Genomic DNA, 72,089 nt, shown 5'->3' on the forward strand with positions numbered 1-72,089 from the left:
TACAGCAGTGTTTCCCAACCTGTTCAGCTTCAAGGCACCCCTGGATAAAAAAATTAATCTGGGGCACCCCCTAACTATTTTTTTATGATATGCAAAAAATACAGAAAAAGCTTCTAAGGGCAAAATTCAGCCTCACTGTCCATCCCTAAATATCAATGTGTAGCATCACTGCCCCTTTTCCACCCCCTACCCCAAGAACAAAGAGGGGTCTCACTGTTGCCCACCCATCCCTAAACAATAGGGGGTAATTGATTTCTTTTAACACAGCTGACGGGACCCACATTGATCACGAGAAAGTGGGTTTTGCGTTCCCCTGTACAGTGCTGTTGCTATAAGGATCTGAACACAACATTCCTCATGGCCACATACTGGCGCTGGTTCAAGGAATAGGAACGCGTGCAGCCTCTCTGAAAATACTGCATTACGCAGTCTTGCAGGTGGTGCTTTCTCCAGATGCCCTCCGCTGTCATTGAAGAACAGCGGGCGCCTTCTGTTTCTATTAGATCAAAGCCAGCCATGCGGTGGAACTTCTGCCTGTCCAGATCTGCCATCAGCAGTGAGCTAGAGGAGGGGAAATCTCAATGGCGGTTGATTTATTCCCAGCCTGAGATCTGCGGCACCCCTAGTGGGTTCTCATGGCACACCAGCATGCTGTGGCACCTCAGTGGGGCATTACTGCCCTCTAGGTTAAACAACATAAAACTCTATCACTATATCTTTTAGGGTTTTGTAAAATTGGTGAGAAATTTATTAGGCAACTTCTTATGAAGTGAGGAACAAACTCTCCACATTCACAATAACAGCAACAGAAAGAATACAGCATCCAATTCTACGTGTAAAATGACTTTCCAAGTTGAACATTTTTGGACTGTACCGCTTATCGTTCTGACTCATATACCTCCAAATGACCACGTTTAATCTGTATCATCCTGCGCTGTATAAAATGGTAACCAGCTTCACTATTTTGAAGAGAGATAATTGAATTACCCACCCAATTCACTTTTATGCATCAACCGTTTTGGTTAATAAAACAGAATATAATTAAATTACAAAAGAATAGCATTGTTTTATCTGTTAATTACAAGTCTGCCATCTCTTAAAATGGGCATTGAAATGTAATTAGTTATATCGTCACGTGTTTCATACGCCTTTTCCTGTAAAAATAAATGACTTGCAGATGGGTTCTCATTTGTCCGTTCCATTGAGATAAACATTTTCTGTGCATGCCTCATGAATGCTGCTCTGATAAAATGGACTATAATAGTTTGTGAAATGTTCAAAGATAGATGACTGTGTTCTTAAATGAGATCAGTAAACAGGAAATGAATCTTTGTCGGTGGTTGAAATGCAAGGTCATGTCTGGTAAAGCAGCAGAAAAGAACAGAACATTTTCTGAAACGAAGAGTTCAGGATCAGCACTGCTAACATGTAGTTAGAGGGCATGAAACAAATACTATAATTACAGTATGTAACTGGATAGAAGTCACAAAAAAAGAGTTGGATGAGTATAGAATGATGGACTGGGTTTTCTTTGGCCCAACATATGAAATGATTCGGAGGTCTATTCTCCATCACCACTATACAGAACATTTTACATTCCCTAGTAATTGCATTGTAGCCTAGTCCTTGATGTACACACAGGACATATCATTAGTAAAGTCTAATAGGTAATCTGTGAAATAGAAATAGACCCTAGACCAGGTGTGGGACAAGATAATTTGCTGGCCTAGGCAAATCAGAAAAATTGCACCAACCTTCCTAATTTTAGAAATTATAAAAATGTACATGACTGGATAATACCTTTATTCTAGATGTCTGGATCACTCCCATAGTTAATACTGACCCCGTGGATCAGCCTCTATAGTTGATACAAATACCCTGGCTCAGTATTGATGTCTAATATAGACCCCCTGGATCAGCCTGCATAGTTAATACAAATACCCTGGCTCAGCGTTTACAGCAAATATAGACCCCCTGCATCAGGCTTCAAAGTTAATACAGATGTAATGAATCAGCCTTCGTGATTAATCCCATAGAAAACTCATACTAGACCAAAAAAAAAAAATTTTCATGTAGCTACTCATGTTCCATGCACTGGCGCCATCTCCACTGCATTGGATCCTGGTCTGGAAGCAGTAATGTGAAGAGGAAAATGAGCCACTGTCAACACACTGGGTGCTCTTCTTCTGTGGGGCACTGTGCTATGGCTTGGCAGTGGCGGGACGCAGTGCAGCACCAGCACTCATAGGAGCTGTGAGAAATACAGTAAACCATGTCCACTTCACAGTTCTTTGGTGCTCCTGCAACAATGAGCACTTCTATCACGGATGGAAGCACTCATTGTTTGCAAAGCTAAGCAGTGCAAGAGTTATCTGCTTTCAATAACATTTTGCTCCTCTTCAGCTGTGGCAAAGTAGCTCCGTAGGTGGGTGCCTAATTTTATAATCGGGTCCTGATACTGCTGTAGTCATATGTGATTGGCCTCAAAGTCATCTTTAAATGGGGTTGTCTTCTGCTGGACCTGTAGGGTCAATTTTAGTGTCAGATTCGAGGCCCAATGGAAGTGTTACGTTCATGTGGGCAAATAAGCACAAGACCCACAGAAACGTGCCCAAAAAGGGCAGGGATAACACAAACAAGGAAACCTCGGACCTGACAAACCCTGAAAAAGAGGTAAACAGAACCAGGCTGAAACTAGCAGCAGTATACAACATACCAACATACAACATAATAATGCATAATCACATACTCAGAACAGGACTATCCACACCTGATGTCTAGCCACCTGCACAGACACTGGACCTGACACTGTTCACACACAACCATGTAATGCATACCAACATAATGCATACCACCATAATGCATACCAACACAATACACAACAAGATAATGCCCCCCAGTTTCAAAAGAGGGGCATTATGTTATGTTCGTGTGGGCAAATAAGTACAAGGCCCACACAAATGTGCCCAAAAAGGGTGGGGATAAGAGAAACAAGGAAACCTAAAATGGAATTCAGACTGGACGTGCTGACGGAAACACCAACTGGACAGAGAACTGCATACTGTGGACTGGACTTACGGACAGCCATAACATAGGACAAACGACCAACATACTCATCAAACATCCCCGCACGCTAAAGCAGATGGAATTGCTGTTATCAACATATGAGGGATTAGTTCCTGCATTGGCCAATGAACTTAAACCGCAAGCCCAACGATCAAGGGTCCTCGTGTCTTGCAGTCCCTACTCTAACAAGATACATGATCCAGCAGCACCAGACAGTTCACACAGCAAGCTACAACAGCACAGACAACAGGACACAAGCCACACTGCAAGCTGTACAGAACAGACAACAGGACACCAGTCACACAGCAAGCTGCAACACAAAAATAACAAAACACAGGTAACACAGCAAGCTACACCACAGAAGGACACCAAACAGACACTGATAGGAGCTGGGTATATATGTGAGCAAAGACCGAGGGATTGGCTAGCAGGAGATCCCCACACCCAGCCAGCACAATTATGCCACACCTGTGGAAATGTGCTCCTAGAAACCATAGTACTACAGGTTTCAGCAGCACAATCTAACAGGAAGATTCTTTAGTACCCCGATGGGCCGTTTATAAAGAGTTGCTAAGGATAGTTAAAGTAATTAGTTAGTCTTTTCTCCTCCCCACTTATACATTTCATTGTTAACACAATTAGTAAATACACACACTTGACCACTGCAAAAATTCTATACTGCATTGTATACTGTTTTTTCACAGTAGTGACCTATGGATGACGTGTTCAACTCTACAACATACACTTGCAACACTGAAGCTTTAGGTGCTTTAAATAAGTTATCCAGAGATTTCAACTTAGCTGATCAGTGGGGGTCCTACTGCTGGTATCCACACCGATCACGAGAAAGGGGGGTTTGTGTCCACCTGTAAAGTGGTGTAGCTATAAGGGTTGCAGGGGTTGCACTTGTGACCTGTCCTATAAGCCAGGGGGCCCCCCTCACCACAATGCATATACTTTAAATGATATGTCATGGGAGCCAATACCCTCCCCCGGCATCCGGACAGACTGCAGGGTGCATTGGTGGAGTAGGGGTCCAGAGTGGTGGAGGGACAAACTCACATGTGCCGCTTAGCAGGGAGCAAAGCTCTGGGCACTCTGCTAAGACACACTGGAAAAGAGGAGAAGCCTATGTGGTAGGTGAGTCCAGTCACCTTGTGTTTGTTTCCTGCAGTGAATCAGTATCATATCAAGCAATATTGCTGGCACCAAGTATTAATCTTGAAAGAGGTTGGGGGTGGGAGTCCAAACTGACCTTCTGCACCTGTGCCCACAAGTCCTTAGCTATGCCCTCGCCCCTGTACGAATGAAGTTCCCTGCCGCTCTATAAGATTGACATAGATTATGTATGTCTTCTCTTAGGCAGTCCCATACAGATGAATGCATCATCAACTACAGCTCCATTCATACCCTTGTGTCATGATTGGTAGGGCTTAGAAAAATTGGGGACCAGAGGAGGGGAATACCTTCCTCATCACACACTCTGGCTTATTCTATAAGAGTACCTAAAATAGTTCTGTGCTTTCACCAATTACCATCTAACACACTTCTTTTTTAGCCCAGTGTCACTTCTGTCCCTTCACTCAGCAAGCTTGGCTATAGGACAAGCAGTTGACTATGTGAATGGTCACAAATGCCACCAATTAACTAAAGCTCCCATTGACCGTACCACATTCTATATTTATATCTATATGAGTACGTTATTTCTCCTTCTTTCCATTGGGGTGACAATAACAATTATGATTCAGATAGTTGGTATTTTTAAAAGATTTCTTCTCCGTCCTCTGCAAACCTTAATCGATCTTTGAGGCATATTCTTAATTACTTATACGGATAACAAATGAGATTCTTAATAAATTACTATTGACAACGCTCAGCTGGCAGAGGGAGAAAACTACAATGATTTATGTCACAAAGAATTTGGCAGACAAACAATTTAGTAGATCAAAATTGAAAGTGATTTTCATGTATAAACCAAGAATGATGATGGATCTAGTGTAATATCCTATTGGTGAACTAGGTGTAAACTTGAATTTGGTTGAATCAGTCTTTACTTTGCTTAGCATGTAATATCCAATGCTAGCATATCCCAAGAGGCTAGAACTGGTCTATGCCTACAATGCCACCATCTGTCCCCAATCTATATCCTCATGATAAGCAGCAGCCACCATCCTGATAAGGGCAACCCTGCAAGTGCTCATAACCCCTATATGGTTAACTTTATGCTAGTGTAATTTCTTGTAATCAATCCAGTGAAGAGTGTCACCAAACTCTCTCTAGAGGTTGCCTAGCAGGATATCCAAAGCCTTTTTGGGGTAGCTCCAGCTCTCAGTTCTAGTACTGGTGTGCTCTGTCTCCTCTCCAAAAGCTATTAACACTACAGTTGGCAAAAAAGAATCCAATACCAAAGCTTCTAAGCCTGATATATGATTTCTCAAGTATCTATACTTGGAGAAACATGAAAGAGACAAAGACAACAATGCATCAATCATGATTAAAAGGCAATCTTATTGGAGTCTCTTCTTGTGTGAATGTATATAATAAAACCACAGTCCATGCCCAAATGGTTTCACTTTCTGGCTATATCAAGGGCCTATTGTTTATGGTTCCTGACATCAATAAAATCCGTATCCTCCACCACTTAAATGGAAGCCGTCCACACAGAATCTGCCTAGAAATAGAACATGCTGTGATTTTTCCCTTGCGAGTGGAAGATCACAATTGATTTCCACTCATGTGTAGGAAAATCCACTTCACAGCAGTACATGTGGATCCACTGTGCCACAAAACCAAATTGGCATAGGACTAGACCTGGGATTCCTTTTTTTACTGTTTAATCTCACCAGTCAGGAACTGGTGTTTGCTGCAGAGACCCCAGACCATTACTCAGAGATAATCTCAGTTATGTAGCATCTGACACAACTGAGACAGAACTACCATGATGTGGTACATGAGAGTTTGAACAGACAGTAGTCATAGAACAGAGCTGGAGTCAAACGGATTGCTTACTCAATGTAGATCAGACCAAGGGTTAGGGCAGGCAGCAGACAAAGTAAGTGTAGTTAAATAATCATCCAAGGTCAGGATTGGAGAGGTCAGGAAAGCAGGATCGTTCCAGCATAAATCAAATACCGGGAGATTAGACAGAAACAGACTTGCACATTTCCTCCTTTACACAGTATAGACACTGATTGCAGGGGAAAGTACCTTAATTAACCAGAGTGCTGACTGACTGGTTTGGCTGAAGATGGCAAAGCTGGGTGCATATACTGCTCCGTAGGATTCAGGCTGGTAGTGCAAGCCATGATGAGCAAGAACTGTTAGTATCTAGCACAGACTATATTGGAGATATGATGTTGGCCATGCCTGGCAACAGAAGAAGGTAAGGGACTTCCCCAGCCATGATCAGCAGCCCTAATACTCATCTTATGACCATATTATCATATAGACCCTATTTCCTTTAATGTTTTATTAATTAAGGGTGCCAGATGGTAAAGGACTCTTTTATAAGAATTTTGGCAGGGCTAGTTTGGCACCACCCCTCCCCCATACACACGTCCCATTGAAATTGTATGTTCTCTGACAAATGATGCCATTAATTCCGTACAGCCTGGAATTACACACATTTATCACAGTTATAAAACAATATGCTGAATACAGACATTATTTTCTGATGATGTTTTTTCATATATCTTTTAACTGCAGATATCTTAACCTCGCTGTGTTAATATGGTAATAGGCATTAAATTACAAATTGAATTTTTATCAACAGTAAGTAAATGTTGAAACCGCAGTGTTGGTGTTTTGCTGATATTTGACAAAGCTGACTTTTAAATTCTCAGGTAGTTGCTTCCAATCGCCTGGAAAATGCACTGAGAATAAATTAGAAAGCAGAGCCTAAAATCCTATTTCTAGATCAATTTAATGGATTCATCCTTTTGACTTTTCAAGTTTTAATCATTTTTTAAAAGTTTGGTAAAAGCATTCAGTGCAAAAAGAACCGAGAACTCTAAGAATGCAGATCTCCTTAATGTCATCCTTGTCCCTCGTTTGATTTATATATTAACCCTGTTTACCTGCCGGATGTAAGGTTGCCCCTGCTGAATGGACTCTCCATGGTCTTTATTCTAATACTTTGAGTAAGCACAGGTAGAAAAGCCATTAAAAGGGTCCGCCCATTGCTGTACATAGGGTGCCAGGAGCCCCCTAGGCCAAGATGGAACTGACTGTAAGATTCCTTGGATGACACTGAACAGTCAGAGGTGTCCTATTCAACTTGAAGTGTAAGGTTTGAAAACCTCATATTTCACATGTCAGAAATTTTCATTGGTGGATTCCAGGTGCTTAGACTCCACCATTTGCTAAAGCGAGCAGAGAAAAGTGCTCAACTGAGTTCTTTGCCCAGTCGACTATAATTAGCAAGCGGTGTATGGGCTCATAGACTTTCTATTGGGCCTTTACATGGCTTGCAGTGCTTCTGTCTGCTCATTTTAACGATTGGTGGTCTCAGTACCCAGCCCCCATTGATCAACACTTACGAGTAACATGTTGCTAGGACATGGAAGATTCTAGTGCAAACCAAAGGATTAAGAAATAAGTGATGAATGAAGAAGGTAGTTTTATTCTCTGTAGCCAACACATTCATCATTTGCTTTCTGAGTCCTTTCATTCATGCCAGAATCCTAGTTTTTTCCTGCATATCATCCATAGATAACAACACTTAGTAGCTCTAGGAACTTCTAGTGCTACTCGGCTGGCAGCACCTCCCGCACGACCTTTCCATCCGACATGGCTCATCTGCACTTTCAACCTCTCTAGTCATTCTACATAGTGCTCTACCCACCTCTTTATATTGTCTATGTTGCTATGAGATGTCAGAAGTTTTTCCAAATGTTTAGTTACATTTTAACTTTACCCTCTCAGAGGCAATGGGCTTGATGGTTACAACACATCTAAAAAACATAGAATTCCATCTTATATATAAGATTTCCAATTCATAGTGTGCACAGCGGGAGATACAATAGAGTCCATGGATAGGAACCTGATTGTGCCAATTTTAGCTGTGTTCATTTAATATGCTCCTCCTGACATTGATTGATGATGTGTATTATTTCTATGGTCTCTACAGGAAAAGTAGCTATATGAATACCAAAATGACGGAGATGTATAATTGCTTATATAACTATAGATATATCCCTTTGATAAAGACCTCTAAACACAGACCCGTGTATGGCATCTTTGAAATCAAGCTCAGGTCTGGCACAGGTAAGTATTACTTTCCTGAACATTATTGGTAGGATCCTTTCAGTGGCTGCCATTACTTGGGCGTAGTAAGCAGAGCTCACACATTAGGGCAGCTGGTTATACTCCTGGATGGTTACCTTTAACTTTATGATATGTTTTATATCAATATATTACTCATTCCAGCATACCCCTGGCTGTTGGACAGTTTGCCTGTATTGTCTTTTTTAGCAGATATTAGGGAAAAACTCCTGAATCCAGCATTGTGTAGGAGGAGACAGCAAGGTAGTGTATTCCTATACATGTTGTCTGGTCACTAGGTGGCAGTGTAAATTGTATAGTCTCAGATTTAGCTGTTAGGTGTTTGTATGCTGTGTATGGTCTTAGAATATATCTGTTATTGATGTATAATCCTCTATTATGTCTTGTGACCAGGAAAAAAAAGTGTCTTGTCAATCACAGTTTTCTTTCAGAACTGTCTTCTCAAACAACCAAATATGAGACAACTTCTATCAGATTGAGTGCCTGGACTTGAGGACAGGATATCTGATTTCAACAAAGTCTACATAGTGATAGGTGACTAATAAAACTTCTGGAATAATCATAAATTCCTTACAGTAACATAAGAAATCAGACTTTATGTTGAAATACATAGAAATAAATGATGATATTTGTTCTATTTTTCAAAGTCACATTCTCCACAGTCCATTGTTGCACAGGAGGAGACAACAAGGTAATGTATTTGTTATGTCGGTGTGTGCTACTCTGCTTGGGGTTTGAGTTCTCTGTGCACTTGTGTTCTGGATTACTTTTGGGATGGGTTTTGTCTGGGTGGCTGGTTAAGTGCAGCTGGGTGTTAATTGGGAGGGTTCTTAACTCCTCCTCACACTGAGATCCCTGCTAGTCAATTGTTCTGTTCAGAATCCTTCTGGAAGCAAGGGAGATGATAGCCAGGTGCAGTGGTTTCTCCAGAGTTGGGAGTCAGAGTTTCTGCCTGCCACTTACAGATAAGTTCTAGGTTGTTTGTTATTGGTAGAGTGTGTTCCTTTGGATTGTTATATATATTTTTCCCAAGTATAAGGGTGAGAGAGTACCCCAGGTTCCAGCGTGAGTGCGTCCTTATCAGGACGATCCATTCACTATTTGGGCAGGGAAATTCACATGTTAGAATCCCATAGGGAGAGTTCCCTTTTATTTTATTTTCTCTTTTTCCATTAACTATTTGCTTTCCGGGATCTGTGGTGTTAACAGTCCCCATGTATTACTTTCAGTAACATACTTACTGCTCGCTGGCAGCGGGCGTAACAGTATTCCTATATAATCTATATTATATGGGTCATGTCTATGTTATTTAGTCATTAGATGGCAGTGTTCTTTGTATATTCTCAGAAAAGCTGTTACATGTTGCATGTTGTATATATACTTAGATAATCTCCATTATTGATGTGTGATTCTCTATTATTTCTTGTGGTCAGGAAACAGTCAATTACAGTTCTATCACTTACAGTTTTCTGTAAAGTCTGTCTTCTCACAAAACCAAATATGAAATTCTCTCTAACCTCTTGACATGTACGTCTTACCTGTTTAACTTTGTCACTTGTGCTCTCCATCATTCAGCAACTACTCTGATGACGCACCCTAGAGTTTTGTAGCAGCAGCGAACATATCTCTTAAAAGGGGTTTAAAAAGTGAAAACCTGTGGTCCCTGGGAACTGCTAACCAGAGTAGCCAGTGCTAAGCCTGATTGTAGAAACGAGTTTGCTGGACATTGCTGCTGATAGAAAGGTAAGGTCTTCTACTTATTCTTGAAAAGCAAACTAAATGACCAATATCTAATGGGATTGGGTCTTTCTCTCCCCAGAACAATTTAGCAAATATTCAATAAAACATCAACATCAATGCAAATAATATCCATTGAAAGAATCTGCTATCAAAATATCCCTACAATGTAACATCATTTATAGAAGACCTCAGTGTGTTTCCCAGGGCATCACTGGCAGCCAGGCCCAGAACAGGAGGTAATGTAGGTAATGTCAGCTCTTCCTGCGAGATTTTCAACCTCTTACTGAGGATCATCTATTAAATCCATCATCTATAAAAAGGCCCAATATAAAGAAGGCTCCAAAATTCACAAGGTGGGATTTTTCTAAGAACTGCTTACTCCTTCTATGTTACAGAAAAAAAATATTAAAATAAAAAATCTGCAAGAAAAATAATATTTTAAAATGTATTCTTTACTTAGTTCCTGTGAAACATCTATAGAGTTAACAGACCTTGTAAATGTCTGTCTTGAAAATAGGGTGATTTATGGAGGTTTCTAATATATAGACCTTTGAAAGTCACTTGAGAACTAAATTGGTTCCTTATAAAATTATTTTTGGATATTTCTTTCAAAATTTGAAAAATTGCCCCTATAATTATAAGATTTCTGATGTCCAAAATAAATAAAAGGACATTTACAGAATGATGCCAACATACAGTGCACTTTTGGTAAATGTTATTCATTAACTATTTTATGTGGCATAAGTATCTATCTTACAAGCAGAAAAATTCTACATTTTCTGTGACGTTAGGATTTTTAAATAAATAAACACAAAATGTATCGAACAAAATTGACAACTAACATGAAGCACAATGTGTCATGATAAAACAGTCTCAAAATCCCTTGGTTAAGTAAAAGCATTCCAAAGATATCGTATGACGGGATACATGTCAAATTTCAAAAATGAGTCCTGGTCAAGAAGGCCAAAACTGCCTATAAAGGGAAGGGATTAAAGAGGTCATTGATATCTATAGGAAGCAAGAATATAGCTGGGAGGCTTTATTTAAGGGTACTTCAATTGCCATAGTTCAGCAGCCCAACTTCACAGTTTAACGATAAGTGAAAGAGTCAATGATGATTTTTAGTTCAGCATAAAATGAATGACGAACAAAATGTGAACAACTTATCGTTCAACGTTCGGTCGTTGGCTACATTTAGACTGAACAATTATCTTTCATTTTTGCTCATTTGAATGATTTTTGGAATGGTAATAGTTTTGTGTAAAAAGACCTAAAGACATAAAGCACACAACTAAATTAGATATTATTTAATAGTTGGGAAAGAAGAAGTGTGACTTGCATTTTGGAATGGCCAAGTCAGAGTCCTGACCATAACCTTAATGAGATGCTGTAGTAAACCTGAAGAAAAATGTCCACATAAGGCACCTCAGAATTATTGATGAACTAAAAAACATTTGCATTGAAGAATGGTCCAAAATTCTTCTTCAAAATTGTGCAAATATAGCCTTTTCTATGGAGGTCAGAGTTCTTAGTTCAATCCTAGTAATGAAGACTCTTGCTCTTCAGGGCTACTGGGGAACCCCTGTACTCTAGGCGGACATGTGTACCCTCTCTCTCCCCTTCTTCTCTTATCTTTTCCTCCCTTTTCCTCTCCTCCCTATCCCCGCGTCTCTACCTCTTCCCTTCCCTCCCCTCTCACCCCCCCCTCTATGTATCATTTATTATTGGTTATTATTATTTCTCCCCAGCTCAGTCTCGGGTTGAGTAATAAGTCATTGCCACTTGTCAATAGGAGCTAGTACATTTCTATCCATAACTATAATTGGGGGCCTACCCTTCTTTGGGTTTATTACAGTCTTAGCTATATGTCCCATTATTCTGCCATTTGGCGATGTCATTAAGCTGATTGTCTCTGTTTTTCACAGGGATGTGAATGTTGTGATGTGTCTTATGGAAAAACTTTAATAAAAATTGATTATAAAAAAATTGGGCAAATATTTACAGCTATAGGAAATATTCGGTGGAGGTAATTGCTGGTAAAGGGGGCTTTTCAGGTTATTAAATTCAAAAGTTTGCATATTTGATTATTTTTGTGGATGCTTACCCAATGTTCTCAATAAAAGTCAGCTGTGTGTTATTAGTTAAGTTAGATTCTGTTTGTCTATTATTCTGACTTAAAGGGGTTGTCTCACACCGAAACGTTTTTTTTTTTTATTCAATAGGCCACCTGTTCGGCGCGAGACAAACCCAAGGGATGGGTTAAAAAAAAAAAGTTTATTACTTACCCGAATCCCCGCGCTGTGGCGACTTCTTTCTTCCTTTACCAAGATGGCCGCGGGGATCTTCACCCACGATGCACCGCGGGTCTTCTCCCATGGTGCACCGTGGGCTCTGTGCGGTCCATTGCCGATTCCAGCCTCCTGATTGGCTGGAATCGGCACACGTGACGAGGCGGAGCTACGAGGACCAGCTCTCCGGCATTCACCAGGGAGAAGACCGGACTGCGCAAGCGCGTCTAAAAACACCAGAAGACAGCGAATTTAGACGGATCAATGGCGACGGGGACGCTAGCAACGGAGCAGGTAAGTGAATAACTTCTGTATGGCTCATAATTAATGCACAATGTATATTACAAAGTGCATTAATATGGCCATACAGAAGTGCTGAACCCCACTTGATTTCACGAGACAACCCCTTTAACAATCAGAATACATTTTTTTTGCTATCAATTCAAAAAATCTAAGTAATTCCAAAAGGGTTCACTTAGTTTTTCTTGCAACTGTAGCCTAGAAATGTTAGTTATTAAACAACATATTATGATGTATCAGTCCCTTTCCAGGTAAATAATACCAGGAGCTGTTTTGGTATACTGTCAGCAGTGCAGGGGATCATGCTGTCATGTTGACATGTCAAAGAGGATCAAGTAGCAGTTCATCTGAGTTACCTGGTTATTCTGTTAATAATTCTTTAACCTTGAAAACATGTTTCTGTAAACACTGAGTTTTGGGGAATCAGATAGGGGTTAGTGGCCTTCCTGGATATAACGCAGGTGAGAATAAAGAGAATCATTAGCATGATACATTAAATATCTACTCTATCTTTGGAATGATTACTGTATCAGTGACTGCTACTGAACTATAAATTAATGGTTCTTCCTTGAACACAACTTTGTCTTTTTTAAATTAAAGTCCAAAATTCAATTTTAATTTCTTAAAGGGGTTGTCCCGAGGCAGCAAGTGGGTCTATACACTTCTGCATGGCCATAATAATGCACTTTGTAATGTACATTGTGCATTAATTATGAGCCATACAGAAGTTATAAAAAGTTTTATACTTACCTGCTCCGTTGCTGGCGTCCTCGTCTCCATGGTGCCGACTAATTTTCGCCCTCCGATGGCCAAATTAGCCGCGCTTGCGCAGTCCGGGTCTTCAGCAGTCTTCTATGGAGCCGCTCGTGCCAGAGAGCGGCTCCGTGTAGCTCCGCCCCGTCACGTGCCGATTCCAGCCAATCAGGAGGCTGGAATCGGCAGTGGACCGCACAGAAGAGCTGCGGTCCACGAAGGTAGAAGATCCCGGCGGCCATCTTCAGCAGGTGAGTATGAAGACGCCGGACCGCCGGGATTCAGGTAAGCGCTGTGCGGGTGGTTTTTTTAACCCCTGCATCGGGGTTGTCTCGCGCCGAACGGGGGGGGGGTTAAAAAAAAAAAAAACCCGTTTCGGCGCGGGACATCTCCTTTAATGTACCTTTATGGTCGTCAGAGCTGTATTCAACTTCCAAATCACCAAAAGTGGGAAACTTTCTAAAACTGCTACTCCATATGCTCATCTTGAACCAAAGAACGTTACAGTGAGGTCTTAAACACATGGCGTGATTTTGTCCTGTTTTTGATTTCAATGGTTTTGTTTTCATTAGCGGTATTCTTGCTCATTAATAGTACAGGTGAGAAAAGATAGGACTTGCCCTATCTTTCTTGCACTTAGTTAATACTGTTCTGGGATAAAATGCTAATTGTGATTGTGCACATATCTTGCACAACTGGTCCAACTAAAAACGTATCACTTATCACAATCTATGGCTTTTGGAAAAATATACTAGATTGTGCCTTTGCTTTTTTACTCCTTTTCCCCCTGGATCCTGAGTGGTTTCCTTCAGCCTCTTAATGAACTTTTGCCAGGAATTGTAGAACAAGTGAAATGCCAATGGTGCTACTGGATAGAAAAAAGCAACCAAAATACTGGAAAACCTTTATTGGGCTACACGTTACAAAGCCATACCAACTCCTCCATTAGGCCACTCACTGCAGAAAACTAACTTGGAACATTTAAACAAGAATACAAGTGGGAAATTGACTTTATGGTGGCGACTACCATGACGTAAACAGCAATGTTAACCACAAAAAAAAGCATTCCTAAAATGAAAAAAATGCAATTATGCTAAGAAAGAAAAATAAATGTAATAGAATACAAGATGATAAAATAAACTAATGGACTAATGGATAAATTCAGTAGTAATCCAATAGTAATAAACAGACAAAATTTAAAAATAGATAAAACATGCTGATTATTGCCCAATAAATAGCTTAAGACATACAACAACAAAAAAAAAGAAGAAAAAAACGTAAAACCTTATCATAAAGGCAATCGACATATCATAAAAATAAAAATAAGAATTAAAATGGTCAAGTATCGTATTGAAGATCAAAAGACAATACTAGTAATAATATTAAAAAAACAACAAAAACATAGAATGAAAAAAAAACACAAAACAGCAAAAAGGAAATATCGGAAAAAACAGAGAACAAAACCAACCAGAAATGTGTCTGACCATGAGGGCCAAGTGCTTTCAATCAATTCATTTAGTTTATTTGGGAACAGTGTGTTCAATTTGTAAATCCCAAAAGATTTCTTCTTATTTAGTTTTTGGAATCTATTAGGAGGTTGGGCTGCTATTTGTTCAATTGAAATAACTTGCAAATATTTGGAATTTGACATGGACTACAGAAAAGTGTCTTGAAACATTATGTAATACAGACGCCAATAACTATATTTGTTAATTCTGTTGAGCAAAACGTGAATGGTGCGGCCAATGTACTGTAAATTACAAGTATATTGAATCAAATATATAACAAAATCCGAGCTGCAGTTCAGAAAGGATTTGATCAAGAATTCAAAAGAGCATCAAATCCTGATCAGATTGTCACCCATGATACCAAAACTTTTTCATTACCAGTTACCTGGGATGAATTCGTCACGAAATACATTGCAGCATCTTATATTTAAATTTGACCAAGAACAACACATGCATGTTTTTTGTATATTCTTCCTGTATTTGTATGGGTTTCTTTAAACACATACAAACATTCATGCAGATGCTGTCCTTGGTCAGATTTGAACGTAGAATCTAGAGATGAGCGAGCATACTCGTCCGAGCTTGATACTCGTTCGAGTATTAGCGTGTTCGAGATGCTCGTTACTCGAGACGAGTACCACGCGGTGTTCGGGTTACTTTCATTTTCTTCCCTGAGAAATTTGCGCGCTTTTCTGGCCAATAGAAAGACAGGGAAGGCATTACAACTTCCCCCTGCAACGTTCAAGCCCTATACCACCCCCCTGCAGTGAGTGGCTGGCGAGATTAGGTGTCACCCGAGTATTAAAATCTGCCCCTCCCGCGGCTCGCCACAGATGCATTGTGACATTAGTTCAGGGAAAGTGGTATCTTGGTGGAGCTGCTATAGGGAGAGTGTTAGGAGTATTTTAGGTTTCAAGAACCCCAACGGTCCTTCTTAAGGCCATAGAAATCGCAGATCACACCTATGTGCGATCTGCGATTTCTGTTCTCTTCTCTATATGCTCTCAATTGGGCCGGCGGCAGCAGCGCCGACCCCATTGAGAACATATAGAAGACAAATCATTCTTCTCTGCCACAGCTGTAACAGCTGTGGCAGAGAAGAACGATGTTTGCCCATTGAATTCAATGGAGCCAGCAATACAGCAGGTTCCACTGAAAGCAATGGGCTGCCGGCGTGCGCGGGGATGAATTGTCGGGAAGGGCTTAAATATATAAGCCCTTCCCTGCAATTCATCCAGAAATGTGTTACAATAAAAATATATACCGACGTATAAGGCGACGGGGCGTATAAGACGACCCCCCAACTGTCACCTTATACGCCGGCAATACAGTGGAGCAAAGAATAAAAATCATTACTCACTTCTTCTGACGTTTTGCGGCGCTGCTGCAGGCTGTCGCTCCCTCCTGGTTCCCGGCAGAGCATTGATTTCTCTACGAAGGGCTTTAAATCCCCGCCTCCAGAAACACACATGCCTTCAGCCAATCACAGCCAATGACAATGATGTCATTGAATGGCTGTGATTGGCTGTGTTTCTGGAGGCGGGGATTTCAAGCCCTGCGTCCAGAAAGCAATGCTCTGCCGTGGACCAGGAGGGAGCGACAGCCTGCAGGAGTGGCGCAGAACGTCAGAAGAAGTGAGTAATGATTTTTATTCTTTGCTCCACTGTATTGCCGGCGTATAAGGTGACAGTTGGGGGGTCGTCTTATACGCCCCGTCGCCTTATACGCCGGTATATATTTTTATTGTAACACATTTCTGGATGAATTGCAGGGAAGGGCTTATATATTTAAGCCCTTCCCGACAATTCATCCTGCGATCGCCGGCAGCCCATTGCTTTCAGTGGAACCTGCTGTATTGCTGGCTCCATTGAATTCAATGGGCAAACATCGTTCTTCTCTGCCACAGCTGTTACAGCTATGGCAGAGGAGAACGATCTTTACGCTGACAGTGCGGGGGGGGGGGGGGGGGGCCACTCTTGCCGCTATTGTGGCTTAATAGTGGGACCTGGGAACTTGAAAAGTTTACCACTAGGACCTTCCAAACTGATAAAATTAAAAAATACCTTTTATTAAATTACTTAAAAGAAAAGAAGAACAAAACACACACAAACAATCACAAGAGGAGTTATGATGTAAATAGACACCTATAACTGGTAATCAGAAGGATGTTCGAAACGTAAATTTTACGCTCGACTTGTAGAGCCAAAACACTTGCCACTCGTGTAATATGAACAATGACAAATTAGAGTCATACGATAAGACTCTGTTGATATAAATCATTGGTCATAGTCCAAGTGAAGGTGATTCAGTCTAATAAGAGGACGAATCCCATACTTGGTCAGGTATAACACCGTGCGTCAAAGGATGGAAATGACTAGCACGTGAAAAAATTAGCTCATCAAGAGCGCGTCACCCAACGCGTTTCCCCCACCTAGTGGGTTCTTCAGGGGTTACAGTACGCTAATCCCAACTGATGTGTCAGGTCGTGGCCAAAGTCTACTTATGGAGACCACATAGACGTCCCGAATATAGAAGGCACGCTAGTGGTCGCCAAAAAATGGTCTGTTTGCGTCCATTTACGGATGCTAAGCACCGAAAAGATAAAGGTGCGTTGTAGGTAAAAACAGACCAAAAAATAATTGACCCTAAGCGTGACAAAAAATTTTTTTTTTTTTGTCACCACTGTGGTCATAAAAAGAGCATAACTATCCTCTTAGTACAAGAAAAGGGCAGTAAGATATATCCCAAGCCCTAAAGCCGTTAGATAGAAACACGATCTGCAGTCCCTATGGTCCTAAAGATAGAACAAAACTACCTAGCAGATATAAACTAACTTAGGTTGCTAGATACATGGATAAGTGCAACCAAAGTAAGTAGTAACGGGGAACTCGCCCCTAAATCAGGACCCAAAACTGAAATCAAATAAAAGAAAGAAACGGCGGCATGTCAGTCCTTGTGGTGGAGTGACAGCATAATGAATAGCTAGTCCAAGGAGCTTTAAATAGGGTTCCCAAAGAAACACCCATGGGCGGGTGTGTATACACAGAGCCAATCAGAGTTGAATTGGGAGGTGTCCACCTTGTCCCTGGTAGCCATGGCTACCGGTACACTAATGCTTTGTGCTGTTAGTTTAAATGAACCCAGTGTACTTACATCTAATGCATAATGCAGAGGGATATGAAGCGCTTATAAAGCGCCAGCCAGCGATCACATGGCACTGACTGATCCCTTCTGTAGCATATCATAAGCCTCTGAGGTCCGGATTGTAGATGGGTGATGTCATGACGTTAAGGGGGCGTGGCTACGTAGCCAGCGCTGAGATCACATGACAATGCATGTGATATTATACCCGATGCTTTATAGAAGAAGATAAATGGCACTACGGTCATACAGACCGCCAGCCAAAGCATCAGAGATGATAACAGGCATCACAACCAAGGCATCCGTTATCCGGAGCCCAGGTAGTGACGTCATGACGTTCGGGCGGTGTGGCTACGTAGCTGATGTGATCACATGACGAGGTATGTCACTGTCAGCGTCATATGATGCAAGAGGAGGCGGGTACAAGGTTTAGCTGGACTGTTAACCATGGCAACGTTTGTAAATGTTTAACCAGAGTTGCTGGGAGACACAGAAAGGATGTTGATTTGTTTGCACTAAGTCCAGCAGACATGGAAAGCACTGTTATATGCCAGGAATTAGTGTGGATAATATCCGGATTCCTAGCCAGGGTAACGATTATAGATAGGAATAAGGGCTATTAGAGTAGCATGGAACGATTACTGCTGTTATATTACAGATCCCCATGACGCTGCCGGCTCAGATAGAAGTAAATCAGTGCAAAAATAATTTTGCCTAAAAAAGCCACATGGAAATGATGGAACCGCATGTATTTGCCCATGAGTGTTTACTTAGGAATAAATAAACTGAAAAAAAGGGGAGAACAATCCCCCGAATAACACACCATGATTAACAATAAATATTTAATGGATAAGTACAGAATGTATAAGGCATCAAGTGATAATGAAACCGCATGTGTGCGCCCATATATATTACTTTGGAATGGACAATTCGTGCTCCAAGCTACATACCATAAAACCAGATTGGTCTCAAATAAATAGTAGTAGAGGACTAGCAAGGGCATTTGTAGCAATAGCAAGCTACACAGAATATCTTGTACGAGAAACGAAGATAGTAATAGTAGATAGAAGGTGTAGCATAATAGCTAAACCAAAAAACAATGTTTAGTTCTCCTGATAAAAAGATACTGTAAGGATATTGAATGCGTCAACATTGGCAGCCATGCATGCTGTTTTTAAATAAAACAATTAAATGACAATTGTTCGTTCAACCCGGTTGGAGACAGAGAGCGTAATCTAAAAATCCAGCTAGCCTCTTTCTGTAAAAGGAGCTGATTCACATCGCCGCGGCGACCATCGTGACGGACCTGTTCAATGCCTTGAAATTGGACATGTGTATCATCACCACCATGTGTATCCCACATGTGTATTGCAAGTGGCGTTTTTTCTTTGCGTCTAATGTTCCCTATGTGGGCAAGAATACGACGGCGGAATTCCTGTGCCGTCTTGCCCACATAGTTAAGTGGACAGGAACAGGTGGCCAAGTAGACGACGTTTGTAGTTCGGCAGTTGATGAACTCACGGTTTGTGAATTCCTTGCCTGTATTTGCGCTTTTGAATACTGGACTCTTTTTAATAAACGGACAGGCCGCACAGCCTGAACATTTAAAGGTCCCCTTCAGGTTGTGCCTGCCTAACCACATGCTTGTCGGGATTTCACGTGGAAGATGGCTTCTGACAAGCCGGTCGCGCAAATTACGTTCGCGGCGAAAAGTAATCAATGGTGCAGGGGGTATTAAGTCGCTGATATCCTCATCGTCCTTGAGGATATCCCAGAACTTATTTAGAATATTCCTAACGGCAGAGGAGCCGGTGTCAAAGGTACCGACAATCCTAGTTTGGATGGTTTGTTCCCTCTTTCGTTTTTGCAGTAATTCCCCACGATTTTTTTGGGATGCAAACTTATGTGCCTCAAGAATTACATCTTCTGGGTAGCCTCGCTCTCTGAACCTCAATGATAGTTTTTCAGCTTCGGTTACAAATTCATGTTCTGAGGAACAGTTACGGTGTATCCTTAAAAATTGCCCTTTAGGGATCCCTCTCCGTAAAGGGTAAGGATGATGGCTATCCCAGGTCAATAAGGAATTAGTCGCGGTGGATTTGCGAAAAGTAGTTGTTGTAAGAGTACCGTCATGTTCCTTAGTAATCTTGAGGTCAAGGAAGGTGACAGATGTCTTGTCACTCTCGGCCGTAAAGCGTAAGTTGAGAGAATTGGTGTTTAGCTTCTCAACAAACTGATTGAAAGTGATTGCATTACCTGACCAAAGAATAAAAATGTCATCTATATACCTAGCCCATAGGAGGACATTATTGGTATACAGATGGTTAGCCTCAGTAAACACGTGTCGTTCCTCCCACCAGCCCAGGAGCAAATTTGCGTAGGATGGGGCACACGGTGTCCCCATCGCGGTGCCCCTGAGCTGGTGGAAGAAGACATCTTGGAAAAGAAAATAATTGCGAGTGAGAATAAACTTTAGTAGTTCCAGAACAAATTGATTATGCTCACAGTAGTGTTGGCCTTTTTGATTAAGATAATATTCAGTAGCCTTTAAACCTAGTTCATGGGGAATTGAACTATAAAGGCTTTCCATGTCCATGGTTGCCAGAATGACATCTGGATCAAGGTGGATGCCTTCTAGTTGGCGCAACATGTCGAGGGTGTCCTCGACATGTGAAGGCAGAGACGTAACGAATGGCCGTAATATCTGGTCCACATAAGTACTCGCATGTTGACTGAGGTTGGAAACGCCCGAGACAATTGGACGCCCTTTAATGGGCGACAGTCCCTTATGCACCTTCGGCAAGGTGTAGAATGTAGCAATCCTCGGGTGCTTCGGGACAATGAACTCAAATTCTCTTGGACTGATGAGTTTAGACGTTAGTGCTTTCTCCGCGATGGATAGTAATTCGCTGGAGAATTTGAGAGTAGGGTCAGACTGAAGTTTTTCATAAGTGTCGACATCATTTAATAAAGATAGACACATGTTGGTATAAACCACGCCCCCTTAACGTCATGACGTCACCCATCTACAATCCGGACCTCAGAGGCTTATGATATGCTACAGAAGGGATCAGTCAGTGCCATGTGATCGCTGGCTGGCGCTTTATAAGCGCTTCATATCCCTCTGCATTATGCATTAGATGTAAGTACACTGGGTTCATTTAAACTAACAGCACAAAGCATTAGTGTACCGGTAGCCATGGCTACCAGGGACAAGGTGGACACCTCCCAATTCAACTCTGATTGGCTCTGTGTATACACACCCGCCCATGGGTGTTTCTTTGGGAACCCTATTTAAAGCTCCTTGGACTAGCTATTCATTATGCTGTCACTCCACCACAAGGACTGACATGCCGCCGTTTCTTTCTTTTATTTGATTTCAGTTTTGGGTCCTGATTTAGGGGCGAGTTCCCCGTTACTACTTACTTTGGTTGCACTTATCCATGTATCTAGCAACCTAAGTTAGTTTATATCTGCTAGGTAGTTTTGTTCTATCTTTAGGACCATAGGGACTGCAGATCGTGTTTCTATCTAACGGCTTTAGGGCTTGGGATATATCTCCCTGCCCTTTTCTTGTACTAAGAGGATAGTTATGCTCTTTTTATGACCACAGTGGTGACAAAAAAAAAAAAAAAATTTTTTTGTCACGCTTAGGGTCAATTATTTTTTGGTCTGTTTTTACCTACAACGCACCTTTATCTTTTCGGTGCTTAGCATCCGTAAATGGACGCAAACAGACCATTTTTTGGCGACCACTAGCGTGCCTTCTATATTCGGGACGTCTATGTGGTCTCCATAAGTAGACTTTGGCCACGACCTGACACATCAGTTGGGATTAGCGTACTGTAACCCCTGAAAAACCCACTAGGTGGGGGAAACGCGTTGGTTGACGCGCTCTTGATGAGCTAATTTTTTCACGTGCTAGTCATTTCCATCCTTTGACGCACGGTGTTATACCTGACCAAGTATGGGATTCGTCCTCTTATTAGACTGAATCACCTTCACTTGGACTATGACCAATGATTTATATCAACAGAGTCTTATCGTATGACTCTAATTTGTCATTGTTCATATTACACGAGTGGCAACTGTTTTGGCTCTACAAGTCGAGCGTAAAATTTACGTTTCGAACATCCTTCTGATTACCAGTTATAGGTGTCTATTTACATCATAACTCCTCTTGTGATTGTTTGTGTGTGTTTTGTTCTTCTTTTCTTTTAAGTAATTTAATAAAAGGTATTTTTTAATTTTATCAGTTTGGAAGGTCCTAGTGGTAAACTTTCCATAGGTCTAACTGGGACCCTATTGCCCTTGTAGACCTGGGAACTTGAGATGCAGCCCAACATGTAGCCCCTCGCCTGCCCTATCCGTTGCTGTGTCGTTCCCATCACTTTCTTGAATTGCCTAGATTTTCACAAACGAAAACCTTAGCGAGCATCGGCGATATACAAAAATGCTCGGGTCGCCCATTGACTTCAATGGGGTTCGTTACTCTTAACGAACCCTCGAGCATTGCGAAAATTTCGTCCCGAGTAACGAGCACCCGAGCATTTTCATGCTCGCTCATCTCTAGTAGGATCCCAGTACTGCAAGGTAAAAGTGTTAACCATTGGGTGGAGGAGGAGGACTTCTATGGCTCTTAGACAGTTTTATACATCAGTTTTAGGGCTGCTGATGAAGTTTCATGTTTCATACTAACTAATTCAGACAAAACCAAACTTTTTGACGAAATTTGACGTACTGACCAAACCAAACTTTTCAAAAGTTTAATCAACCGTAATCCCTAGCAAAAACCTAGTACTCTCCCTGGTTGCGTGGCCCATTCATGCAAGGGAAATGCCTAACCAGAAGAGTTGTCTCCCAAAGAAAATAAAAAACCTCTGGGTGATAACAACTTATTGCCCAATGTTAGGGAAACCAGGACTACAGGGACCAAATAATAGCCATGGCAGATTCAATTAAAAAAGAAGCTTATGTCATGAGGCAACCGTCTTAAGACTACGGAGTTACATTTGTTGCTGGCACTGATAAGACTAAGCTTCCCAGTTAATATTTCCCAAAGTTTATCACAATGTTTTATGAAGTATGTCACTTGGCTTACTCTTTTACGTACAGTACAAAATAATAATCTCTATTTGTGATTGCCTGCATAGTGGATAGTCTAAAGTACGAGTTAGACTGAAACAGATTGTTCTTGTTTTTCTCACTCGAATTCATCATCAAGGAAATGAAAGAAAATTCGAAGAATAATTATCCCTCCCCCTTGAGCATAATGCTGTTAATCTATATCAGCTATTAAAAGCATAGGTATGATGACTAGCGAAGGATACAATCTGCAAGATTTCCTCTCTTTCAGGCAGACTCTCCAATATAAAACACTGACTCCCCATCCATCATAATAATTACCGTGTCATAATTCTCGCTCGTCTTGGCACGGCCATAGTAAGATAAAGGAGGCATTTAAGATAAAAATGCTTTCTGCACAGGAACTTACATCAACATATTATGCATGTCTTATTTATTTGCTGCTTTATTGATTAAAATATGATTTCTGTTATCTATTGGGGAAGTGTAAATAAGCTTCATAAAATGCTGTGTATGAAAATACAATTCACATGATGCCACTTATAAATTAAAGCAACATATTCACGTTTACGAGGGTAATATATTTTTTGGCTTATGCTTCTGTGGCTGAAAGAATCAACCTGGTTATCCTTGGGTGAGTCCTACACAGTTTGCCAAGTAAAACTTTCCACTTGGCGGATTGCACTTCTGGGGTTGGGAAAATCAACCTGACCTACCTTGGCTACATAGTCTTTTTATAACAATTTGCAGTTTGACATTTCCACTTGATCTTCCTTTTGTCCTCTGGAACGCACTGCTAAAAGCTATCCGGGCAATCACTGACACACTAAACTTCAGGCGTGCTCTAAAAACGCACCTCTTCAGGGAGGCATACCACATCCCCTAAACCAAACCCCTCTGTACTCCGCCTGATAACATGCTCCCTGTCCTACTGACTGCAATTCCCGCTAGCCATAATCAACAGGCACCTGCAGCCACTGTACAGGCCAATTTGACTATTGCCTATGTGTATAGCACCCTTCACTCTCCACCTCGCCTTACCGTACACATCTCCAGCACCTTTAGCTTTTGAATCACCCAATTATTTGTAGTATGCAAGCTTGTTGGAGCAGGACCCTCACCCCTACTTTTTCCTCAATTGATTACTTCATGTTACCGTGGTGTAGTTTTTGTTTTGTTTTTATTTCCCCTGTCTTGTAAGCACTGTGGAATATGTTGGTGCTATATAAATAAAGATTTTTATTATTATTATGTGCATCCTACAAATGTCCGTACTCCCCAGAAATTTATATACTGTTGCAAAAAGAAGAGGGAATGCTACACAATGGTAGACATGGCCCTCTAATAACTTTTTGAGATGTGTTGCTGATATCCATTTCTAAATGAGTTAATTTTTTAAATGAAATGGAGAAATGTGTTGCTTTCAACTTCTGATATGTTCTGTCTTCTATTGTGAATAAAATGTGGTTACATGAGATTTCTAAATCATTGCATTGTTTTTTCCTTTACACTTATTTACATTTTACATAGGTCCCAATTTTTTGGGGATCTTCTGTGACTTCTGTGACTGTAGAAAATCTGAGTCATCCACTTGGTTCACAGGGAACTTAGGGCAGTTTTTTACTTGCATATGGGTGTATCACGAGTTCTTTTTCCTTTTTCTTATATATGACCCTTTGCTCTTGATTGTGATTATATACTTTAAGCATTTTCCAATATTGAGGAGGTGAGGAGGAAGTTTGAGTCTTCAACTCATGGCCCTGGGAAATAGGGCAAATCTCTACTCTCAAACGGGTGATTTACCTAATGAGTGGTTATTTGTCCCAGACAGCCTGCAATCTGGATTTGTAACCTTTAGCAAGTGAATTTAAATTTATATCTCATAAAAGTTATATTTTAGGGAGCTTGGTATAGGGGTTTATGCCTTTGGCATTTGCTTTCATTTTAATTCACATATTGTAAACAAAAATGGGATTAGTCAAACCAGGCCCCCTTCATTCATTACTCCGTAGTCCAGTTCTGATGCTCATGTGTCCACTGTAGGTGTTTTTGGAGAGCCTTCACTCTCCATGTGTATTAATGAGTCTTGCGTGCCCCAGAGTGTGTTCCTGGTTTGCTGTTTGCCCTTCCTTGGACTCAGAGGCGTAACTTGAAGCTCCTGGTCCCAGATGCAAAACTTGTAACAGGACCCCCAACTATAATGCTTTACTCATAGTACTGGGTTCCCTATATGGAGAAGAGAGGCCTTATGGGCCCCCTAAGGCTCCTGGGCCCGGGTGCAAACTCATCTCCTGCATCGTCTATAGTTACGCCCCTGCTTGGACTACTTTTGGCAACTGCTTACTACATGATACTGGGAACATTCCGCAAAACCTCTCATTTTAGAGACACTCTTGTTTTGCTGTCACAATTTGGCTTTTGTCAAAGTCACTCAAAGGATACACAGAAGTGAGACATAATTCTCTGTAGGCATCTCCAGAACCACCTCACTTCAGCTGAGTGTAACATTAACATGTGAGCGGGCTATCTTATACTGTATCCACAACTCCCATAAAAGTGAATGGATTGCAGAAGCAGAAGGCTCCATTTGCTGCGCTATGCTTTTTCTTTAACCCCCCATTGACATCTATTGGAATTACGGAAATAACATAGTGCAGTCTGTTTGGCTGCTTCCTTACACTCAGCCACCCTGATTGAAGAGTAGAGAGAGGTATTCCCATTGTGACCATGTTGGGTCGAGATGGGAATACCCCAATATATTACATTGTGGCCCCTTAAAATAAAACAATATGACAATGCAACTTCACACAGGAAAAGGTTGTGCACCCCTGATCTACACCCCTATATATACGCCTCTGATATCTGCATAAATCTGTGACTGTTGCAGAGTTCAGTAAGATCTTTATTTTTATCTGTAAATTGAAACAATAAAAGTTTTAAGCAAAAAATAAAAAAACACCTTCCCTCGTCTATCAGAGAAAATAATATGCTGGGAGCGATAATCTGCATTAGTCTCTGTTACATGACAGCTGTAGAAAGGCAGCGTGCCCAAGATCAATACAGTAATCTGTAATTCAGCCAATCACAAAAAGAGCTTCAGAAACAATCGATACCTTATCGTTTACTGGTAAGAAATATGTCTGACTAAAGGTCTTAGTTTCAGAATGATACCTCAGACAGATTCTTCACTTAAAGCAGCTTAGGAATAGGCTTTTATAGTGATATTTAACAAGATCATGGACACAGTCTTTGCGACACATCCCCAATTATTCCTAAACTCTACATAGTTTTAACCGTCTGAGCTTTTTATAACCAACTGATGATGGCTGCTTTTACATCTTCACTCTTTCACCTCTATTAGTAGTGGGATTTAAGCATGCTTAAAATCCGAACGATCATCGTTCAGTGTAAACAGCAGCCGTTCAGTACTGAACAACCGCTGCTTGCAGTGAATGTAGAGGGGCAGGGGAGAGCATGGAGAGAACTCTCCTCCCACCACCATGCCTCCCTGCTGGCCACGCTGTGAGTGATCCAGCAATACTCGCTCCTTTGTAACAGCACATATCTCACAGAAAAAGAAGCCAAACATACATCACCTGATACTGCAGAGCAGGCTCAATAACCAATATCCCCAAGTAGCATGCTGACAGCCAAAATGCAAACTAACACCCGCATTCATCAGTATTTTTTTTGCCTGCAGTGTGCTATAGATGCTGGGGGAGCCCAGGATGTGCTGCCAGTGTAGCGCACTGTAGTGATACAGGGCAATCCATTGCTTTGTCAGGAGGGGTTGTATTCCTGAATGGTGTGTCCCACTTATGTATGGCTCACACCCTTGATATCAGTTTACATGAGCAGACTATGTTGTCTGCAGTCCCCATTCCCCTAATCTTTGGTTGAGGTCAGTGGCTGCACATGAGTCTGCACTGAACATTTAGGTCCCTCATATTGCAATCTGGCTTTCTGCATGCTACTTGTCGATATGGTTATTGAGACTGCCCTGCAGTATCAGGTGATGCATCTTTGGCTTCTTTTTTGTGAGTGATGTCTTTGTACCTTTTTTCTCTCACCTCTGTGATTTTATTTAGCTATTAGTGAGATAGCATAGGCTCTGATATACGTGTGGTGGCCTTGCCGCAGCCCATCAGCTTGCGTGTTTTGGCCAAAATGCAAACTAACACCTGCATTTAAAAATGTTTTTTTTGCATGCAGTGTGCTATAGGGGGAGCCCGGGATGTCCTGTCAGTGTGGCGCACTGTGGCAAAACAGGGCAATCCACTGCTTTGCCAGTAGGGGTTGTATTCCTGTATGGTGTGTCGCACTTATCTATGGCTTACATCCTTGGTATCAATTCACATGTGCAGACTATGTTGTCTGCAGTCAACCCACCCTTAATCTTGGGTGGAGGTGAGTGGCTGCACATGAGTCTGCACTGAACATTTAGGTCTCTCATATGCAATCTGGCTGTCTGCATGCTATTAGGGGATTTGCTGATGGAGCTGCCCTGTAGTATCAAGTGATGCATGTTTGGCTTCTTTTTCTATGAGTTATGTCTTTGTATATTTTTACTCTCACCTCTATGATTTTTCTTTTGTGTGTAACAGTATGGGATTGAGTATACACAGGGACGAGTGTCGGGCATCGTTTGCCGTACACTTGTTATGTGTTAAAGGGCCTTAAAAGAGGTCTGAGATGGCAACCACTCCGACACATGTTTTGACTTGGCAGCACTTAGAAATTTACGTGATTTTTTTTTAGTTCATGATGATTTAATGGAGTGGTGGTCAACTAGACATATTATGAGGTTCTCAAATGTGGCTTTGTCATCAGAGAAAGGTCATACACAGTATGAAATTCAGCTAGGGTGCGGTCAAAGGTTAGACGAACATGGATGTATGACTTTTTTTTAACCCATGTGTATTTGTACCTGGTATTTTCTACAATATAAATTTTATGTACCATATGTGTATCTTGTAAAGCTGCCCAAGGGGGGAGGGCACTAGTGCATCTAGGTTAGGATACGTTCTTCCAGAAACAGAGCCACACTTGTGTATGGTATTGCAACAATGGGATTGCTGTAAAAGTTAAAGTCAATGGGATTGCTGTAATACCAACACAATTGCTGTTGGCAATTGCAAGATCCCTAATACTCCATTCACCTCTTAAAATGTAATCTTTATTTTAATCAAATAATGGATCAAAAGCGTTACTATTTGTGATTAGAATCACATGGTGGCAGCAAAGCACAAACATTATATTGGAGGGGAAAAAAAAACTTTATCCAATATTAGTGGATAAATAATAGACTAGCCAAGTGAATTCTCTAGATGTACGATTATTACTATTGCAGTAAAGATCTTTAGTAATGGCTATGCTGCCTAAACAGCTAATTAAATTTCAAGAATCCCCCCCCCCCTTCCCCACACAACGTTTTGCTGGTGCTCCAGCTTCATCAGGGGTTAGAGGCAAATGTTGGAGAAGGTTTTTCTCCTCTCCAACATAATTTTCTGCTTTTCTGTCATCATGTGCCATCCAAAATAGTTTTATTCATTAGCCTGATGAAGGGGTGAGATATCCCCGAAAGCTCGCTATTACATCATGTATTTTTGTTAGCCATTAAAAAGTATCATATCTACAAGATTACTTGGTTTCTCTCTTGGATTGAAATAATAAAGGTTATGTTTTAAGCATTGAATGGAGCCTTAGGGATCTTGCTTTAGCCTGTGGCAGTTGTGTTGGGGTACATGTATAAATCCTGTACATTCACCAGGGTTCTTTAGGTCTGGTCTTGAGCAGCAATACTATACACAACCTGTGGACAGTGGTGATGCTGTTTTTGGAAGAAAGAACACTTTTTTAATGTATTGGACAACCCCATCAGTAAAATCATTCAAGCAAGCTTCTGTGACATGTTTTCAACAGCTAGAATTTCACAGATGAGCTTTTTTTGCCACAGATTTGTATGGATGTGCAATTGTGCATGCATATTTAGCCCCATTTAATGGGACAAATCCATGTAAGGCCACATATCTACGAAAGTTATAGCAAATATAACTGTGATATATAAATTCTGTTTTGTTTTTTGTTTTTTTTGCTGTGATGTGGATTTGAATCCCTTTTGCCAGTAGGTGGAGAGAATATGTTCACACTAACTACCCTCTACAAAGACACTAAGGGACATAAAATTTGCCAAAGAGTCGTCGAAAGGGCATGTAGGGGCAAACAAACACCAAGGTGGAAAAAATTCTAGAGCCAGAAGGGGCCCTATTCTCTATGTGTTCCCTCACCTCTATGCACGCCGCTATCCTGGATGACTATAGTGCTTTGTAGCAGAAAAACTTGTCTATTATTCTGCCTTCCGTTTCACAACTGTCTTTCTCTGGTAGAAATAATGAAGCAATAATAACTAAATAGACTTCCCACCCTGCCAGATCTTGTAGTCGGTGAGTTATGCACTGCATCTCTCCATTCTCTGTATCTATCATTATTAATATTATAAAATAAGAACTAGACCATTGCATTCTGACCTTCTCTGCTCCTTCAGAAGTTTCTAATCTTTCATTTCACAAACTAATGTTTCGTGTGCTCCTTCTGTGTTTGAGAACGAGAGGGGGAGAAACAGAGAGCATTGTAACCTAGCAGTGATGAACAGCGATGCTTAGGAAGAAAGAAAATTAAAAGCTTCTGCTGAAAGGTTTAGAACAATGTTTTAAAGAGTCTTCAAAGTTTCTTTTTCCTGCAGAAAGTCACCTTGTACCTTTGTCTCACAATGGCAAATGTGAATGTTCTTTCAGTGCTGAGCCACAATGTATTTTCTGCAGAAAAATATTAAGATGCCCACACAAATATATATATAGATTCATAGACTCTGAATGGTCCCTTTATTTGAGCCCCTGGACCTTCCCTACATGGAAATTAGACTTGTGAGCCCGGAGTGCAGCATAAAAGCAAGTGAGCAGGTTTTCAGCAGATCAGTTTCAGTGTGAATTCATATAAGAATGGGAAAATCCAGTGGTCTTGGTCATCGGTGCTAAACTAGCTGGGACCAGGATTTCATTTGTTGCCAACCTTGTGGGGTTTCCTTGTGCAACAGTGAAGAGAGTATACTCAGAATGGTGTGACTGAGAAAAAACATCCAGCGAATGGGGTTCCTGTGAATGTAAACAGCTCACCAACAAGCAGGGTCAAAGGAGGATGTGAAGGAGTTAATGCAGTTGGCCAGCTTAAGGGCCTAAACATATGGGCCTGATTTTGTCCTGTTATGTGGGCGTGATATTCACAACCGCATAATGGGACAAAACGAAACCATTGATTTCAGTGCTTTCATTTTTACCAGCAGTATTCTTGCCTGTTAATAGTATGGATGAGAAAAGATAGTACTTGCCCTATCTTTCCCACATGTAGTTAAAGAATCTATTTTCCAGCTATATTCCATAAAGAAAAAGCTGCCTACTTGCTGAGGGGTCAATCAATAACAGTATATGCAACATGAAACTCCTGGACCCCAGTGTAATATCTGTAACAGGGCCCCTACCTACCATATGTAAGGGGTTAAAGGCCCACATATGTATTTATGAATATTACTGGTGTACTTTGCTTCTGTTTCTGCCAGGACCTTCAGAGAGAGGTCACATGACTGTGCTTTCTTTACTCCAACTGTACTGTCATTGACTAACAAGACTTGAGCTTGAGCTGCCTGCTGATTGGCTGATGGGATAGGTATAAAAGGTTGGTCCGGCCCAGGGCTGAATGGTGACTGAACAGTTTTTGTAGAGAGCAGAGAGCCTTGTGAGGAGTGAGCTGCCCCAGTGTTGCTGGAGAGATGTTTTTTTTTATTCCAGAGAGAGTCAGCAACTCAGGTTTCTGGAGTGCCAATATCTTGCCATTGCAACTTAAGTGCCAGAGGCATGTCTGCCTGTGGCTCAGTGGCTAGCACTATTGCCTTGTAGTGCTGGGGTACTAGGTTCATGGTTGATTAGGCAACAACTGCATGGAATATGTATGTTCTCTTTCTGTTTATTCTTCTCCTCCTGTGGAGAAGAAAGAAGTAGGATGGCTCAGATGTCAGCACTGCTGCTTTGTAGTGCTGGAGTGGTAGGTTCAAATCTGAGCAATGGCAACATCTGGATGCATTTTTAAGTTCTCTTTGTTTATTCTTTTCTTCTTGTTCAGAGAAGAATTGACAAGTTTGGTGACACAGTTGTTAGCACTGCTGTTTTGCAGCTCTGGAATTGTAGGTTCAAATCTGAGCAATGGCAACATCTGGATGGGGTTTTTTTATGCAGATGTTATCCTTCATGGCATTTGAACCTAGAACCCCAGCAGTGCTAGCAACTGAGCTACCTTCATAGAAAATACACACACATTCATTCAATATTGGAGACAGTTTTTACTCCCATTCATTTCTGAATCGACTATCAAAAATTCACAATGATTTCTAGAAAATTGGGTATTCTCGGCCGAAATTTTCATTAATGGTTGAACACTATTCGGCACCTGCAACCTGTTTCAGATATGCCATTTATAATAATGATGTCTTTCTTTGTGGCAGTGATACCTTCAGGCCCCTCAGACACCAAGTCCAGGTGTGACTGCTACTTCTATAGCCTATGTGGCAAGTTGGGGGTACTTGACCGTGATCTCCTGCTTATTTTCCCCTGCCCAGGGGAGACAGCACCGCAATGATGTCCAGAAACAGGGTAAAGTCCAAATGCTGGTTCCTCCAGCATTTATTTCAGCATAGGTATTCAGTTAACAAACAGTCCAGCATATCATATGCACCATGCAACTACACACTGTTGTCCACCACAGTGCTCACAGCAACGCACACCGCTTCTTCCAGCGGACCTTCCAGGAAGGTGACATTGCCCCGACAGGCGATGAGTGAGGGGCCGACTACCCCCTGTCCGCTCCGTGTTTCCAGTTCCCTCACAGACCACCAGTAGGTCTACATAGACCTCAGGCCCAACAGGCCTCCATGGACCTAAGCTCCACAGCTTTAAGGACCCTGAGTTTGTGAGGGAGGGGAAATTTAAACTGTGTAGCAGCACCCTTGCAGGTGCAGGTTAACTAAATCAAACACAATGACTGTGCTCAGAGGCCCTCTACAGACCACTCTTGCTACTGCACTGCCACACCATGAATGATTAACTGTGTGGGTTGATTCTTCATGGCAAATGGTCTGATTTTATGTACATTGATTCTGGGATACAATTTGTTTTAATCTCCTGAATGAGAGTACTGGATAGAGTAAATTATAGATTGTGTAAAATGTTCTACACTTACCGTCTGGCCCGATTCAGATATATGATTTAGTCCACACATCTAACACTGAAATTGCCTCTGGTTACTTCTTTTACTTTAGTTTATTGCCTGCAGATTTTAACCATAGTGAATCTGTGCAATAAATAGCATTACATGTTTAAAAAGTCAGAGAGGGTCATTTATGGCCATGGGAAATTGTAGTGGTAAAGGGCAAGAGCTGTTTCTCTCTACTCTGTGTCATTAGGTGTATAAATTGTGGTTGGCCAGAAATTTCTCCATTCTTATACAAGAAAATTCTGGCTGTGGGATAGCCTTTAAGACGAACTATAATTTTTGTACTTGAATGTCATAATAGAGTGATAAATGAACAAGAAAATGGGAAAGGAGGGAGGAGCTCATACAATCACCTGTATTACAAAAATCTTTGCAAAATGCAGTAACAAACACGCAGCGTGTGCATTCATTTCTTAAGGTACCTTTACAAAAGGCAATTATCACCCGAATAATCTCTGGAAACAGCGAATTTGGGCAATAGTCCGGTGTACACGCCGCTAATATTCTCAACAGACTCCACAGTGGTGGCTTACCTGTGCTGTAGTCCTATTGAAGGTCAGCCACCACTGTGGAGCTTGTTTGAGAATATCAGCTTGAGCACTCTGGCTATTAATCTATTGAGGAATATGTTACTCATGTTTTGGCCTGAAAACTAGGATGTGACAATTCGATTTTCATCCAGGTTATGTGAACTGTTTATAGGTGTAGTAGCTATATTAGTTTTTTTCAATCTTGTTGCTTAGTTCCTTGAGAGTCTCTAATCATGGCGAAACGTGTTTCAGCAGTCACTTTACACGTTATGAAGGACCAATAAAGCATCCTAGGGTCTTCATAACAGGAATAAGCATGATGCCACGTCTGTGTGGCACATGAATGCCATGCTCAGCATGGACACAGGGTGACATTCACACTACTGCAGTTGTTAACACTATGCATTGTAGAACAATGCGCACCACACCAGGAATACGTAAGCAAGTATGTAAAGCCTGTGCAGCATAAGACTATGGCGTTGGATGACGTACACACTGTTGGAAATAGAAGCACACCATGCTATGCTGATCAGAAGCACCACTCTAGGGAGAAAGAAACGTGGCCCTAACCTAGCAGGAAGGTGAAGGGTCCCTGCCTAAAAGTGGAGTCATTGTCTCCATAAAGGCGACCAAACGGTCGCCATGGGCCCTGATTGTCCCTATAGGGGCCCCTGGAGAGATGGACTGACACAGTAAAGCAATACAAAAATGAAAACAGAAATACAACTGAAAATGAAACTGCAGCACTTATCTGGAAGTAGCAATACACCCAGCACAGAGGAACACCACTCTCCAACTACTCCTCTACTGAACTAAATGATGGCTAACACACTCACCAAATTTTCCTGCATGCATAAGCAGATGGAATTGCTGTAATAAATACGAGGAATTAGTTTGTGAATTTTCCAAGTAACTTAAGCCGCGAGCCCAGCTTCAAGGGTTCTTGTGTTTCGCGGCCCCTACTCTAATGAGACAACATGAACCAGAACCCTGCCTGCATGCAAAGCCATCGCCTCGATGAAGGCGGCTCAGCACTGGAACCTAAGGGCCACACTAGCCTAGAGATAATACATGATTCAGCAGCAGAGGACACAGTTCACACTCGAACACACTAGGGCTAGCATGCAAGACAGAACAAACACAGAACAGGACTGTCCACATCTGATGTCTGGCAACCTGCACAGACACTGGACAAGACACTGTTCACACAACTAACACATATACAGGCATGCAGGACCAACAGACCCTGGAGTGAAGGGATACCAGCTTCCTGTGGGGGTTGGCTGGCAGGAGGAACTCCACACTCACCAGCTCAATTATCCCTCAACTGTAAAAGTGTGCTCCTGAAACCCTGTAGAACAACAGATCCCAGCAGCACAACCTTACACACGGAGCCTCCCTTGTAAGGGTCATTGCCCAGCTAATGGTTGTCCATTGGGTGTAACAGTACAGAGGTATGCTGGGACACTTAGGGACAGATTTATTTGGTCCAGTCTTCCCTCATACATGCCGATGTATAACACCATGTGGATCTTGAATTGATGATGAAAGCTATCAGGAATGCTGGATCATATACAGACATAGAGTGGTAAATTGACCTTTTAGCCTGTTTGGATATCACATTGTGTATTATATGCACTGATATCAAAATATCATGTTTTCAGAGCTTGGTGATGACGGTTCAAGGGCAACTTGTCTGCCGTGGGTTAACAATCTGATTTGCATATAGACTATGTCTATTTGTTGTAGTACCATACTGGAATTGTATTCCCTGTGTGGTCACGTTATGGTGTCTGTTATACCAATAAATGGTTCCACCAATATTTTAATTACATTAATAAACGTTATGTTTTAATTAATGCAATCAACCAATCCTGTATAGCTTATAAACGTTAGTGGTTCTTGGATAAGGAAGACAATTATAGTTCTTCATGTTTTGCACTTTTGCTGGTGATCCTTAGCAATATGTAATGGGGACAGGTGAAAAACAAGCCCTTCCATCAACTGCAAGCCCCATAGCATCTTTAATAGTTATGTACAGGTTTCTAAGTGTAAGGGATAGGCCCCTAAGAGGTTAATGCTGCCTCTGAAAGGACTGGAGGTATGGCAATACCTAGGGTGTATTGGGCTTCGCAATGCAACACCCAGATAGTCACTCCAACCTAAACTGAGCATGCTTATTTGCAACTTTCTGGTGACTACAGCCCTGGCTATAAGGAGGACAATTTTTGTTGTGTCATAGGAGAGAGCAGTAGGGACTGTGTATGGGAGCTGAGGTGCTTCTGGAGGCAGCTGGTGATAGGGTGCAACAATCTGCAAAAGAGCTGCTGCTGCCAGAGAAGAAAATGAAGTGGAAGCCTATATCCCTGAATGAAAAGGCAGAGAAATTTAGAACTGCCTCCTGTCAGCAAGAGACAGCACAGAATTGCACTGCACACATCAAGACCATCCAGGAGTGTGTTGGCAACAAGTTGTAAGTGAGGCTGGCCTTGGTAAAACTGCTGCATATGCACAGCAACGATATGTTATCAGGCGTGCTATAGGAAAGTCTAGCATTGCGGACACTGACATTGTGTAAAATCTGGGTTGTGGACGGTGGTATTTAAAGAGACATTGTACTTGGTCATGAGAATCAGTTTTTCTAAAGGACTGTGTTGAGGTGTTTAGCACTGAAGTAAAGTTGTGTATAGTATTCAGCCATACAGCCTCATTAATTATCAAGTGTACTTGATATTTTCCAGTGTTGCTGCTATTATTTTGTGCTAAATACAAAGTACTGTAATTATTCTTTTTTATTGCGAATAGAGTGTTAATAATCCTAGGATTTAGTTAGCCATAACCAGCGGTAAGAAAATCTATTGTAAAATTGAACTGCTTGCTGGTTATCACAACTTTACTCATTTTAATTCATTTGCTTGCAAAAAAATATTGTATTGTTTTGTAACTCCTTCTGCTGCATTGTATCCTGAATCTGTATATCACATTTAATCTGAACGTCCATTTGGGTTCATCTAGGCAACAATAGCAAATACTAAATACTCAGAGGTTGAGTTATTTCTTCTGAAAAGATATCCTGAAGAGGTAATGTCCATTGGTACCTTCCATAAAATTAGAAAATTGAAGACAAGTTTATATAAAATCAAGAAAGTAAGATAGCAGTGCTCTCCATTAAAACTTGAAGTGCTATAATAACAAACCATAACTTCTTATTCTATTATTCCCTGTCTTCATGGTACTTAATTTCCTTATTTACACGGGAATCTATAAACAAGAAATCACCTTATTTATTTCCATCGATGCTCAGTAGACACAGCGGTAAGAAAGGAAGCAAACAAACTCAGCCCGGACGTTTATTCAATTGAACGATGGACTGTAAACCTGAAGTTGCAGAGCTATGAAACAAATTGCAGTCTTGGATTTACAGACTGGTTTTCTTTTCCTGTTTAATTACTGAGCAACGATCTAAAACAAAAGGCAGTATAGGAAAAGAAGAAGTTTCCTCCTACCCATTCATTCATGGACACATGCATTTCACTGCATTTTCATAAGCAGAGACACAGTTGAAGACGAGGTTTGGTGGGGCATGTGCCTTGGATGTCTAAGTGGTGCCACCAAGCCACTGTACTTTGGCCCGTGTGTTTAGATAGCAATAAATGCAATAAAAAAACTTATAAAAGAGAGTAGCCGGATTGAGGCGCCACAACAGGATTCATAGTTATCCATTAAACTGCAAGCAAGATCAATTTATGTGTCGGACCCATTTTCATACCAGGCTAGGGAAGAAAACTGATATTTTGCCCTGGGTGAAGGAAAGCCTATCTACGACTCTAAGGCTGCCCATACATATGAGATGAGCTGTCAGACAAAATCTTCTTTGGCCAAAAGCTATCTCTCCTGATCTCCCATACACTTGCATGCTCGGCTCAGTCAAGCAAACATGTGTCTTATATGTACTGAGCAGAGAAAGCTACTGTCCGACACCTCTAACTGCAGAATAACTCCAAAGAACAAAATGATAGGGTAGACAAATCTTTATCTTCCTCAACATCTGCCATAGGGGGCCACCATACATATTAGATGATCATCCATCCTGCCAAAATCAATATGTTTGGCAAATATATGGTGTGACAACTTGGGGAAGGTCCTGCTACTGGGACTGTGGTTAGTCGCCGTCCTGATGCTCGTGGTGCATGCTGCATCCTGTCTGCTCCCTGGCTCCAACCCTTAGGGTGCATGCATGCTTCCTCCTAGAGATGAGCGAACTTACTCATTTAGGGCATTTTTGCACTCGAGCACCGCTTTTTCCGAGTAACCGACTACTCGGGCGAAAAGATTCGAGGGACGTGGGGGGTGAGCGGGGGGTTGCAGAGGGGAGTGGGGGGGGGGGGAGAGAGCTCCCCCCTGTTCCTCACTGCTACCCCCCGCTCCACCACGCCGCCCACCGCTCACCCCCGCCGCCCCCCGAATCTTTTCATCCGAGTAGTCAGTTACTCGGAAAAAGCGGTGCTCGAGTGCAAAAACACCCTAAACGAGTAAGTTCGCTCATCTCTATTCCTCACCAAACGTAAGGGGCTGATGCACACTCCACTTTCAGTCACCCATCAAACCTCTCCCAGCACTTGCTATATTAAGCATCCATATCCAAGGATGCCTAAGTTATTTGGTTCTACTCTAATTGTGACAAAACCCAGGATGTCTGCTTCCTGCCTTGACCTATTGCCTGATTATTGTATTGAAGCATATGTTGCCAGACCCAAACTTAGCTTGTTTTTGGATTATGTCTGTGCTCATACTAGTAGGTATCACCTCTCAGCTTTGTGTAGCATCAGCAGCCACACTACTCAGATTATTTCTGTGAGTAACAGCTTGGGGACTCTGCAGTGAAGACCAAATCCCACTTGGAGGGGTCAAGGGTGAAAAGTAGGGTTCCCTAAGTGCAGCCTCAAGATATAGCCTACAGTCAAATCAGTCTTTGGCAAAGTGGATCCCCATCTTTCTATATAGTATATAATAACCACTGTATGATTCACACGTAACGTAATCCAGATTTTCTTATCTATTCTGTGTAACAAATGCAGTTAATTATAAATTTTAATAGTGACTGATTTTTTTTATCTTAGAATAAATGACAATATTTTGATCCAAAGAATCGTATTTAATGACAACATGAAAGATATGGCTCTTGGTGGCTTCTGTTTTGCAAAATCTAATGAACTATTCAGACTGATATTCCAGCGATGCTTCATCATGAAAGGATAAGAGAACTCTGTAATAAACTTAATGCCTCTAATCATGTTTTCCCATCACTTCTATTTATAATCCATTTTCTGATAGAATCGCCAAAGAGGAAAACTGGATAATTAAAGAGGATATTATAAATAGTGTTCTCTTTTTATGAAATGTGAATAGAAGTGGATAAGGGGTGAGAGACACAATTACGAACAGTTCAGTTAACAAGAACCGAACTTTGAGTGACTAGAAATATTTCTTGTTTCAATAGCCATCTGTAGATAACATTCATACAGTTATTATCTTATACTGAGCTTTGTCTGCACCGCACGTTATTTGTGTTTTCAAAAAGAAAAGGTTATTGATAACAGTATTCATACCACTAGGTGGCGCTTTATATCATTTGACTGCATATGTGTAAATAAAAGTCTTACTTGCTGTGAACTGCTCATCAAGGTTGCACATCGCAATCAGCTGGCTTGTTAAATTGAAACAATTTTCACAGAATTGGATTGTGTCAGCCCGACCTGATTTTTGGCTAAATAGCTGGAAAATCCACTTTCCCATAATGAATGCTCGACGACAGTGGTGGTGGTGTCACCTCTTCTTCAATTAATGTACCTTATTGTTTTGCATTGTTGTCTCATCAAGTACAGCATCTGCATGGACTTTGAAAAACTCCATACAGATGTTTCCCTTGGTCAGATTTGAACCTAGAACTCCAGCACTGCAAGGCAGGGGGGAGGAGGAGGTAAAAACTGCAAGGCAGCAATGCTAACAGCTCATTCATCACATTATTTCTTCCTTCTCCCTTCTTCTTCAGAGAAGGAAGAAGAAAATCAATAAACGCAAAGAGGGCACACAAACTCCATGCAGATGTGGTCTACAGTGAGACATAAACTTAGAACCCCAGCACTACAAGGCAACAGAGCTAACAAGCTAACCCATTGATTTCAATGGGAAAAGGGATCAGGTCATCATGATTAGAGTTTGTTCACATCAGCATTTGCGAGTTCCACTTGCCTGCTCCATCTGGGCAGCAGGAAAATTGCCCCCCTTGGCCGAACAGTTCAGTCTTATGAGAGAACTGAATGGCGCCGAATGGGCGCCCACTGACTATAATGGGGTCCATTTGATTTCCAGACAGAAGCCTGTCATTTTGCTGGAGCTTGCAAGACAAAATAACGCAGCTTGCTGCTCTATTTCTTCTTTTTTTCTAGTGGAAATGAGCAATGGAGGTTCCAAAAAGAACCTCTGATGCTGCTGGGAATGAGCCCTTATTTTTAGAAAAGTGGAACGTTCATTGGCAACTCGATTATTCCAATAATTGCTCACCACTGACTTTTGGTAGGTCTTCAATTAACAGCACCCCATGTGAAAAGCAAGGTATTGTAATTAAGGCTTCTTTCACATTATGTATATCTTTCCAGTGTTGGGACCATCTCAGATTCTCTCTTTTATGGAAAAAACTGCATGAGGATGAAAACCTGGATAGAACTGGCATGGAATCCCAGTCATCTGCACTTTTCTACCTAAGTAAAAAGCCGGACAGGGACAGAAACCATGTAAAAAACAGACCAAAGACGTCTCACATATTGAACCCTAGTATTACTTCTCGTTCCTTCCAGATCTCTGTTGCTATGCAGTTTTCTGCATAGAAGAATGGAAAGCAGAGATGGAACCAATGCTGAAGATACCAAAGGTAAACATACGATGACACAATTTTTACCAATGGTATGTGTGAAAAGTATGTATTAAGGTTTAATTCATTCTACTCTCTAAATGATGCCTGTTAGTTGAGATATCAAACAACCTTGTAACTGAAGTTGTGATCTATGTGTTCTGTAAAGCAACACGTTTCAGCACTGATCTCGTACTCCAAGCCCATTGCACTATTGAAACAAGAGTTGTCCTTGTGTTTTACAACATTTTAAAAAAGAACAGACATTGTATCTTGTACAGATTTACATATAGTTAATGTAACAAGTAAAATGCATAAAATGTTCCCTTTGAATTAAGAATGTAAAAAAAAACCCTATAGATGCCAACCAATAATCACAATGTATAAGAACAATACGTACGATTCTTGAGGCTTCCCGAGCATCAAGGACGTATAATGTTTAGTATGTATGCTGCATTGTTTTGTTTGAAAGGGTTTTAATTAACATTTGAGTTCATTGTAATGATAATATACAGCTTCACACTTTGATGATGACCACATATTTTGATAATTGTTAACTCAATTAAAAAAGAAGTTGGTGCAAGGTCAGAAAAATACATAAGTAGATAAAAGAGTTCAAAGACTTCTGCAGTCAAAGTAAATTGACTTTAGAACACAGACAAGTAGAGCAGTAAGCGAAATACAGTACATTGTACTCTACCTACAGTAGCAGCCACCCCAAGGTTGTTTACATTGTATTCTCCTACTTATAGTGAAAACAGAGTCAGATTGTAGGAAGAGCAATTTGTGGTGGGGTCTTCGCCATTCAGGGGCCTTGGGAAGCTTTATCATCTCTAAAATCCTTCAAACAACTCAACATGATCAATAAAAAGAGTTTATTCATTTGAAACAGAAAGCTGTCTAAATACAGCACTAAAAGTTTATCTTTGGCATGAGTACTCTCTGCCACTCACACCAGCACCGCCCACCATGGCTCAAATTAGTTGATGGAGATAAAAGTGAAGTGCCCACTCAATGTTTTTCCCAACAACGATCAAACCTTGGATGGACCAATTCCATGTTTGATGTACTGTACCCAGTTTTGAATATCCAGAGGAGACAACATGTGGAGTTTCTCAAGATGCAGTACTAGTAAATGCCAAGGCAATCAATGCCTGCTTTCAGGGCAAGGACAAAGGGTAGGCTATTGCCTAGGGCATCATCTCACCACAGTGAAATAGGGGTGTAATTTGGCTTTTTGGGGGGGAGGGGGGGGGGGGACATTTAAGGTTCTTTATACCCAGTTGCCTTACAGCACTGGGATGTGGCCTACTGATACAGTGCTGGATTAGGTAGAACTTGACAGTGGAAGAGTTACAGGAACACTGAGACAGATGGGGTACTGGTGCAGAATCTACCTATTGTTTGTGTGGGAGAGGTGGAAAGCAGTGGTGAAACAGTTGCCTTTCAGTAGACAGAGGACCTGATGTGACTGGCTCATGTTACAGGTAACTTCCACTAGGCAAAATCAGCTGTTTGCCTGGGGTCATGGAAGCTATGCCTGTGTAAGATACAAACAGTGCTTACTGATATCAGACATGCAGGGTGGGATGTTTAATAATGTAATTTTGTTTGATGTTATTGTGGACACAGGGAGGAGACATGCTCAGCAGCGGCAGATATTGAGATAGTCGGAAACCAGAAGTAGAAAAAAATATTAGCATGTCATCTTGAGAGGAATTGTTCCTGTAGTAAGGGTGTGAGAGCTAAGACTTTGAGCTCCCACCAACTGTGAAAGCCAACTTCAGATGGAGAGAGTACTGTTGCTGCCTTAAATTGCCGGTTCCTCTGAGAGTGTCCCACTGCCGCTCGTCTCTCAACTCCGGTAGAAGTGATCATCCAAATGATTGTCACTATGGATCGGTGAGAAACGGATGTTTAAGTTTGTTTCAGTGCTGTTAATAAAGCATACAAAATATTGCTCCGGAGTTCCTCATTATCTCTCTCCCAATCCAACCACTGTCACAACTGTGAGTATACTTTGCTTACCAAATGCTACCAAGGACTCTTTGCTATGCTAAGTTATGGATATCCAGGGAGGTAGCAGGTAGCCCATCCATTGAACCAATCATGCATCTTACACCAGCTCTTATGTTAAAGGGGCTTTTCAGAACCGAGATGGAAAAACCCAGCCGCACTGTTCTGACCACTTGTCGGAAAGAACCGAGCGCTTAGCACAGCACTGTTTTCCTAGCTCTAATTGAAATGTAGTGGAAACAATGTAGCATGCTGTGCTACGCTGTCTCTGTAGCTCCCATTTACTTTAACGAGAGCCATGGAAACAGCGCTACGTTAAGATCTCAGTTCTTTCTGTAGACTCTGGCCAGGTGGCCGGTAGCCATGGCAGATTTTCCATCTCGCCTATAAAATGAAATGGGAACACCCCTTTAAAGTGGTTTTATATAATGATAAAACCCCTTTGATGGAGTACAGCCTGCCATACAATGAACTTTTGTGCCTGATGGATTCACATGACAACAGATAATCTTGCAATTACGATAATGATGTTTTTCTAAAAGTTCCCTAATATGTTCATGTCCACTAAAGATGAATCTACAAAGAAGGAGAAAAAGGAACATAAACAGTAAAATCTCAATGCACTTTCATCAACAAAGGCCTTTAAGATGTGAATTCGGTAATGTCTTGTGACTTCCATTGCCTCCACTGACAACCAAGGCAGATAAAGATTACAGTTTATGATTTTTTTGTGTGCTTCCCATCCCATTAATTGGCATCTTCTCCATTTAGAAATCTTCCAGTTGTATGGTGAGCGGCATTAACATGAAGATCAACAGAATTTTTTATCCATCATAAATGAAAGCTGATTTTTTTTTCATTATTCCAGACTTTATAACCTGGTAACTTTGATGAATACCCCCTTCCCCAATAGAAGTTATATCAAAACGAATGTCTAATTGAATCTATTAGTTGCAGCGATGCACGACACAGCACATGTAGACGCGTTTGATCAAGCTGTCAGCATTAGAGGCTGAAAAAATATCTAAGTATATACTTAGTGCTTTTGCTTCTCTCACAGTTTCCATCCTCCTTGTGAAAAGCATGAAAATCACTTCACACTCACTTTATACTTACTTGGAATGTAGCTTTTTTATTAGAATTCTTGTGAAGTACTTGCTTCAGGGAACTTAAGAATTTTAACAAGTTTAGCTGTGATGGATCCACCCCGAGGGAACAAGAGGCATTAAGAAGCCAAAGATGCTGAAGATTCTAACCTTTGATTTGAATTTTGGGTAGGTACGTGTAATCCGTTCCTTCAGTGGGCAGCAGACCTACCGGATTAGCGTTGCCTCCTTACAAACTAATATCATGATTATTGAAATGAACAGAAATATTTGCAATATATTAAAGGAAAACTCTAAGCAAACGGATACACTGTGCTATACACAATATATGGCCCTAGAGGGCAGAGCATGATCTAGGAATTGTCTCATTGGTGCTTTATAAATTTCTACATCAGGCAATCATTTTTTCCAGATTATTCCTTTAAGGCTAGAGCTCCGCAGTGACGCTAAAATCACAGGTATTTGGCTTTTATAAAAACTCAATGCTTCCCCAGAGGGGTCAAATTTGAATGGCCATTACAAAAAAAAAGATTAAAATATAGTGGGATTTTTTTCCATTATTACAAGTTCTTAACCCTTTCTCCAACATTAAAGGCATGTGATGTGATTATAAAATGACCAAAAATTGATGTAGAGCACTAACTTTAAAGGAACACTAAACATAGAAAATGCACTCAAAAAAATTACATTTTCCAGCAATTGCTCTCTTTATCTCCTCATTTCCTTTCATTTTATTTTGTCTCATATTACTGCTAAAGGGGCGGTGCCAGGATAGAAAGTTATCCCTTATCCTTTAGAGGATATTTTTCTGATTGGTGGAGGTCCAACCACTGGGATCTCCACCAATTTGGAGAATGGGGTTCTCAAAGGTGTCCTCATGAATGGAGCAGTGGTCAAACATGTGCAATGTTGGTCTAGTCATTTCAACTGGAGAATCACAGATTGCAGAGTACTAAAACTCCAATATAACCATTGAAATGTAGGAGGAGGCAGAATGCATGCGCGACCACTGCACCATTCAAGTGCAGACTGTTTGGAATGGTGGGGGCCCACCAATCAGAAAGTTATCTTGTAGATACAACATAACCTTCTATCTTAGCACAACCCTTTCAAAGCTGATAAATATATAAAGAATATTTCTCTTGGCGTCCCAGTAGCTCAGTCATGTCCCCCCATCCTCTTCACTATCTTGTGTGTGGCCGTGAGACCACTAGTTGCAGCCTCTGCCTTCTCAAAAGAAGAAGAAAAAAATGTGCATCCCAGCAGCTCAGCTATGTCTTGTATGTGACTGTAGGACAACTAGCTGCAACGGGAACCCTTTCATTCTACCCTGTTGGCAGACGAATAAAAATATTATTAAGCTGCACCTCTTGACTTTTCTCAGTGTCCAAGTAGCTCAACTACATCCCAATGTGTGACTATAAGACAACTGGCAGCAGCAGGACCCTCCCCCGTCTGTCCTGTCTTCCGAAGGATAAAAAGACTACTTCTTGTATTTTCTCTGAGTGTCCCAGTAGTTCAGTCATAGCTGTAAGACAACTGGCTACAACAGGAGCACCCTCCTCTGCTATATTCGCCGAAGTAAAACAAGTTTTTAAGCCCCCACACCTTGGCTCTTCTCTGCGTGTACCAGTAAAGGCCCATTTAGACCCAACAATTCTTGCTCAAAAATCGCTCAAAGCCATCTTATGAGCGAGAATCGGCGGTCTAACTGCAGGTCATCATGCAGTTTTTGTTAAGAAGTCGTTCATCGTTGTCTTTCAGCAAGCTAGAAGAGAAAAATGAGCCTTATTAGTGCCGCACGCTGAGTTCTCAGTAAGATACTATTGTTTCAGCTGGTATCCCACTCGGAGAACCCAACCGGAGTATGAAGAAGACAGTGCCCCAGCTGTCTTCTGTATACCCCGCTCGGAGCGCTCAGCTGTATACCAGCTGTGCGCTCAATGAACACAACAGGAGTATGCAGAAGACAGCACTGCAGCTGTGTTCAGCATTCCCCGCTCGGAGCGCTCAGCTGTATACCAGCTAAGCGCTCTGAGAAGACAACGGCTGTATGCAAAAGATAGCGGTCTCGCTTGTCTTCTGTGTACAGTGTGAGTCTTCATTTACACACTTATGCAAAGTGAACGCTCAAAACTGTCACTCAAACTGCCGTTTGAGCGAATTTTGAGTGGTCATCTTGCCGTGTAAATGCACACAACAATTATCGCTCAAAAGATGTCTTTGGAGCGACATTTAAGTGATAATCGTTGTGTCTAAATGGGCTTTAGCTCAGCTAAGTCCCATCTCCTCAACTGTTTGCCAGTCAATGGAATAGATCAGCAGTAGATTAACCCATTTTTCCTGAAGGATTTACGCACAACTGTTTCTTTCTGGAACACTGAAAAGCACTGCAGACTGATAAACAATGGGAGGAAACCTATCTCCTGTTATCTCTAAGAAAGAGGTAGTGAAAAAAGTAGGACTCTAGCACAACCAATTAGCGGTGAGATATTTCAAATTGAAGATGCCAATGGCACGGTATGAAAGAGCACTTTCACATTTAGAACCAGCAGGTAATGCGTTTCGAGGCACATACGCCTCTTCATCAAACAGCTGGGCAATAGATCTGACAGTGCATCATGCATAGATTGATCATAACCTTGAAACATATTCCTTTTCAGTAGCATCAGATACAATATACTGTAGTGTGCTACACAACTGTGCATAGAGTCTCTGCCTTCCTATATTTCTAGAAACACTGTCATATACAATTTTGACTGCATAAGCCCAGAAATGTTGATTTTTCTTTGGTTTCTGTCTAACTGCCATGTTATTTTCATTCCTACATTTCCAATGCGCCTGTATTCACGTGTTGTTCTGCAGGAGAAATTCATGTGGCCAATGTATAGCATGTGAATACATGGTGACAGCACCCATACTCAGCTTAAGGCCGCCTGTACATGGCAGAGTAAGATTCCACATGCAAAATCCCGCAGCGGAATCCGGTCCTGGCAGCAGCGGCGTCCGCGTGTACCTGTCTTTCTTTCTTTCTCATCTGTATTGCGGATGGTCCGCCCGGCTTGCCGTCAGACGTGCATAGTACAGATTTTTTTTAAAAACTCCTAGCGATGACATGGAATCTGCAACCTTTCCGCAATGTCAATGACTTCAATAGAAGACGTCCGTGCGGAATCTGCTCAAAAATCACATGCTGTGATTCTTCCTCCATGAGCGGAAACCGCAATTGGTTTCCGCTCATGTACGGGAAGAATCACTTTTCCATTGCATGCTATGGACGGTGTTTGCTGCGGAACCCGGACGCCTGTGTGCAAATGCAAATTCGCCTGTGTGCAGGTGGCCTAAAGGAGATTTCAGGGACTACACTATTGATGAGTATCCTCAGAATAGGTCATCAATAGTTGATCAACATCTGTCTGCCACTTGCGATCCCTGCCAATCAGCTGATTGAAGTAGCATCAGCGCCACTGTCACTTCAGTACCTACCAGCCCCAGTTTCATACACTGTATAGCAACTATGCCCGATATTGTAGCTCAATCCCATTCACTTGAATGGGCTCAGTTGCGCTTAGAAGAAAATATATATAAATGTGACTTGCCGTTTGAATCCTGCTACACGTCTGAGCTCCAGCAATTACTCCAAATTAGTAAAAATTACGTTTACTAATTTGCCCTCCAGAAGGTCCTAAATGAGCCAAAGCCCCCCCAAATTGCATGTATATACAGTGTGAGACAGTGACTGATAAAATGCTGGAGGGTGGATACGTGCCACCGAGCAGCCTGGGCTCGGTGGAGGAAGCCAGCATTTCTGTGTCAGTAACGCTATGTTACTGACACGTTGTAGTTTGGTAAGTGGCTCCAAGCCGCATAGTCCGGGCCGGCTTTTCCTGGAGTGACCAAAGTGAAGGGTGGGATGGTCACTCCCACGTACCAGGAGGGGCTGGTACCAGGCCTTATAAAGCCTGGGCCTGCAGGTCAGAGAGAGTGAGCATCTGGCTGAGAGCCAGAGAGAGGGCTCTGTGGAGCAAGGAGGCCGGCTAGCCCCGCGTGTGGGCTGTGAGAGAGCCAAAAGGCGAGGTTGACAGGGTAACGTCCCTAACCTCAACACCCAGGAGGGTGTGGTGAGACCTCCACAGGTCTGAGGACCAGACTGGCTATGTGACATTTTGGAAGTGAGTAGTCAGGGCCGGACTCTTGTGTAGTAAGCGCTCAGACGAGCAGGTGATTATTTTATGTTGGCCTGAAGCCAAGGCCTGGTTTTGGTTTTGTTTCTGCTGCAATAAACCCAGGCAAAGCCTGGACTAAAGAACGTTGTTGCCCGGTGTCACTGTCTCTGGCCGCAGATGCCCACGCTGCTACTGCCCCTAAAAGCTAATCCCTCACATATGGTGTTTGGATGCGGGCAGCAGTCTTAAAGAGACATACACCAGTTAATGGACATTCTGCTGCAGCAACTGGAGAACCGTTGCTAAGGGCAACCGCCCAAAGAGAGATTGTCTGAGCGTGCCATAACCCCATGTCCCGGGTGGACGCTGCAACGGCGCAGCAACCAGATACAGCCAGTATGGAGGAATGGCTGAAGCAATGGATGCAAGAGATAGTGCTGCCACAGGAGAATGTGGTGCAGCAACAGGAGACCATGGCTCAGCGGCGGAAAGCACAACAGGAGGCCATGGCTCAGCAGCTGAAAGCCCATGGAGAGGCTATGCGGTTGCAGCGGGAGGAAAGGCAACGCGTAATAAAGCAGTTGGCTACACTGACAGAGTCACTAAAGACTACAGGGAATGAGCCCCTTATACAACAAACTGAAACGGATCACACGGCTGTGTTGGGAGAACAAGCCCCTAAGTGTGAAAAGTTGAAAACACAGTTTGAGAAAGAAACTAGCCTTCAAGAGGTGGAGCAGCTGAAAACAAAAAGTGCAGATCTCTTAAAGGAGAAGGAGCATTTTGAGAGGTTGGCTAAGGAGGAAGCTGATCGCCGAGTGTTGCTGCAACAGATGAATGTTCAGTATGAACAGCGCTTAAAAGAGATGAGAAGTAAGAAAGAAAAGTTAAAGGGATATCTTTCATCAGCCCATGAAGAGATACAAGACCTCAGAGATGTAGCCAGAGATGAGGCTGAACGCAGAGTATGTCTGGAGGCACAAGCTGCGCAGTATGAACAGGACTGTAAGAAACTGCAAATGAAAACCCAAGAGTTGAAAATGCAGCTAGCAAAGAAAAATGGTGACTGGGAGTGCCAAGTAAGTCAGCTCAAGGAAGAGCTGGAAATACAGAAAGCTGCGTGCAGTAAGACCAAAAAGCAAGCAGAGTTCTTGGAAGACTTACTGGGTCACAAGGAAAACCAGGAAGTGCTGCTTGAGAGACTGGTGTCCCAGCTACAGATGAGCTTGGATGAGGAAGCTGAAGTACATGGAACCCAAATCCAGGAGCTGGAACGGAGTCATGCTGTAGCTGTGGGGAAACTGTCCAAGCAGTTGAAGCAACTTGAAAAAGTGAAAGAAACATTGGAAAGTGAGTGTCTTGAGCTGTCCCAAAAGGTGAAGGGGTTGTTGGAAGACAAGTGTGCATATGAATGCAAGAAAGACACAGTAGAGATGCAGCTTTAAGAGCTACAAATAAAAATAGCCGAAGGTGACCGTGTGCAGACAGCGTTGTCTGAGCAGGTGAGCAGGCTGCAGGAGAAGCTGGAAGCTCAGACTGAAGAGTCTCAGAAGTTACTGCAAGAAGAAAAGCAGCAGAAGCTTGGTCTCAGTGCACACCTGAAGGCTATGCAAGATGAGAAAAATGTGCTCCTCAAGCAAGTAGGGGAGGATGCAAAAGCTAAGAGAAACCTATCAGAGCAGATAGCAACACTTCAGGCTGAGGTGGTGGATCTGGAAGATAGACTGGAGAAGAGTGCTTTGTGTCTGGATTCTGTGGAAGAGCAGAAAAGAGAAATACAAGGAGAATTAGAAACTACAAGGCAGCAGTGTGTAGAGAAGACAGCTGCTTGTGACAAGCTCGAGAAGGTTAAAGTACATCTTCAGCAAGAGATAGAAGGTGCTTCTGTGAAGCTTGGTCTCCAAAAGGACCTTGTATCCAAACTAAGAAAGACACAGCAACTATGTGAACAGCAGCTCACAGAAGAGAAAATCAGGTCGGCAAGATATGTCACTGAATGTGAGCGTGCTGAAGAAAGGGTCTGTATGAAAGAGACCGAAGTGTTAACTTTAACACCCACCCTGAAAATGATGTCAGAGAAGGAAGAGAAACTGTATGAGAACCCTGCATGCTGGGTCACGGTTGAAGAGCAAGACAGTGAAATCCTAGAAGTGGAAGCGCTAAATCAGCTGTTTTGTCTTCAAACTGATGTCTATGATGAACTTGAGAAGTTTACAGTGAGTCTTCAGCAGGAAGTAGAAGACATTAATGTGGAGCTTGGTTACCAATGTCAGATGGCATCCAACTGGGAGAAGAAACAAAAGATGTGTGAACAGTGGCTTACTGAGGAGAAGTCAGTGCTTCCTAAAGTTGCAAAAGAAAGGCGTAACAAGCTTGTGCACACTAAAATGCAAGGCTGGATAAGCACCAAGACAGATGCTGAAAAGAGAACCCTGATACGGGGAAAGCTAATCGGTGTGTTCCAACGACCGGTAGCAGAAATGGAGATCCTGCTGGAGAATATTAAGAAAGAGACTGAAGCGCTAACCCTGAAGCGCCCCCTAAAATTAGTGTCAGAGAAAAGAGCAGAGCTTCAGCAGTTCTCAGAGAAGTTGTGCATGAAGATGAAATGCTGTAAATCAGATAGCCAAGCGGCTGAAAGACCAGACATGTCTAAAACCCAGTTCAGACAGAAAAGAAAAAAGGGGATTTTGTTAAAGAATCTGAAAAAGTTACAAGTAGTAAAGAATGCCAAATTATGTTTACAAAGGGAGACTACTGAGGCTCAGAAGGTCTCACAAGTGGACGCAGAAGTCTTGAAAGAACTGCAGCAAAAGAATAGTGACGTACAAAAGCAAACCCCAAAAGTGAAGAAACTGTTTGTCCAAGTGGTAGAAGCCTATCACAGGGATGCTGGCTCCAAGGACCAGCTCATCAGCGAACTGAATACTACCAAGAAAAAGTCAGAGTCAGAGGTAAAGGAACTGGAAGAACACAGAGACAAGGTTCTTGCACTAGAAAGAGACCCCCGAGCCTGGAGCTTTGACCCTGGAGGGCCAAGAAGAAGAGACTTTGAGCATGGGACCGAAGCCCAACACCCAGGCCTTGTCGAGGACGCATTTCAGGACAGCTAAGTGTCCGAACCCACGGGCTCGAACAGAGGGGGAGGGTATGTGAGACAGTGACTGATAAAATGCTGGAGGGTGGATACGTGCCACCGAGCGGCCTGGGCTCGGTGGAGGAAGCCAGCATTTCTGTGTCAGTAACGCTATGTTACTGACACGTTGTAGTTTGGTAAGTGGCTCCAAGCCGCATAGTCCGGTCCGGCTTTTCCTGGAGTGACCAAAGTGAAGGGTGGGATGGTCACTCCCACGTACCAGGAGGGGCTGGTACCAGGCCTTATGAAGCCTGGGCCTGCAGGTCAGAGAGAAGGAGCATCTGGCTGAGAGCCAGAGAGAGAAAGCATCTGGCTGAGAGCCAGGGAGAGAGCGTCTGGCTGAGAGCCAGAGAGAGGGCTCTGTGGAGCAAGGAGGCCGGCTAGCCCCGCGTGTGGGCTGTGAGAGAGCCAAAAGGCGAGGTTGACAGGGTAACGCCCCTAACCTCAACACCCAGGAGGGTGTGGTGAGACCTCCACAGGTCTGAGGACCGGACTGGCTATGTGAAATTTTGGAAGTGAGTAGTCAGGGCCGAACTCTTGTGTAGTAAGCGCTCAGACGAGCAGGTGATTATTTTATGTTGGCCTGAAGCCAAGGCCTGGTTTTGGTTTTGTTTCTGCTGCAATAAACCCAGGCAAAGCCTGGACTAAAGAACGTTGTTGCCCGGTGTCACTGTCTCTGGCCGCGGATGCCCACGCTGCTACTGCCCCTAAACGCTAATCCCTCACAACAGTCACATATCTGGGGAACACTGTACTCCTCCCAATAATTGATCAAATTGTGTACAGTGGTGGGGGAGTCAATCATAGCACAAGGGTATTATTGAAAATAAAAGAAGGTCCACACAGGGTCTTATAGATCAAAAATAGCACCAAGGAAAACAGCAGGTGTGCAGCTTGTTCTAAAAGCAATGTCATCAATTTTACAGAGAGAAATACTACCAGGTAAAAATAACATTCAAGCAACACAAGTGGAGAAACATGTTGGAGAAGACACCCTTCCTGCTGTGTTAAGTAATGGTGGACTGGCAAGACAGTTGGGAGATTGGTATCCCTTCCTCCTCCTGAGACAACACCTCATTGTCAATAAGGCCCTGTACGGCCTGTTCCAGCAGGTAGATAACAGGGATGCTTGTAGACCATCTAGTATTTCATGATCGTTCTCTGTTGCTGGCATAGCCTCTGCAACATATGCAACATGAAATTCCACCATGCAGGTACATCACAGATGAGACAGTTGAGTGGTAGCCTGAACTGTCACTCCACCTCCGCCGAGAGTGTGAGCACAGTTTCCTGGCCTTTTGAAGCAATGGATGTAAACCTGGGTCATTGTTGGGGTTACCATGGTATGTGAACCACCACTTTTAACTTTATGCCCCTCTTACAGGATATTAATTCTGTGTGCTGTTAAGGATATGTAATGCCCCTGGCCACACTTTCTGGATCACATGTCCATGGTCAAGTGCACTCAGCCACTGACAGCATTCTTCAATGCCAAGGATATGTTATCACTTACATTGTGGTGCAGGGCACGAAAGGCTTTTTGGGCAAAAAATGGCAGCTGGTACTGTGGGTTAAGAATCATGTTGAGGAAGGCGTCTATGTCCACTAACCTGAAGGGCAGCTTTTCCATTGCAAGCAGTTGGGCAATGCTTGCGTTTAGTCTATGTGCCCATGGATGGTTGAGGTAGCATTGTTTTTTAGCTGGGGGTGAAGGACTGGCTGCTGACCTAGGATACACTGGAATATGGGGTAGATGTCAATGTCAGTGAAGGTGGTGGTGATGGTGGCAGCTCAACTTCTGCTCTCCTTTTCCCACTCCTAGCTCTGAAGCCCTCGTCAATTACAGATGAGAGGACTGAAATAGGTGCACCACTGCCGCTACACAAAACTACCTTTCTGTGCTCACAGGCTGCTGCATGAACATGAACGAAGATGGAGGAAGAGAGAACGGAAAAGAGAGCAGGATGAGGCTGTCTTTTTGCCCTCTGGTCCAGGTGGGCTTTCCAAGGCAGCGAGTGCTGGGAGTTCATGTGACTGTTCATACACATTGTATTGAGGTTGTTTACATTCTTGTTACATTTTAAATACTTACCGCACATATTACAGATGACCAGTCACTCATCTGTTATAATGTGCAATTTCAAAGAATTCCCAGCCTGTATAAGTCCTGTGAGCAGATCTAATTGTGAGCCTGACATTGGTGCTGCCGCAACTAGATGTAGCTGAGGGTTACAGTATAGCTCTTATATTTGTTCACTTTTTAGTGTAGTTTTATGTAACTTTTCGGTTAACTTTGTAGCTTGCAGAAAACCACTGATAGCTACGTAAAGCCTACAAAGAATTCAAAGTGCCTGCACCGCTGACTTTGAACGATGTCTGAGGCCGCTTACATGCACTGTGTGAATTTGCTGTTTCCCTGTTTGATTTTCTTTTTGTTCTATATTAACAAAAAAATCACCGCCGACTAAGTAAGTCACAATCCCAATGAGGCATGATATGTGAGAACAGAAGGCCACAGAGAATAACTTCTATCTTTGTAATCTGTCACTGTTTGGTGTAGTGTAACTGAATACCCCAAACCTCATTGCTAGCTGCGTAAGGTCTGCAAATAATTCATAGTGGATGGAATTGCAACTTTGAACAACATCTGAGACAACAAACAGAGAACTGCAGTATTCCCAATGCCAAAGTGTTTTTTGTCTGTTTATTTTGCTGATATATATGATAATAAGAACAGAAATATACCCTTTCCCGCTGAATAGACCACATTTCATATAGGTATATAAACATGATGCAGAAACTTTCTCTACTCCCTTTAATAGAACACCATTTAAGTTCTCTGCTCGTATCCAAGCTTTCACATCCAGAAGCAATATGTATTCTGTGGAATATCTGTCCCTAACAACAGACCACATGTTATATAGGCATATAAAAGTGATCCAGCTTTCCTGTCCTGTGCTCAACTGTAAAATCGCGTTGGTTGCAGTGCACCTATGTTATATATGGCTAGGTTGTGTGATGCAAGTGTCCAATGAAACTGTTGCCCTCATGCAAGATGAAGGACACATTTAGTGACAACTGCAAGGCACCCTGGCTGCTGATTGGCTGCACGCTGACCTCTGTAGCAGGCATAATGGGACGTTTTATTTTCCTGCAATTTTCTACAAAAATCTATTTGAATCTGCGAAAATCAAGATGATTTATAAGCAATACTACACCTGAATATTTCATGTGAATGGAGTAGCGATGGATATGTGTGACCATGGCTCCATGCACTCCCATGAAATGAAGGGAGATTGCTGAACACATCGATCTCTGTTTATTCCATAGAAATGAATGGAATGATGGTCGACCAAGTGCACCGCTGCTCCAGTCTCAGGATCTCTGGGGATTCAAAGCAGTTTGATCCCCCAACAATCAAACATTTATTCCCTACCCTATGGATAGGGGATAAATATCTTGGGTGATAAAACCAAAGCTGGCCATACCCTTTCAATAGTTGTTGGCTGAGCACTTGTTTGACCGACATCTAATGCTCCCCATATACATGCATGCTCATTACTCATTTTGTACTTGCATTTTCTCTCAATAGAGGGGAGTAACCCACTACCAGACACCTCTGACAACAGCTCCCATGTATCTGCCTTGAGAACAAAAGGATCAGGCATATTAAAATCAACATGCTTGATCTTCCCCCCCCCCCCAACCTCTGCCAAACGAACATCGATCGAACATCTTATACAAAATAGATGATCATCTGATCCCACTAAAATGTTTGGGCTTGGATTACTTGGTTTTAGCCTAATGTGTATGGCCACCTTTACTTATCTTGCAGTGTTTCTGAGATTTGTTAAAAACTTTATGCAGCAGAAAATCTATTCCATACATCTAGATAGGGTGGCTTCTGTAAATACCTTTCAGATGAATAGGATAGTCTCAAACATTTCTGCAAACAAGCTGTGACATACTGTATGAAGGTGGTAGGTATGCAGTACCAATAGTGGCCAATGGTAATTACTGGACAGGTGGTGTGAGAAAATCTCTGGCATGGAAGGGGTTTCTAATCAGTCAACACCTGGGTGAATGTGGCTGTAGAACACAACTTCTCCTGTGTTGCTGGTTTCTGTGTCCTTGGAGAGGTCCATTTGCTTTACCACAGTGGTGAGATACACACTGGGAGTTGGATGCTAGGACCAAATCTGAAAACCACAAGTTTGACAGGGGAGGATGCCCCCTTAAACTAGCACTTGGTTGAGTATGATTTGATGGACATTATGTTAAGGGCGCCCACCCACTGGCGATTTTTTTTCCCTGCGAAATTCGCAGCATTTTTTTCTCTGCAGGGGTCTATGGGACTTGTAATGTTAAAATCGCGATCGCGCAAAATCGCAATTTACCGCGAAATCGCGATTTTGCGCGATCGCAATTTTAACATTACAAGTCCCATAGACCCCTGCAGAGAAAAAAATGCTGCGAATTTCGCAGGGAAAAAAATCGCCAGTGGGTGGGCGCCCTAAGGCGTTAAGGCTAAATGTTAGTCAGGATTGAAGAATCTGTTATTTAGCGGGCAGACAGCCAGGGATATGTTTTGTACCATGTACATTGTTACTATTAACAACAGTGTGAAGACTGTTGTTGGTGCTGTTCTTCTGATTCACCCCGCTTTACATAAACACCTGACTTGGGTGTGGTTTTCTGATGGGCTGCCATTAGAGATGAGCGAACGCGTTCGTCCGAGCTTGATATTTGTGCGAATATTAGGGTGTTCGGGATGTTCGGTATTCGTAACGAACACCATGCGGTGTTCTGGTTACTTTCACTTCCTTCCCTGAGACGTTAGCGCGCTTTTCTGGCCAATTGAAAGACAGGGAAGGCATTACAACTTCCCCCTGCAACGTTTAAGCCCTATACCACCCCCCTGCTGTGAGTGGCTGGCGAGATCAGGTGTTCGCCTAATATAAAAGTCGGCCCCTCCCGCGGCTCGCCTCAGATGCCTGGTGAGTTAGATGAGGGACAGTGCTGTTTGTACCGGAGCTGCTGTAGGGAAAGAATTGGTAGTTAGTGTAGGCTTCAAGACCCCCCAAAGGTCCTTATTAGGGCCACTGATAGCTGTGTGTTGGCTGCTGTTAGCAGTGGCATTTTTTTTTCCTCAAAATCGGCTCTGCAGAGCGTTGCACCTGGCATTAGGGACAGAAGTGCTGCATAGGCAGGGAGAGTGTTAGGAGTGAGTGTAGCCTTCAAGAACCTCAACGGTCCTTTCTAGGGCCATATTTATCCGTGTGCAGTACTGTCCAGGCTGCTGTTAGCTGTGCTGCATTTTTTTTGGGCTTCTCAAAATCGCCTCTGCAGAGCATTCCACCCTCCATTGATACTGCAGGGAAAGAATTGTATAGGCAGGGCCACAACACAGTTATTATTCATAGAATATACGCAGTGCTGCCTTTTGGTGGAAAAACAAGTGAAAACAAATCTATTTGTCCAGCCTCTGTCCGTCCTTACGGGCGGTGGACATGTGTGAGCTGCGTGAAAAACATTGCTAAATCATACGCACCCAGCTACGCTTTACTGCTGGCTTCGCCATTTGCTTTCCTTAATTGGGAAAAAAAATACCTGCTCTGCCAGAGTTATAATAACTCTGCTACCCTCACGTTCTGTGACACATTAGCAGGGACACAGCACAGTTATTAAACTTCTCATGTTCATTGAATATACGCAGTGCTGCCTTTTGGTGGAAAAACAAGTGAAAACAAATCTATTTCTCCAGCCTCTGTCCGTCCTTACGGGCGGTGGACACGTGTGAGCTGCGTGAAAAACATTGCTAAATCATACGCACCCAGCTACGCTTTACTGCTGGCTTCGCCATTTGCTTTCCTTAATTGGGAAAAAAAATACCTGCTCTGCCAGAGTTATAATAACTCTGCTACCCTCACGTTCTGTGACACATTAGCAGGGACACAGCACAGTTATTAAACTTCTCATGTTCATTGAATATACGCAGTGCTGCCTTTTGGTGGAAAAACAAGTGGAAACAAATCTATTTGTCCAGCCTCTGTCCGTCCTTACGGGCGGTGGACACGTGTGAGCTGCGTGAAAAACATTGCTAAATCATACGCACCCAGCTACGCTTTACTGCTGGCTTCGCCATTTGCTTTCCTTAATTGGGAAAAAAAATACCTGCTCTGCCAGAGTTATAATAACTCTGCTACCCTCACGTTCTGTGACACATTAGCAGGGACACAGCACAGTTATTAAACTTCTCATGTTCATTGAATATACGCAGTGCTGCCTTTTGGTGGAAAAACAAGTGGAAACAAATCTATTTGTCCAGCCTCTGTCCGTCCTTACGGGCGGTGGACACGTGTGAGCTGCGTGAAAAACATTGCTAAATCATACGCACCCAGCTACGCTTTACAGCTGGCTTCGCCATTTGCTTTCCTTAATTGGGAAAAAAAATACCTGCTCTGCCAGAGTTATAATAACTCTGCTACCCTCACGTTCTGTGACACATTAGCAGGGACACAGCACAGTTATTAAACTTCTCATGTTCATTGAATATACGCAGTGCTGCCTTTTGGTGGAAAAACAAGTGGAAACAAATCTATTTCTCCAGCCTCTGTCCGTCCTTACCGGCGGTGGACACGTGTGAGCTGCGTGAAAAACATTGCTAAATCATACGCACCCAGCTACGCTTTACTGCTGGCTTCGCCATTTGCTTTCCTTAATTGGGAAAAAAAATACCTGCTCTGCCAGAGTTATAATAACTCTGCTACCCTCACGTTCTGTGACACATTAGCAGGGACACAGCACAGTTATTAAACTTCTCATGTTCATTGAATATACGCAGTGCTGCCTTTTGGTGGAAAAACAAGTGGAAACAAATCTATTTGTCCAGCCTCTGTCCGTCCTTACGGGCGGTGGACACGTGTGAGCTGCGTGAAAAACATTGCTAAATCATACGCACCCAGCTACGCTTTACTGCTGGCTTCGCCATTTGCTTTCCTTAATTGGGAAAAAAAATACCTGCTCTGCCAGAGTTATAATAACTCTGCTACCCTCACGTTCTGTGACACATTAGCAGGGACACAGCACAGTTATTAAACTTCTCATGTTCATTGAATATACGCAGTGCTGCCTTTTGGTGGAAAAACAAGTGGAAACAAATCTATTTGTCCAGCCTCTGTCCGTCCTTACGGGCGGTGGACACGTGTGAGCTGCGTGAAAAACATTGCTAAATCATACGCACCCAGCTACGCTTTACTGCTGGCTTCGCCATTTGCTTTCCTTAATTGGGAAAAAAAATACCTGCTCTGCCAGAGTTATAATAACTCTGCTACCCTCACGTTCTGTGACACATTAGCAGGGACACAGCACAGTTATTAAACTTAGATTATTCATTCACTAGAGGCAGTGGGGCCTTTCGTTTTCCAAAAAGGGAAAAAATTATATTTGGCCTGCAGTCTTGCGCCAATTTATTTCCTGCCTGTGAAATCAAATCACTGGTAATACAGCATGCTGAGGGGTAGGGGTAGGCCTAGAGGACGTGGACGCGGCCGAGGACGCGGAGGGCCAAGTCAGGGTGTGGGCACAGGCCGAGCTCCTGATCCCGGTGTGTCGCAGCCGACTGCTGCGCGATTAGGAGAGAGGCACGTTTCTGGCGTCCCCACATTCATCGCCCAATTAATGGGTCCACGCGGGAGACGGTTATTAGAAAATGAGCAGTGTGAGCAGGTCCTGTCCTGGATGGCAGAAAGTGCTTCGAGCAACCTATCGTCAACACGCAGTTCTGCGCCGTCCACTGCTGCAAATCCATATCCTCTGTCTGCTGCTCCTCCTTCCTCCCAGCCTCCTCACTCCACTACAATGACACCTGCTCAGGAGCGGGAACACTCCCAGGAACTGTTCTCGGGCCCCTGCTTAGATTGGGCAGCAGCGGTTCCTCTCCCACCAGAGGAGTTTATCGTCACTGATGCCCAACCATTCGAAAGTTCCCGGGGTCCGAGGGAAGAGGCTGGGGACTTCCGCCAACTGTCTCAACAACTTTCTGTGGGTGAGGAGGACGATGACGATCAGACACAGTTGTCTTGCAGTGAGGTAGTAGTAAGGGCAGTAAGTCCAAGGGAGCAGCGCACAGAGGATTCGGAGGAAGAGCAGCAGGACGATGAGGTGACTGACCCCACCTGGTGTGCAACGCTTACTCAGGAGGACAGGTCTTCAGAGGGGGAGTCAAGGGCATCAGCAGGGCAGGTTGCAAGAGGCAGTGCGGTGGCCAGGGCCAGGGGTAGAGGCAGGGCCAGACCGAATAATCCACCAAGTGTTTCCCAAAGCGCCCCCTCGCGCCATGCCACCCTGCAGAGGCCGAGGTGCTCTAAGGTCTGGCAGTTTTTCACAGAGACGCCTGACGACCGACGAACAGTGGTGTGCAACCTTTGTTGCGCAAAGCTCAGCCGGGGAGCCAACACCAACAGCCTCACCACCACCACCATGCGCAGACATATGATGGCCAAGCACCCCACAAGGTGGGACGAAGGCCGTTCACCGCCTCCGGTTTGCACCCCTGCCTCTCCCCCTGTGCCCCAACCTGCCACTGAGATGCAACCCCCCTCTCAGGACACAGGCACTACCGCCTCATGGCCTGCACCCACACCCTCATCTCCGCTGTCCTCGGCCCCATCCAGCAGTGTAGTTAGGCGCACCGTTCAGCCGTCGCTTGCGCAAGTGTTCGAGCGCAAGCGCAAGTACGCCGCCACGCACCCGCACGCTCAAACGTTAACCGTCCGCATAGCAAAATTCATCAGCCTTGAGATGCTGCCGTATAGGGTTGTGGAAACTGAGTCCTTCAAAAGTATCATGGAGGCGGCGGCCCCGCGCTACTCAGTTCCCAGTCGCCACTACTTTTCCCGATGTGCCGTCCCAGCCCTGCACGACCACGTCTCCCGCAACATTGTGCGCGCCCTCACCAACGCGGTTACTGCCACGGTCCACTTAACTACGGACACGTGGACAAGCACAGGTGGGCAGGGCCACTACATCTCCCTGACGGCACATTGGGTGAATTTAGTGGAGGCTGGGACAGAGTCAGAGCCTGGGACCGCTCACGTCCTACCCACCCCCAGAATTGCGGGCCCCAGCTCGGTGCTGGTATCTGCGGAGGTGTATGCTTCCTCCACTAAAGCACCCTCCTCCTCCTCCTCCTCCTCTGTCTCGCAATCAAGATGTGTTAGCAGCAGCATGTCGCCAGCAGTCGGTGTCGCGCGGTGTGGCAGCACAGCGGTGGGCAAGCGTCAGCAGGCCGTGCTGAAACTACTCAGCTTAGGCGATAAGAGGCACACGGCCCACGAACTGCTGCAGGGTCTGACAGAGCAGACCGACCGCTGGCTTGCGCCGCTGAGCCTCCAACCGGGCATGGTCGTGTGTGACAACGGGCGTAACCTGGTGGCGGCTCTGCAGCTTGGCAGCCTCACGCACGTGCCATGCCTGGCCCACGTCTTTAATTTGGTGGTTCAGCGCTTTCTGAAAAGCTACCCACGCTTGTCAGACCTGCTCGTAAAGGCGCGCCGGCTCTGCGCACATTTCCGCAAGTCCCACACGGACGCTGCCACCCTGCGCACCCTGCAACATCACTTTAAGCTGCCAGTGCACCGACTGCTGTGCGACGTGCCCACACGGTGGAACTCTACGCTCCACATGTTGGCCAGGCTCTATGAACAACGTAGAGCTATAGTCGAATACCAACTCCAACATGGGCGGCGCAGTGGGAGTCAGCCTCCTCAATTCCTTTCAGAAGAGTGGGCCTGGTTGGCAGACATCTGCCATGTCCTTGGTAATTTTGAGGAGTCTACCCAGGTGGTGAGCGGCGATGCTACAATCATTAGCATCACCATTCCTCTGCTATGCATCTTGAGAAATTCCCTGCAAACCATAAAGGCAGCTGCTTTGCGCTCGGAAACGGGGGCGGGGGAAGACAGTATGCCGCTGGATAGTCAGGGCACCCTCCTGTCTATTTCTCAGCGCGTACAGGAGGAGGAGGAGGAGCATGAGGAGGATGAGGAGGAGGGGGAAGAGACAGCTTGGGCCGCTGCTGACGGTACACCGGCTGATTGCCTGTCATCCTTTCAGCGTGTATGGCCTGAGGAGGAGGAGGAGGAGGAGGAGGATCCTGAAAGTGATCTTCCTAGTGAAGACAGCCATATGTTGCGTACAGGTACCCTGGCACACATGGCTGACTTCATGTTAGGATGCCTTTCTCGTGACCCTCGCGTTGCACGCATTCTGGCCACTACGGATTACTGGGTGTACACACTGCTCGATCCACGGTATAAGGAGAACCTGCCCACTCTGATTCCCGAAGAGGAAAGGGGTTCGAGAGTGTTGCTATACCACAGGACCCTTGCGGACAAGCTGATGGTAAAATTCCCAGCCGACAGCGCTAGTGGCAGAAGGCGCAGTACCGAGGGCAAGGTAGCAGGGGATGTGCGTAGATCGAGCAGCATGTACATCCCAGGCAGTGCAACAGTCTTTAAGGGCCTGGCCAGCTTTATGGCTCCCCACCAAGACTGTGTCACCGCTCCCCAGTCACGGCTGAGTCGGCGGGAGCACTGTAAAAGGATGGTGAGGGAGTACGTAGCGGATCGCACGACCATCCTTGGTGACGCCTCTGCCCCCTACAACTACTGGGTGTCGAAGCTGGACATGTGGCCTGAACTAGCGCTGTATGCCCTGGAGGTGCTTGCTTGTCCTGCGGCTAGCGTGTTGTCGGAGAGGGTGTTTAGTGCGGCTGGGGGAATCATCACAGATAAGCGTAGCCGCTTGTCAACCGACAGTGCCGACAGGCTAACACTCATCAAGATGAACAAAGGCTGGATTTCCCCAGACTTCTGTTCTCCACCAGCGGACAGCAGCGATACGTAAGCAATACGTAGGCTGCACCCGCGGATGGAAGCTACGTTCTCTCTCACCATCCAAAACGGGGACATTTCTGCTTCATCAATCTGTGTCTAATATTCCTCCTCCTCCTCCTCCTGCTCCTCCTCCTGAAACCTCACGTAATCACGCTGAACGGGCAATTTTTCTTAGGGCCACAAGGCTCACTCAAATAATTTTTCAGAACAATTTTTATAAGTTTCAATGCGCTTAAAAGCATTGGAACTTTAACTTGAACCAATTTTTCGTTACACTGGGCTGCCTCCAGGCCTAGTTACCACTTAAGCCACATTAACCAAAGCGATTAATGGGTTTCACCTGCCCTCTTGGCTGGCCATGGCCAATTTTTGGGATGTACATTAGTACTGTTGATACAGCAATTTTTGTGGGCCATCGCCTACAGTGTAATCAAATTAATTTTTAGCCCACCTGCATTACAGCTGACGTTACCTCAGCTGTGTTGGGCAATGCAATGGGATATTTTTATGTACCGCCGGTGGGTTCCAGGGAGCCACCCATGCTGTAGGTGCACACTGAGTTTTTAATACATCTGTACACTTCTAAAGAACCCGTCTGACTGGGGCATGCAGTGTGGGCCGAAGCCCACCTGTATTACGCACGACATTACTACCTCAGCTGTGTTGGGCAATGCAATGGGATATTTCTATGTACCGCCGGTGGCTTCCTGGCACCCACCCAGGCAGTGGGTCCACAGGGAGTTTAACCTACATGTGTCCACTTGTAAAGAACCCCAGTCAGACTGGGGCATGCAGTGTGGGCCGAAGCCCACCTGCATTAACCCTTTCCAGTCCACTGTGTGACCTGTGAAGACATTAGGGTTTAAGGCTGTACAGCTCCGTTGTTGGTAGACGTCCGTCGGGGTTCTCTTACTGTATATTGCCAGCCTCTCTGCTGTCGGAGCCTATCCTACGTGTCAGCTCATGCAGTACTGGCTTTAGCCAGCATATAGCGCCGTTGTATAACGGCAGAAAAAGAGTAAGCCCCCTAGGAAAACCATATACAAATTGGATTGGAAAGGGTTAAGCACAACATTACTACCTCAGCTGTGTTGGGCAATGCAATGGGATATTTTTATGTACCGCCGGTGGCTTCCTGGCACCCACCCATGCTGTAGGTGCACACGGAGTTTTTACTACATCTGTACACTTATAAAGAACCCCAGTCAGACTGGGGCATGCAGTGTGGGCCGAAGCCCACCTGCATTAAGCACGACATTACTACCTCAGCTGTGTTGGGCAATGCAATGGGATATTTCTGTGTACCGCCGGTGGGTTCCAGGGAGCCACCCATGCTGTGGGTCGACAGGGACTTCACAATAGGGAGTTGTACCTGCCTGTGTCTATGAATTAAAAAGCCCGGTCTGACTGGGGCATGCAGACACCTTGACAGAATGAATAGTGTGTGGCACATAGGTTCCCCATTGCTATGCCCACGTGTGCAGCTCCTGATGGCGGTGGCACAGGATTCTATTTCTCATTGCTTCTGTACAGCATTGTGGGCTATCGCTCCGCCACTTTTAAAGAGGGTCGCTGCCTAGCCGTGCCAACCTCTGCAGTGTGTGCCTGCGGTCCCTCGTCATGGCAGACGCAATTCTAAATAGACATGAGCGTGGTGTGGCATGAGGGCAGCTGAAGGCTGCCCAGGGACACTTTGGTGTGCGCTGTGGGGGGGGAGGGGGGGCGGTTGGGCAGCATGTAACCCAGGAGAAGTGTCAGTGGAGTGTCATGCAGGCAGTGATTGTGCTTTGTTGGAGGTAGTGTGGTGCTTAGCAAAGGTATGCCATGCTAATGAGGGCTTTTCAGAAGTAAAAGTTGTTGGGAGGGGGGGGGGGCCCACTCTTGCCGGTATTGTGGCTTAATAGTGGGACCTGTGAACTTGAGATGCAGCCCAACACGTAGCCCCTCGCCTGCCCTATCCGTCACTGTGTCATTCCCATCACTTTCCTGAATTGCCCAGATTTTCACACATGAAAACCTTAGCGAGCATCGGCGAAATACAAAAATGTTCTGGTCGCCCATTGACTTCAATGGGGTTCGTTGTTCGAAACGAACCCTCGAGCATCACGGGAAGTTCGTTCCGAATAACGAACACCCGAACATTTTGGTGTTCGCTCATCTCTAGCTGCCATCCATCTGATGTAGGAAAGATGGCAATCCACTGAGCAACAACCCCCAAGTTCTCACAAGGTTCAGAACTGCAATAACAAATCATCTTGTAGCTATTTGGAAACAGTCACCAAGCTAATTGACAGACACACCTCGTTGTACAGACAAAAAGTCTTAGGAGGTAAATTCATTAAGCAAATTAGGGTGAGATTGCAGCTCTAAATTCTGCAGCATTGTTAGTACAGCTCAGGTTTTATTTAAGCTGTTTGAATTTAAAGGAGATGTCCCGCGCCGAAACGGGTTTTTTTTTTTTTAAACCCCCCCCCCGTTCGGCGCGAGACAACCCCGATGCAGGGGTTAAAAAAACCACCCGCACAGCGCTTACCTGAATCCCGGCGGTCCGGTGACTTCAATACTTACCGCTGAAGATGGCCGCCGGGATCTTCTACCTTCGTGGACCGCAGCTCTTCTGTGCGGTCCACTGCCGATTCCAGCCTCCTGATTGGCTGGAATCGGCACGTGACGGGGCGGAGCTACACGGAGCCGCTCTCTGGCACGAGCGGCTCCATAGAAGAAAGCTGAAGACCCGGACTGCGCAAGCGCGGCTAATTTGGCCATCGGAGGCCAAAAATTAGTCGGCTCCATGGAGACGAGGACGCTAGCAACGGAGCAGGTAAGTATAAAACTTTTTATAACTTCTGTATGGCTCATAATTAATGCACAATGTACATTACAAAGTGCATTATTATGGCCATACAGAAGTGTATAGACCCACTTGCTGCCTCGGGACATCTCCTTTAAGTGCTTCATTCGGTGTTTTTAAACAAAAGCTTCATCATTCTGTTCCTAATTGTCTTTATTTTCTGTTACACAATCCAATATATTCTAATATTTTATTTGTTTCTTCTAGAATTTCTTTTATAATTTGAATATAATTTTCTGAATTGTTACATTGAAATTTAGCTCTTTAGCCTTGTCTTCATATTATAATCCTCACTTGTTTGCTTGATAGTTTATATAATACAATACTTATAAATAATTCTTTCTTCACGTAATATAAATGTATTATTTGTATTCAAGCTCTTGAAACTTATCTTAAGTGTTCTGCTTTGCATTTTGTGATCCTTTTATGCAATAGATTCATTTTCAATTCCTTCATCTCGTATTGATATTGTTCTGCATAATTACTTAGAATACTGCTTTGCTATTTATCCTTAAATCTTCTGTTTCTTATTTCCTCTTCTAGAAAAACACAAGGTCCAATGTCAGTCCATTCCCCAGCCTCCTTCAGAAAGACACAATAATACAAAAACCTGTCATTCTGTGATATGGACCATATTTGTGGCTGCCATTTTCACCTTCTTGATAGCTACTACTGGAAATACTACAAATTAAAGAGTGTACATGCTTTATAGGCAGACCGTGAGCTCTTGGGAAAGAGAGCAAAACCTGATTAGCCTCATCAACTTTAGTATCAGATAATGGGAACCTTGCAAGACTCCCCTCCCATGAGGAGCGTCTTAATTAGCAAACTAAAACTGGATTTACCCAGCCATATGCAAGTTCAGCCCAAGAAACTCATGCAGAACTCGCATTGAATAGCACAAGACACCCAACTGTGTGCTGTCCAATATCCATGGGCACTGCACATTGCATGTCCTATTGTCATCCATAGAATTGGACAAGAATGGGATATGCAGAGCTTTTTTTCACACGGACCACCAATCCCTGTGAAAAATTCTTTGCATGTGGCCTCATAGGCTATAATGGGCTGTGTGCTGTCCATGGAATACACAGACAGTACACAGCCTAACAATATGGCTGTTTGAAGTGGCTCTTAGGTTTGGAGAATTGGCTAAACTCGTACCTTTAAAGGGTAACTAAACTGACAAATAAATGCTGGGCCTATTCAACGGTTTCCATCAATGCTCCAAGCAATGTACAGACTCTATAGAATGTTTATAAAGTCCATACACTGCTCGTAATGACAGCTAAACAGGCACAACACTCAGCTGAGCACTTCTGCTTGTCTCTTTTAGTGATTCATGGGGTCCCAACTTCAGGACAAGCCAAACGTCTGACATATCTCTATGACATAGCAAAAGTTTTGAAAAAGTTTAGTTATATTTTAAAGAGTTTTTCTGTATCGCCATTTATGGTATTTCAAAGCCCATAGTACGCTGTTTCCAGAACTTCCATGTGTAAACAGAAAGATCTGGGCACAAGTGTTTTCCAGCTGCTCATGACTCTCTTTGCATTGTCTGGTTTCTTATGCACAACAGGGTAACATGGTACACCAAATCTTCTGATAGATGTGGTCATTGTACTAGGGATGACATTTCGTATTTCATGGGTGTAAAACTCCAGAAGGCACTCTGTACACCAGACTAGTATAATAAACACATTTGAAAGAATAATTATTTGCTTTAGGGATTTAGAAAATCTCAAGTTCATTGATTTCTTAAGTAGTGTCTGGCAGATGAAAACTGTCTCTGTGTTCATGATTATCACTGTTAGGAAATTTGGTAATATTTTTCTTAGGAAAAAAAGTAAATCATTGCTACACAAAACATTAACAATATGAATAGTTACTTTATACATTGCATATACAACATTTATGGGAGCAGGGTGATTAAATGTTTTTTCTTCTATTTTATTTATGTTTCTGTTTTTATTTATGTTCTTTTAAAGGGATTGTCTGGCAAAACAGACTTGAATCCAGTCCAGATGCAGTGGTGCTGGCACCTCCACTTCCAGCCTAGTTCCAACACTGGGTCACATGGTATTGAGCGCCTATTCCCCCTCCCAGAAAAAATGAAGAATTACACAGTGCCCATATTTATCACTGAGTTGTCTATAGTGTTAGGTGCACCACACCAGTACAATTTGCTAAATTTCAGTTTGGCACAACCTCAAACTGAGCTTTTAGCAGGGTTCAATTGAAACAGGGTTCTACTGGTTGGTTCCGCTCAACACTAGCCCTGAACACTAGTGTAAAACACTGTCTAAGAGACATGAAAGCCTCTTATAACACTCGCTGAGTGTTATATAGTACTTTTATGGCTCTTAGACAGTGTCATACACTGGTTTTAGGGGTTCTGGAAAACTTTTAGTAGGGTTTGAACTAATTAGGACTTAATTGAACTTTTGTAAAATTATGATAAACCGGCTGAACCAAACTTTTCAAAAGTTCTCTTTTCACTAGTTGTCTGTCCAGTGCAAGGCAAGAAAGGAGGTCCTCCAAAATGACTGGTGCTCTTTGTAAGTGCTTTAGATTCTGGTTAAGAGATGAGGACCCTAAACAAAGGCTACGTTCACACTAGCATTCTTTTTTTTAAATATAACTGATGCAGTTTTATTAAAAATGGAATTAGAGAATGGAAGTAAAATGGATAGCACCTGTAAAGCTTCCCACTTATATCTGTTTTTCAGCATTTGAAACATGGTGGTGTCTCTTCAATATATGTGGCTCAGTGGTTAGCAATATTGCCTTGCTGTGCTCAAATCTTATCAAGGGCAACATCAACTTTGAAAAACTCAATACAGCAATCATCTTTGGTCAGATATGAACCTACAACTCCAAGACAACAGTACTAATAACTGAGCCAACGCACCTTGTAACACTGGAGTTCTAGGTTCATATCTATAGACAAACATCATAATGTTTATTCTTCTCAAGCATGCTAAGGGCGCCCACCCACTGGCGATTTTTTTCCCTGCGAAATTCGCAGCATTTTTTTCTCTGCAGGGGTCTATGGGACTTGTAATGTTAAAATCGCAATCGCGCAAAATCGCAATTTACCGCGAAATCGCGATTTTGCGCGATCGCGATTTTAACATTACAAGTCCCATAGACCCCTGCAAAGAAAAAAATGCTGCGAATTTCGCAGGGAAAAAAAATCGCCAGTGGGTGGGCGCCCTAACTCAGTCATTAGCACTGCTGCCTTGCAGAGCTGAAATTGTAAGTTCAAATTTGACCAAGGGTGAAGTCTGTATTGGATTTTGCGGTTCTCTTTGTGTTTATTCTTCTTGCTCTTCTATTTATATGGCAACAAAAGAACAATTGTGCTGGTTCAGTTGTTAGCACTGCTGCCCACCACCTCCCTTTTTAGAATTGGGACCAAAAGGTGGGAGATTTTCAAAATTGAGGTTTCCCTTGATGAATTTGAATCTAGGTCCCCAGCATTGCCGAGGCACCACCTTGCAGAAAACAGGCAAAATTGGAAATGTATAATAAATTGTGCTCAAGTTCCATTTGCCTCCCATTGAGTATAGAATCGTAGAGTTGGAAGGGAACTCCAGGGTCATCGGGTCCAACCCCTTCTCAATGCAAGATTCACTAAATCATCCCAGACAGATTGTCTAGTCTCTGTTTGAAGACTTTCGCTGAAGGAGAACTCACCACCTCCTGTGGCAACCTGTTCCACACATTGATCACCCTCAGTGTCAGAAAGTTTTTTCTAAATCTAATCTCATCCCTTTCTGTTTCATCCCCTTGTATTTCTTTGTGCAAATGAGAATAGGGCTGATCCCTCTGCACTGTGACAACCCTTCAGATATTTGTAGGCAGCTGTTAAGTCTTCTTTTAGCCTTCTTTTTGCCAGCTGAACACTCCCAGATCCTTTAACCGTTCCTCGTAGGGCATGGTTTGTAGACCACTCACTATCTTTGCAACTCTTTTCTGAACTTGCTCGAGTTTGTTGATGCATTTTTAAATTAGGGTGCCCAGAACTGGACACTATTCCAGATGAGATCTGACTAAGGAAGAGTAGAGGGCATTAATTACCTCACATGATATAGACTCTATGCGCCTCTTAATACATCACAGAATTGTGTTTGCCTTTTTTGCTACTGCATCACACTGTTGACTTATGTTCAGTGTGTGATCTATTAGCATACCCAAGTCTTTTTCACATGTGCTGCTTAGCTCAATTTTTCCCATTCTGTACGTGCTTTAATTTTTCTTGCCCAAATGCTGTACTTTGCATTTCTACTTGTTAAATACCATTCTGTTAGTTGCCACCCACTGTTCAAGCTTGTCCAGATATTTTTGAATCCTCTCTTCTCTAGTGTTAGCTATCCCTCCTAGTTCTGTGTCATTAGCAAACATTATCAGTTTCCCATCAATTCCCCCCTGTAGATCATTTAGAAATATGTTGAACAACACTGAGCCCATCACAGAGTCTTGTGGTACCCCACTTTAGACATTCTTCCAGTTGGATGTGTGGCAATTTATGACCACTCTTTGAGTATGATCACTCGGCCAGTTGTGAATTCACATAACAGTTGCCTTGTTGATTCCATATTTGGTTATTTTTTCAATAAGAATTGTATGAGATACTTTGTGAAATGCTTTACTAAAGTTAAGATATACTATGTCTACTGCATTTCCCTGGTCAACCCAGTCGGTGGTTCTGTCATAGAAGGAAATTAGATTTGTCTGGCATGACTTGTTTGTTATAAATCATGCTGGCTCTTATTAATTACTCCATTCTCATCCAAGTTCTTGCATACTTGCTGTTTAATAATTTGGTCAAAGATCTTTCCTGATATAGAAGTCAGGCTCACAGGCCTGTAGTTTCCTGGGTACACTTTCTTCCATTTTTGAAGATAAAAACAACATTTGTCCTTCTCCAATCTTCTGAGACTTGTTCTCCAGAAATTTTCAAAGATTACAGCGAGTGGTTTAGCCTCTACATCTGCTGCTTCTTTCAGTATGCTACGATGTAATTCATCTGGACCTGGAGACTTGAATTATTTTAGTTTAGCTATGTGTTCCCTTGGTATCTCTCTGTTTGTAGATAGTTTCCATTATTTTATTTCTCCAGTAGCACGGGGAAGATCAGTTGATTTTACATGTACTTTCTGAGAGAAAACAGATACAATATAGGAATTTGAAAATTCGGCCTTCTCAACATAATTTTTAACCAATACACTATTTTCCTTTTGCTTTTGACACATCCCCCAAATCCATTTTTATTGACCTCTCTCTTGCAAGCCTCAATTCAATATTAGTTTTATCTTTTCTGACACGTGCCCTACAATTTCTGCAGATTGTATTATATTCTTCTTTAAATATTCCCCCTTCTTTCCGTTTGATAAAAATATTTTTCTTGCTGTTTAGCATGTATTTAAGCTCTGTCTTCATCTATCCTGGTCTCTTTAAATGCTTCTCATTCCTCCTTCTTTTAGGGATAGATAACGACTGTGCTTTGAGAATCTCATTTTGAAATATTTCCCAACCTTCTTGGACATTTCTGTCCTTAAAGGGGTCCTGTCATTAAAAAAATCAATACTTATCTATTCCTTCCCCACACATCTTCTTACAACATCTTCCCCTTGCTGATCTTTTTCTGTCTCCTGTAGTCCCCCCAGGTCACGTCACCTCCAGCCAGCCTATTCTTCTTCTTCCAATGACAAAGTGTAAATTGTCTGCATTCTCCTTCCTGCAGGTCAATGTACTCTACATCACTGCCTAGCAGAGAATGCCGACTCCTATGCTGTGTTATTGCCGAGACTGCACATGCGTGTAGTCTCGGCAATAACCCAGCAGTCCCTGCTAGGCATTAAATGTTACGTCACTAGTGATGTAACATACACACTGACCTGCCGGAAGGAGACTGCCGATAATGGACACTCCAAAACAGGAAGAAGAGGATCTGGCCAGCTTGTGGTGATGTGACCCAAGAGACTAGAGGAGCCAGGAGAAGATGTGCTAAGAAGACCGCCGGGGAGGAAACGGTAGGTATTGATTTTTATTTTTCTAATGACAAAATCCCTTCAAGAATATCCAGCCATTGGATCCTTCCTACTCTCTTTCTGAGGTCATTAAAATCTGCCTTTCTGAAATTCAAGCTTGATGTTTGAGTCTTCTTAGGTCTTTACCCCCCCCCCCTTGTTATCCAAAATTCAATGATAGCATGATCGCTGCCTCCTAAGTACAATGCAATAATAAAGGATCCATCTGTATTCTGCAACTGGAAACAAAAGCACAGCAGTCTGTGCTTATGATCTTGTGTAAAAAATGGAATGGAGACAGAAAATACAGAAACGGATTGAAACCGAGGACCTTTCGCTTCAATACATTTCTATGGGCTTGAAACTGGAAACGTTTTTTTTTCTCTTTTGGTGCTCACATGACGGATCAGCAAAATGGAAATGAAAATGCTAGCGTAAAAACACCATAACTCTGAATGCACTAAAAGGTGTTTTAAAATGAGCTTTCAAAAGGCAACAACCCCTTTAAATGAATCTTTATCTAACTTTATCACTTGCAACTTTCCTGATCAACTTTCCGGGTTCTTGAAATCGCTCTATTGTATAATTCATGTTTCAGAATTAGTTTCAAATGACTGTAACATGTTTCCTTTGAAATGTTAACAGTATAACAAATATAAACATTAAGAAGCAGTTTATTATATATGATTGGTATGATGTCAATGAGTTAACGTAGAGGCTCCTAGAAGACTTTCTCTACAGCTGCTTTGTCTTTCTAATTCCACACTGTGATTTTAAAGCTGACACTGTGTAGTCAGGAACCCACCAGAGATGATCCCTATCATGAGTACTTAATATAAGCAAACAATGAATTCCCCCTTAAACCGGTCCCATGACAGAATACAATTCAACATCACTGTTAAAATTAAGGCAGGAATTAAAGGCTCGTTCTATCACTTTGAAGATCAATTTATAGTTTTTATTCAGACTCTTCAGCAGGAAAAAACATGTTGGATTCATTTAGTGGTAAAATGTGTCTCATCTTGTAAATCATCAGATCATTAACCTTAACAATGTCATTTGATTGCAACCGTTCGATTTGGTTAAATATGAAGAAGCATTTATCACATGTAAGAATTCACAAGAAAATGAGTAAACTCTGCAGAGAGGGAAATAAAATAGTAATTTAATGGATGTGAACACATAGAAAAACATAGTAACATAGTGTTTTAGGCTGAAAAAAGACATCTAGTTCAGCCTATTGTCCTGCAATATTGATCCATAGGAAGGCAAAATGCCCAATGAGGTAGGAGCCAATTTTCCTCATTTTAGGGGAAAAAAAAATAGATGATGGGAGAGATCTCTGTATTGACCCCTGATATATTTATACATAGTTATTAGGTAGTTTTTAGGTCAACCCTCAGCCCTCTTTTTTTCTAAACTGAATAACCCCAATTTTGATAACCTCTCTGGGTATTGTAGTCTGCCCCTTCAATTTATCACTTAAGATGCCTGCTTTTGAACTTCCTCAAGCTCTGATATGTCCTTCTTCAGTACCAGTCCCAAAAACTGTACACAGTATTCCATGTGTGGTCTGAACAGTGACTTGTAAAAAGGAAGAACAATGTTCTTGTAATGTGCCCCTAGACTCTTTTGATGCACCCCATGATCCTATTTGCCTTGGCAGCAGCTGCCTGACACTGGTTACTCCAGTTAAGCTTACAGTTAACTAAAATCCCCAAATCCTTTTCCATGTCAGTTTTAAAAAAAGGAGTTTAAGAGGGGTTGGATTCTTTCTTGAGCGGTATAATATTACATGTTATAGTCACTAATTATTTCAGAAGGGTTGTTGATTCAGGGATAATTTGGATTGGGAAATTGGAATCAGGAAGGAATTTTTTCCCTAAAATCAAGAAAATTGGCTTCTATCTTATTTAGAATTTTCCCTTCCTTTGGCTCAAGAGTTAGGGGTGTAATAGG

This window comes from Eleutherodactylus coqui, chromosome 3 (genome assembly GCF_035609145.1).
Source record: "Eleutherodactylus coqui strain aEleCoq1 chromosome 3, aEleCoq1.hap1, whole genome shotgun sequence".
Lineage (NCBI taxonomy): Eukaryota > Metazoa > Chordata > Amphibia > Anura > Eleutherodactylidae > Eleutherodactylus > Eleutherodactylus coqui.